The sequence below is a fragment of the Balearica regulorum genome, chromosome 2, assembly GCF_011004875.1.
Source record: "Balearica regulorum gibbericeps isolate bBalReg1 chromosome 2, bBalReg1.pri, whole genome shotgun sequence".
NCBI classification, from domain to species: Eukaryota; Metazoa; Chordata; class Aves; order Gruiformes; family Gruidae; genus Balearica; species Balearica regulorum.
Window position 1 is genome coordinate 131,698,984 of NC_046185.1, and position 72,089 is coordinate 131,771,072.

General features: G+C 43.9%; 1 protein-coding gene and 1 long non-coding RNA gene across 6 annotated transcripts; one reads left to right on the forward strand and one right to left on the reverse strand.

Moving 5' to 3' along the window:
- Positions 1 to 9,070: 9,070 nt before the first annotated feature.
- Positions 9,071 to 14,878, forward strand: LOC142600556 (uncharacterized). Of its 2 annotated transcripts, none has more exons than XR_012834096.1 (2): positions 9,071 to 9,115; positions 13,653 to 14,878. It is a non-coding gene; the product is annotated as an uncharacterized LOC142600556 (long non-coding RNA). The 2 variants fall into 2 exon arrangements; XR_012834097.1 differs by lacking the exon at positions 9,071 to 9,115 and adding an exon at positions 10,186 to 10,269.
- SNX10 (sorting nexin 10) lies at positions 10,965 to 47,883 on the reverse strand. Of its 4 annotated transcripts, none has more exons than XM_075745952.1 (7): positions 47,811 to 47,883; positions 30,261 to 30,316; positions 24,616 to 24,702; positions 22,495 to 22,595; positions 21,835 to 21,933; positions 13,595 to 13,810; positions 10,965 to 13,139 (listed from the first exon to the last, which is right to left on the reverse strand). In XM_075745952.1, the coding sequence occupies exons 2-7, from the start codon at positions 30,282 to 30,284 to the stop codon at positions 13,061 to 13,063; spliced, it is 606 nt and encodes a 201-aa protein (XP_075602067.1). In that variant the 5' UTR covers positions 30,285 to 30,316; positions 47,811 to 47,883; the 3' UTR covers positions 10,965 to 13,060. The 4 variants fall into 4 exon arrangements, with proteins under 4 accessions (XP_075602067.1, XP_075602069.1, XP_075602068.1 ...); XM_075745954.1 differs by lacking the exon at positions 47,811 to 47,883 and adding an exon at positions 47,525 to 47,712; XM_075745953.1 differs by lacking the exon at positions 47,811 to 47,883 and adding an exon at positions 46,742 to 46,964.
- Between the last annotated feature and the right edge of the window lie 24,206 nt (positions 47,884 to 72,089).

Here is a 72,089-nt window from a genome sequence, read left to right on the forward strand (position 1 = left end):
TTGTGTCCCTGAACCCAAAGAAGATAAAAAAAACAAAGGTCAAGATCTGCAAAGGCAGCTGCTGGATTGGCTTTAGGTTGCCTAACATCTAATGGGAGCTCCTCAACAATTAGTGTTATGGGGGTTTTTTGCTTTAAAAGCCTTCTTTCCGTACACTTTACCTCTTCATTTAGAAAGCAGACCTGTTGATGTCCACAGACTTACTGAGGATGCCCAGATAACATTTAAGGGGCATCCTCAGACCTGGAAAAGGCAGTCTGTCTGCCCATCATTGACGCCAGGCATGTCCTGACAAAGTGCCTCCAGCAAATCCGCACCCCGCCGGAGCTGCTCCGGGAGAGGAAGGGTCTCCCCTGGGAAGGTGTGGTAGGAGCAGAGTGCCCCGCCACAGCAGGACAGGGGTAGCCGCCCTCCGGGACCACCCAGCGTGGGCAATAGCAGCAAGAGAGACACAGCTAACCACAACAGGGATGCCCACTGCATTTCACAGTGCACTAACTTTGTAGTCACACCATCTCTCTGCCAGTTTGCCCAGGACAAACACATCTAGTAAACTGCGAGCCTCATCGCCTAGCATTGGGATTCTCTGCGTCTACCACCTTTTCTTGGCTGCTGGGCTAAATGTGTTTGCTGCTGACTGACAAGGTGCATTTCTGGTTCCCTTGTCAGATGCACTGCTGTGATCCTGAGCTCTTAACCTGGATGGAAATATAGCACATAAGGAGGGGTTTTTTTTAAATGTGACACGATACAAAAATAAATGGGGAAAGTAAAAGTCTAGCTGACCTTACCAGGAAGGAGACTGTTCCTTAAACTGCAAGCACCTAACAGTTAGGCACAAGGAAACTAGTTAATACCTCGTTACAAATCTGAAATGAAGATGTTCAACCAAGGAAATTACATTGAGCAGCAGAAGCTAGAGCAGCACAGAGCAGCATGTCAGAGTTACGGGGGTGTTACGGTGACACAGAGACAATGAAGCGGGATGACACAACCTCTTCTCGGTGGGAGGGTTTTTTCCGTCTGTCTCCTGGGAGTTTTGCTGTGCATCCTTTGTAGGAAACCTTTCCACCAAAAGTGGCAGCAAGCCCTTTGGAAGTCTTATTAATATTCTTCCTTGGTGCTGTAAAGTATGCTGTAGACAGGAGATGACAGTTACCTTACCGTGAGGAAGGGAAGAGCAAGGGGCGAACACCAGCGACTGACATACTCCAGTAAAACTGCATCGCTGGCATCTCGGAACAAGAAATGAATCAGGAGGGAGAATCGACGTGTAATCCCAAGCCCAGCCAGCAGCCAAAGCGGTTATTTATTATTTGCGGTATGGAGCACCGAACGCATGCTTCCCAGACAAATCGGAGGGCAAGGTCCTTGCCCTGAAGAACATACAATTTATGCAGCCGACCCTGCAAGATGCTGTGGGTCCTCCCGGGAAAAGCAGAGCAATTTCATCTCAGGATCATTTTGGTGCATCTCAGGAGGTCTCGCCTCTCTTGCTAACACAAATGGTTCTTCTGACCTCGGGGGGCGACTCCTCTAAGTGAGGATGGTTTGCTTGTTAATCTGTGACTGGCAAAAAGCAAAATCCTTTATCTGCCCAATGAGTTTCTGCATGTGCACAGTATTAATACCTGCCTAACCAAGAGGGCAGCTTGAACTCCTGAGATCTATCAGGGGAGCTGCAAAGCATCCTGCATTCAAGTGGCAGAAGTTGGCAGGCATCTCTCAGCAAACCCCAAAGCACCGTTTCCTGGGGGAAAAGCTGGGCAGGGCAAACCCACATCAAAGTGGTGGAAACGGGATGAGCAAGAGCAGGTGGCCCTCCCGCTGGTGACATCCCTGACACCACCCACAGCCAAAGCGGTCCCCCTCGGTTGTGGCAAGAGAGCTTGAGCCAGGGGGCCCTCCTTGTCCTCCCTGCTGTGGCAGACAGAGAAGTGGAGAACTGACAGAGGATCCTTCTCTAGGAACTGCATTTCACATTACAAAGCCAAATCTTTGAGGTCCCCTTACCCAGTTATTCCCACACGGGAATTAGGGCACTGCCTTCAAAGAAATTTCAGGGGGTGCTAAGGGTGATGGTCACCACCACGGCCATGAACTGACTGCCCAAATCATTTTTCACTAAATTGAACATCCAGGTCTATGCTTCCTTGTGTTTCACCCAGGAAAATCCGAAGTATTCAGTTCCCAGACCCACAAAATGCTTTGTAGACTCCCAGGCCCTGAAGTAGCCCAGAACACTCCTCTCCTTACAGGATGCAACACATCAGCGCACATCCAGCTCATCAATCCAATGCATCAATGAGTTTGCCATCTTCAGAAGGAAACGTAAGCCTTGTCTTTTTACAATGGCTCCAACATCAGCCAGGAACAAGGAGGGACAAACTAAACCAAGGAATTTCCTAATGGCTCTCTTCTGTGGGAAAGAGGAAAGATAACATTGTACTTCTGGCTTTTGGGAAGGACAAGAAGTCTCTTTATTTACAGGCAGTGGCCTGGGCTGATAAATGCATTGTAGGAAGCCATTGTGATTAGCAAGAAACAGGGGAGGAGGGAAGAGCCAGTAAAGATCCAAGCACGGCACAATGCTCTGTCCTTGGCACAGTCTTCAACTCCTGCTCAGAAGTCATCATTGCTTTGTACAAACAGTGCAGAATCAAGGATAAGCTCGCAGACCCTTCTCGTGAAGCATCTCAGTCACCGCTCTGAGAAAAAGACCTGGTCAGAAAGCAAAATATGAACCTTAAAAGATTCTGCTTGGGTTTAATTAAATGGGTTGTTGCAATCTAGAAAATTGTATTTTCTTATAATGCTTGTATTTGAAGTCAATTTTTGAGACTTGTTTTTACGGTCGTATGGAAGGCCAGGTCACACATGCCATCGGCAAAATAAATTCACGTGGTGTGAGGAGCTGGAATCAGCTGAACACGTAACGCAGCTTTGGTACGGGAAGTTTAAAGCCCAGGTTTGCAGTGCTCATTCGCATAAATGGTCTTTGCTCATGCTAGCAGTCCCAAATTATTTTAATAAGTGCTGTCATGGATGGATGAATAAAGACTAAAAGATCTGGACAAAATCAATCTTTCCTTTAGTTTTTAGTCAACCTCAGCCCTGCTCCCTTCAGTCCAGTTCCAATGATAACACCATCTGATATCAACAAGACCGCACCACTTCTGCAAGTGTCCCTCAGAGAAAATCCTGTCAGTGCTGCTTACTTAACCAATGCAAACAAGGTACCTTAATTGCTTCTCTCTTCTCACTTCTGTTTTTTTAACTAGTGAGAGGAGTGAGTAACCCCCTTTTTCCAAAATAGACATAAATCTCTGTTCTGAATGCTGCAACCCAAAGAATAATTAGCCCAAAATTTTCAGATGCAACAGATGCTGGAAGGAGTTTGGTTTCCAAGTGCACAGCGCTTGGAAGCAAAACCCAAATCCCTTTCAGGTATTTCAAGTTAAACACCAAAAACTGGGGCCCCTCTGCTACCTCTTAGGAACACTTTGTGCTGATAGCTGGGGTGAGATTTTCACAAGGAGCGTGGCACGTTGTCCCTCCCAGCAGGTAAAGTGGTGGAGCCCAGCAGCGGTAGGATCCTTGTTCCTCCCTTATCTGCAACAGACAACCTGTACATCCCTGTGCCTTGCCTCACTCTTCCTCAGTTTCCCCAGCTGTAAAATAGTAGATCCTGTTTATTGTAAGGCTGAATTAATCCCTCATCACAAAAGGTTTTGAGACTCCAGACAGGAAAGCTTTATCATAAACTCAGACAAATTATTAACTTCCTATATCCAGCCAGTAATGTGCTGACTCTGGTGCCAAGGGAGGAGCTTTGACTTCCCAGCAAAATTCAAACCATCCAGGAGCCAAACTTGCGTTAAGACTTCCTTTTTTTGTGTGACCAAATCGGCAGCGTTTTGATGGATAGACAGTCATATCCCACCTCCCCTCCCAGTGTCTTAGATCATTAGAGGTAGCAAGAGTTGTGGGTCTTTTATAGAGTGGAAAATAGAAATAAAAGAGAACATTCATATAAACAACACTCATAAGGCATTTCTTGCCATATAATAACAAATGATTCTATTGCTATATACAGGTTACTCTCCCAACAGAGTTATTTCTTGGGGCTAAGTACTAGTGTCCCAGGGTGGACATCCGTAGGGTTACTTTTCTGTCATAGGACCAGGTGTCCCAAGGCTCTCACATGTCAGGGGAGCAACTAAATTTTCTTAGGAACCAGGCTCCCTAAATAACATTAGCTTTTGAGAAAAACTCCCCCCACACCTTAGGTACCTCAGTCTCATAATTCAACACACAGAGCCTTCAAATGAACATCGGAAGTAAAAAATGGTGTGCAGACACAAATGGGAACACAGGTACCTTGGACTTCATGGGTGAACTCCTGTCCCACACTGAGGTCTCTAATTAAAGCCCAATTTCATGGTAAGAGTGCTGGGTGCAGACCAAGTTGCATGTTACTACCTGATGGCCATTGCCTTCAAGGAATGTAAGCACTGGGTCAGACCAGCGGTCCTTGTGACTCTGAACCTGCTCTCACACAGGGGCCACCAGCAAATGCCAAGAGAAGACCGCAGGGGCAAGACAGACGTAGGGTGATGCCTCCCTCCTGGGACACCTGCCCAGCTCTCAGCCTCACACTGGCTTCATGGGGACAAAAACACAAGCCCAAAATTTGGCAAAAAAACTAAGAAATAGTCATGTATGCAGAAGAACACCACTCAGGGAGTGAGCTGCTAAAATATCTCAGGGGGTCCAGGCCCAAGTGAGGGATGTTCTGAAGAACTCAGGGCTCCATTTTCTAGTGTTTAACACCCTCACCTGACCCAGGCTCTTAAGAGAGTTTGGCCACCTATGGCTGCTGGCTGCCTTGTCCTTCCAGAAACCCTTTTAAGAATGTATTGCTTACATAGGAAATAAAATAGAATCAAGATTCCTGACGCTCAGCTCAGAGGTGTGACTTCTGAAACATAACAAGTTCTCCTTTTCTGAAGCACAAGGAGATACTGTTCTTTTAAAACTGTTTTAATTACCTGTGTAAATAACAGGAAATAAGAACCTATGAGAGGTCTTAGAAACTGGAAATACATGGCATTTTGAGAGCATGAACACACAAAAAAGAAAGAACAGATCTGATGGTCCACTTTATCATCACTATTATTGATCATTACCATGCACTGAAGACTCAGGACTTAATGTAAACATAAGGGCACCAAAAACTTCTAGAATACTAGGAAACAAATCCAGAACTTCATCTACTGCCTATTGTCTTTCAGAAACAAAAATACATGTTCACCGTATTTGAAAATTACTGTTTGAAAATGTTCTCTACTTCAAAGCAGAAACGTTTCTGTTTTCAGGAAAAAGATAACTATAGCACACTCAAAAAGGCCACCTATTGGTTCAAACAAGAATGTCATTTTTAATCTGAGTGCCATTGGGAAGACAGAATTTTTTGACCTTCAGCATAAGCAGCACAAAGTTTTTTTTCCATTGACTTCAACTGAATCAATGGAAATATCAATCAATTGATATTTCTTAACCAGATCTACTGTGAAATTTGCATTTAGTATTTGCACATAAACTAAACCCAGCCTTTGGTATTGGTGTAAGTTACAAAATATCTGAGGCACATATATTTTTGTTCAGAAGATTTAACTGTGGGTTTTTTCTGTATTCAGTTTTCTGTATCACGGTTTTGCTTTGCTTTCTGATTAACCATCAAAGAATAAAAATAGTGTAAGAATCTGACAAAATACCCATCTTGGCTGATGACTGTTTTCTTACCTACAAGCAGGGGAAAAAAAAAAAAAAAGGAGGGTAAGACACTACTAGTAATAAATACTAGCTTTAATTTTGCAAGCAGCCAAAATCATGGGTGTCAACAGGAAAGTTCTACCACTCAGGCATATTTTAAATATATCCATGGGAAGGAATCAGAGAAAATGTAAATACTTAGAATCCCAATATCCATTTAAACTTTAAAATGCTTTGGTTTGTTGTTTGAAATAACTCTAAGCTCAGGCATATGCTGGCACATTTAACATGGAAATTAGCTCTGCCTGATCAACATTTTAACAAGATGAACATTTGAGCAAGACCTATAGCTGCAGTAGTACCTGAGTGGTTTGCCGCTCCTGATTGTTAAAAAAAAGCAAAGAGAGACTCAGTGAGACAATGGTTGAGTCGGGTCTGTGTAGCACCATAAAAGATAAATTATTCCCTACCTTTGGGGGAAATCTGAGCTAGCTGACATGTGTGAAGATTTTTTAATTTATCAGGAGACAGTAAGACAAAAGATATTCTTTGAAGGACCACAGTCAAATTGTAATCCATTGGTCTGGGCTGGTTTTATTTTGTAGGTGGTTTTGTTTTTTTTTTTCAATCAGGGAGATTAAAGCTGCGCTCCGGATTATTAGCTGACAACTATGAGAGCAATGTAAAGGATACCATGGAGATCTAGCCCCCCAAGGAAGACATGGTAGCCCTTCTCCAAAGCGTTTGCACTTTGGTAAGGATGGGTCTCCAGCACCGAGCACTCAACCGCAAGGAGATTCCCAAACTTAGGACTGAATGCTCGAGTTTTGGTACCAGGATTTGTGTAATCACCGCAGCACAATGATGGCAGACAAGGCCAATATGCACATGGACAAAGTTGTCCAGAGGATTTGAGCCACATAGGCCTCATTTGCTGTGTTTTATTTTTAATCTGCCTTTGCCATTACAGTCTTTGCAAACAATCGTGGGTTTACTGTCAATACCCCTGTTTTACGTGTTTTCTCTTCTCCCGGTTATTATACAGAAATGACCCATAAGAGCAAACAGTGGATCTAAGTGATCGCGGAGGAGAAATGTTCAACTACCAAAAAGCAAAGAAACAATGAGAAAAGGAAAAATACCCCTCCGTCTTTGCGTGGCCTTTGTCACAAGAGTAAGTAAACACTTTGCAGGGAGAAATATGATGATGCCTCATGGAAACCTTTTAAAGTAATTTCTAACAACTGTATTCACTACCAACGCAGTCATTAACAGGTTGCCAGGAGAGAAAATAAAAGCTCCTAGACTGTTTCCATACAGTCTGCACTCAATGTTATTACTATTACATCAATGCCTAGAAATGATAATGGGATGCCCCCCCCTCAGCCAGGCACCGTGAAAAACCGTATGGAGAGGTTGTCGCGAACCAGCAGACAAAGGGAGTTTTCTTCCTCTTTGTCGTCTTTGTACGTGGGAAGTTGAGGCATATCATGTGCGGAGTCACCCTTGTCATGGCTGCATGGAGGGCTGTCCTCGTCCCCGGACCCGGTCCTTACCCACCCTGAGCATCCTTTTCCCTGCCGGGGAGGGTGTCACGGTCCAGGCTGGAAGACAGGTACTTCTCGGTCCCCACTTCCCCAGGATCACGACCCAAACCCTTCTATCCCTAAATCCCTCCGGTCCTTGGCAGCCCAGAGCCCGCTCCCAGCACCTCTGACACCGTGGTCCCAAGTGCTCGGTGGCTCCGGGAAGCTCCATCTGAAGGTCTGTCTGAGAGGCAACAAGCCCCACACTGATGCTGCGGACCTGTTTTTTGGGCACCTTCCCTTCCCACCACACCAGGGCTGCCTTCGCAGCGTTTTCATTGCCACGGGGCGGGAAAGCCCCACTCTGGTGCCTCTGCTCTCCAGGATACGTCCCTCCTCTCCCTCCCCCTGCTCTGCTCCGTACATGAATACATTTATCTCTTTTTTTTTTCCCCCCCTTTTTGGTATTTATTTTTTTTCTCTTTCCCATTACCCCTTTAATGCAGAGCAGGGCTGCTGATTACAAAAGAGGCAGTTTGACTCGAGCAATAGGTCTTCTTCACTAATCCTCACTGTCATGGAAATTCCAGCTGCTACAAGAATAAGAGGCTCAATCCATATTTGCCAGCTCTAATATGAAATCTGTCAGGGCCCAAATTAATGAGTTCCAAATTCCTTACATCACGATAACAGGTTAAGACTGGTCAATTAATTACATAAATCCTTCCCGATTCATTGTGCATTTTCAGGCGAGATTGTCTTACATAACTGGGTGACACAAGGCCTTTTGGCTCTTGTTGTTCCGCAGAAAGGCCTCCATTTAAGTGCAGCCCGCCTGCCACGGAGGCTGGTAAATGTCACGCCTTGGCTTTGCACTGGCCCCTAATTGCTTCTGTATAGAAAAATACTAAAAAAATATAATGTGTGTGTGTGTGTATATATATAAAATATTTTTTGAAACATTGTGGAGCCCCGCCATGCCCTGCCCTGCCGTGGGGGCCGGTGCGTGGGAGGCGGCGGGGGCTTCCCCGTGGGGAGGCAGGTGCAGCTCCCCCCCCCCCGCAGCCCCGGCTGAGCCGCATCCCAGCGCGGAGGGCGCCTCCCCGTTTTGCCCGGTTGCGGAGCTGCGCGGTTAGGGGAGGGGCTCTGGGATGGGGTGGTGTGAGGAGCAATAAAACCGAGGCATAAACCAAAACTATTTTCTACCCTCCGCGCCCCCGCGGAAGAGCCGCGGACACTCCGCGCGCTCCCAGCGCGGGGATCGCCGCCTCGCGCCCCGCCCGCCTGCGCGCTTCTCGCTGACCCACAGCGCCCCCTGGCGGCGCGACGCGGCGCGGCGGGCGCTGCAGGCGCGGGGGGGTGGGTGCGCGCGGCGGGGGCGCCGTCTGGGGCGGGAGGAGGGGTAGGGGGGAGCCCCGCGCGGCGGGGGGGGCAACAACGAGCTGCCCGGGGGGCCCGGAGCCGGTTTCCGCGCTGCCCCGTGGGGAGAGCCGGGTCGGCGCCTTCCGCGGCCGCGGGGATGGGGAGGGGGCGCTGCGGGCGGCCGGTCCCCCGTGTTCCCCCCGCCTCCTCCCGCTCCCCCCCCCCCAGCCGTTGCCACGGGCTGCGGTTGCCACGAGTTACCGGATCAAGGCCGGACGGCTTCGCTCCCCGACAGCCGCCCCCCGCCCCCTCGCGAGCGCGGGCACGCGCGGGCACACGCGTGCGCGCACGCAGCCGCCGGCCGGCGCGCTCACCGCCGCCGCGATCCCGGGGGGGGGGGGCGGGGGGGGCAGGGGCGGAGCGGAGCGGGGCGGAGAGGACGGCGGCCCCAGGTAAGGCTTCTCGCCCCGCTCCGCGGCCGGCGGCCCCGGGGCAGGGCCGGGAGGGGACGGGGAGCAAGGAAGGGCCGGAGCGGGGCGCAGCGGCGGGGAGCGGCGCTCCGGCCTCCCGGGGAGCGCGACCTGGGACGGTGCCGGCCTTTGCCTTTTACTCCCGTGCGTTGTTTTTAAGCGCGGTGCCCCGCGGGAGTAGCCGCTGGCGGGCAGAGCCCCCCCGGGCACCCGGCGCTGCTGAGGAGAAGCGCTCCTCTGCCCCGAGTGACAGCGTGGGCAAGCGCGCGCACACCCACACACACGCGTGTGTGCGACGGGCGGCTTGCACATTAAAAACTCGGCGGGGGGGGGGGGGAGGGTGTCAGCCCCCAGGAGAAAGTTTGATTTCTGTTTTATAAGGTCACTTGAATTATTTCCTAAGGCGGTTTTATTCCAGAAGGCAAAGCAGCACCTTACCGAGCGTTTTTAACATCGGAGAGTAATTGTCTCTTTCCTGAAGCATTCGGGCCTTTCCTGGAAAGAATCACCCTGATACTGGAAACAGCGATTTACACATTTGCAACCTCGTGAAAGACCCGGGGGGGGTGTGTGGTGTGTGCGCGCGGACACGGCCCCCCGGGGTGCCTGAGCTTGTGCCCGCTGAGCAGAGGCAGCGCGCGGCGCGCCGCGCGGGCAGGCAGAGCCACGCGCCGGGTCCAGCGCCACACCCTGCGCTGCACGAGAGAGCAAGTCACCCACCGCGTGCACCTCTGTCATTTCCACAGTGCTCTGAATAAAAACTTCCACTTATCACATGGTTAAAAAAAAAAGAAGTGGGACACAGAAGAGTGCAGTTTTACGTAGTTACATAAAGTACATTTTTCCCCTCAATTCTTATAGAACTACATTGCTATTTAAATGAAAATATTCATGCCAAAAGACAATTTTTCTCATCTTTCTTGAAGTTATATTTCAATGACACTGTAAGTAACAGGCTGCTTTAGAGCAGCTTACAATATTCTTTAGTTACCAAATTCTATAACGTGTAACATACGTGACTGGAGTTAATTTTCACTTCTTTACATTTCCTGGAAAACCAATAATGACAACAAACCCAAACCCAACGTTATATATACACGCATATTACAAAAATAGTTGAAGAGTAATTACACATGGTAAGTCATAAAGTGATTAGGATATCAATATTAAAATAAAGAAAACCTTACTGGCAGGTTTAAACAGAAAATAAAAAGTGGTAATTGTTTTAATTACTTTAAAGCTTTTAATAAATCATCATAAAAATGAGAATATAAAGTTCTAAGCAAAAGACAGAGTGAAGCTTTTGAGCCCAGATTTATTGCAATTAAGCAGAAATTTAAAATGGTAATTAGATGATATTATAAGCTAGATATTAGCCTGTTTAAAAAAAAAAAAAGGAAATATCAGTATTATTCAAAACTAAAAAAAGAGAATCAGAATACCAGTGATCAACTGAAGCAAAATATATTACAGCATTGAAAAAAAAACCAAACTCCACCACCACACCAAATCTTTGAAGTCACAAAAGACATTAAAAATAAATTTTCATACATTTATATTTGTAACAGTTACATTTAAATGTTCCAAATTAAACAAAGTGTCTTAAAGCATTTATATGGAGTTACATACAGCTGATACAAAAAGAAGTCATCCTAAAGCATAGAATACTTTTCTTTCCCTTTAAGAAAAAATTCCAGTAATACTAGCTATACAAACAACATTCAAAAGATAAATATTTAAACAAATTTTTGTCAAAGCTGGGAAGAAAGTTCTGTTACAGTAGTATTAGCATTTTTGAACAAGGTGACGAAGAAAATAACAACAACGTAACTATCAGAAAACAAATATTTATTTCAGAAACATCTTCATTTGGAAAACACTCACTGGCATATAGAATTAAAAATAGCCACAAAGGCTCTCCAAACCTTGTATTACTGTATTTTTTGTCAGATATTGAGGATGTGTTAGTAGGCCAGAATTGTAAAGTGCTTCAACAGTTTAGCTCAATCTTTTAAAACAAAATAAAAACCCCACTACCCTAATATTATGTTAAATAAAAACATTAATATATTTCTCATAAAAACAAAAACTGGAACAATGTCTGTTTTCCCCATGTTTTAAATAAATTTGCTAAACAAATTTTTCTTCTAATGTCCCATCTTAAAAAAAAAAAAAAGTCAAGTAATCAAACATCTCTGCCTGGCAATAACAGCTATTTTTTAAAGCTACTTTTAGTGATAACTTGTTGCTTTAATTAAATGTTATCACTTTTACATTAAAATAGCTTTGCTGCTAACTCACACACAAGCTGAGAAGGTGAATAGATACATTCATGCAATTCAATAAGACCGAGCAAAAAGAAATATGGATATTTATCTTATAAAAGTGCTACCATCAACAAAACACAGTGGCTTAAAGTAGTTACCTAAGAGATGTTATCCTCGGGCTATTAAAACATGTTTCTAAAATTACACAGATTCCCAGCTGGACACTTTTAAAAAAAAAAAAAAAGCATGCCCACACACGCCTATGCTAACTTTTATTATCTGGCCATTTAATAATCTATTGTTTCTGTAATTCACAGGTTTAAAATGCTCCTTCTTTGAAAGTATCCACAGAATTCTTAAAAAAAAAAAAAAGTATTCCATTTCTAGGCTGGTAACTACATCACTGAAGTTAATGGGAACTTTGCTAGGGTGATCAGACCCCCTAGCTCTTTTTAATAGCAGTTAAATGTCAAATATAAATACAACACCGCAGTGAAACGTATTCCTTTGACAGAATCTGGGACAAGACACTATGCAGCTGCTGTTAACAATAAAAAGCAAAACTGACTTTTAATCAGAATAAGTGTTGGTGCTTACAAAATTGTGTTCAAGCCTGCCTTTTGTTTGTGAAAGAGTCAATATTCCAGCGTGTTAACTACAGCCACAATGAATCAGCACCTCCTGTTACTCCCAAAGAGTGGAGAGGTCCACGTCCGTACAGTGTGCTATAGCTACGTGATTATCATCATCTCAGAGAGGGAGATACTCTCCATTTAAATTGCTGAACTAAAATATCCCCCCTCCCGGTGTCTTCAAATTTAAGTGCCTAAAGTTAAACATACTAGGTGAAATCCTGGCCCTAGCGAGGCCGATGCAAAATTCAGCCATTGGTTTCCATGGACCTCATCCAGGATTTTCACTGGGAACGAGTATCTGTAATTCCCTGGGAACTGAGAATCTCCAGCAAGCCCAGAAATGATGTCATTTTTATTAATATTGCTAAGTTCTAAGCAACCATGCTCAAGAATTTTGGCCTTCAGTTCTTATGCATGATAAAACCAGGCTTTCCATAAACATTACAGCAAGACCAGAGGAAGATATAAATATATCTCGAATTGTCAGCAGCATATAGTTTGTACAAATGTTGTTTTGCTGATGTTGCTGAGCTACTTTAAAAAGTGAATACCTTGTGGGGTATGTAATTTCATCACCAATGTCAAATGACTTCTAAAGATGAAACTTCTCTGATGCAAATTACAAAAAGATGCTTTGAATATATTTGATATGATATACCAACTTCTAAGCTGAGGAATTAAGTTATCTTTATTTTTCAGATTGGAGACATGCAGTCACTAACAGAAACATTTTAACTGTTTGTACGTCAGCAGAGCATGACTTACCCAATACTGAGATTTTAATAGTCACAAAAACCTAAGTGTAATAGGTAGCGTGTAGACCTGAATCAACATACCTAATAAATCACCAAAGAAATAGTATCAAGGTCTGCTTTGAAAATTTTGTAAGGACATCTGGCTGTATTGACGACGCGTCTTTTAGGTACGCGTTACCAGCCAGCCGTGTTTACGTGGTACACGTAACCAGTAAACAGAGCAGAAACTGCTTTGTACTGTCCTTAAGATAGCAATGCAGGAATGATTTTTCATGATTCTTCAGAAGCTGGGCTTGCTTTACTTCCACATGAAACGCTGTCATCACTAGGTCCGAGCCCGGAGGATGAACTGCAGAAAAGGGGAGAGGGAAAAAAAAAAAAAAAAAAAAAAAGAAAAAATAAAAGGAGGAAATTGGTTTTCACAACACACTCAAAGCCTGAGTAACAGAGGAGAACTTTAATTATCTCCAGTCACAAAGAGAGACAGGAAATTTGGACTTTTAATTAGCCATTTCGAGTGCAGTTGGATATTTTTTTAGCAAGATAATTTAAACGCGAATAATTCAAGTCTGACTAAATGAAATTCACATAATCAGAATGCAGATAATTGAATTTCTACTGCATTCATTAATTCAGTGTGGAGGTGTGTGTGAAGACTTCTATGATGAGCTGTCACAGCTCAATAAAATCTCAGTCAATTAATTTTTTCATTATCTTAGTATTACATCAACAAAAAAAAGTGAAGCATGCGCGTGTGTGTGTATGTATATATAATCTCAGAAAGCAAGGAAATACAGAAATCACCTCTCTGAATCGGAGTCCGCATCGGTTTTTCCTTTTTTTGTCTCTTCGTCTTCTATAGGAAAACGTCTGTTCAAAGAGGCGAACTTATGAATCGCGTCAGCAACAGAGTACTTGGTCTGTCCAGATACACAAGCCTCCATATCTTCTGGGCTTAGCTGAGTCTGTAAGAAGAGGTGAAGCCTACTGTCTGAAAGCAATAAAGCATCTTGTAGGATCCTGGGAAAAAAGAAAAAAAAAAAAAAAAAAAAAAGAAGTCAAATGTTTTTATATAGATGCACATAGACACATATAGTCTAAAGTGTTTTACCGGAACAAATTCTAAATGATGTCCTGCTTTTAAGTTTTCAGATGAATCCTAAATCAGGAACAGAAGGTAATGACCATATTAAAATGATTAGGTGCGTGTTACTTTCTTATTACATTATTTGGAATTTTAGGTGAGTAAAAACATGAAGCTAATAGTTAGGCACAGCTGCTATTAGAATAACTTCAAGGACATTTCTTCCATTTAACCATCTGTTATTACCACATGGATCAATTAATGATTTTTAGGCAGTTGGAGGCATATACTCTTACGAAAATTTAGTCCCCGTTTGAGAACACGGGGTTGCCTGGTTTTTGGTTTTTTAATAGCTAAGCTTTTCTAAAAATTGTAAGTCATTAATTTCTTTGCTGGAGGAAAGAAGTGTGTACAGAGACGGGACTTCATACGCACGCAGTGTCAGGACTTTGAAATACTTGTAAACAACAGAGCCGACACGAGCCAAAATCATTTACACTTTTACAGATATGTGTACATTTAAGCTAGAAAGAAAATGCTGATACTGAACGCTGATTTAAATTTACTTGCAAACAGTTTGCAGGGAATCTTAAATACTATTTCATTCCAGCTGTTCTTTTCAAAAGTCTGTTTTAATCTTTCGTTTATATGTATTTTAAATTAAGTCTTCAAATAAATTTAGCAGAGAGTATTTACTTATATCAAGTCCGAGTAAACAAAATACAATACATTCCAGTAACACAAAGTTGTACAGATACTTTTACAAGGACTGAGAATTGAGGATCATCATCACTATTTTGGTTAAAAAAAAAAAAAAAAGCGCAACTTTGCTACAACATTTATGTAAAGAAGGAATTCTTTAATGCACAAATCCTAGAATGACGAACAAGAGACTCTTTTTTCTTATATGTACATGTAATTTTACTCGTGTAATAAAGTAATCAGAGCCTATGACTATGCCAAACAGCGCTCCACAGAAAATTATTAAAATATCTTTAAACAAATCAAAACTATTAAGAGTCAATATTTACCTATTTCTACCCATTTAGTTTACAGTCGTTACCAAAAAAGTCATTGCTATGCAACAGGAAACAAGAGATGACATTAATGTAAGAATTAGTAAGAGCACAATGTAGTATTGCATTCTATAGGTACTCTGACTAAAATGAAAAGTATAACTGCTTAGTTCCTCCTCTCAAACAAGATTAATGGTGTGTTTGGACTGTAACGTTTTAAAACAACACAAACGCATTCTGAAAACTGTTCTCTAAAGTAGCCAACATTACAATAACATTTAATAAATACACTAACGGATTTCTGGCTTCATCTAAGCCTATAAAAGTCTATCAAATCAAAATAATTAATATAAATAAGAGATATCTAACTGAAAACGCGGAATATTTGTGTACATGCACATTTCATTTGCCTAAGCACACGCAGCCTCAACCAAATAACTCAAACTTTGACACCTTCCAATGAGGAAACGTCTGCAATGACCCTAATAATCTACCAGGTGCATTTGAAATTCAGTCTTGGAAGGACCAGATCTCGCTGAAGTTCAAAATAAGCACCTTTTCATACCTAGAGAAAGCCTTTTTAATCCCATCTAAACTGTCACCATTTTACTTAAAAATAAACAGGGCAAATAGGCATCTGTAAGAATCAATGCATGCAGCGTATTAATATACAGAAAAACTTCTTCATAGTCTAAAAAAAGCTAGCAAATGCTGTGTAAAAGTGATCCAAAACACAGAATTTACAGGTCTACACACCTTGACAGCAACAGCTTCATGAATACAGTTTGAAAAGCCATCATTCAGCGGCCACTAAAAGGATTTCAGCCTTGGCTCTTGATAAACATACATTCCAAACAAAGATAAACATTGCAACAAAAAGTAAAAATACCATTCCACACAATAAATCCATGTTTATAGTTTATGCAACTGGGGGAGTAAATATTCTCCTTCCTCTTTTCTTCCTCTTAAAAAAAAAAAAAAAAGAAAAATAACGTGCTGGAGTTTACTGCAGAGTAACTGGAGTTACTGTTTTTCCCAGGCTTACGATCACAATGGGGGGATGCACATTTCTGCAATTCTAACATTTGCGTGTCTAATACCAAGTAACCCAGCAAAAAGCCAAGACGTTAAATTCTGTGGATGGCATTTAGTTTCACAGATTTTCCTCTTGCCGTACCTTCAAAAGTTTCCTGCCAACCAGCGAAAACACAAGTAACTAACTGTTCATGAGATTACACTACACTTACAGCTCTGTTGCTGTTTGAAATGTATTTTATTTTCTTTATAAAATAATGGGTAATCTTTAAAATTGATTTTAGATGGTTTGAGGCATTACACCAGAGAAGTAATGAGCACTAATGTCAATGATATTGGACACAAATTCATTTTAGCTTTATTTCACGTCCAGTACAATTCTGCTAAGCCTTGAACTGCTAAAGCACTGTTATTAACTCGGCAGTAACCTAACACATGGAACAGCAAACAAAAGTGATAAGAGTACAGACTGATCAGGACCTCAAGGCTACTGTCCTTTTTCTGCAGCTATAATTCAATTTCCAATTTTACTTTACATTGGACTCATTATTTCACAGTAATTTTCTTTTCTGCTTCATAGTGCCATCTGGAGGTGAAAGGAGTGAAGAGAAACCAAGGCAAAGAAATGGAAAGACGTTCATAAAGCTAATCACACAGGCACATATATGTATATTTTCACAAGGGAAAAAGGGACCAAACACTCAATGCATTTTTCAAACCATACTGAAAACAGATATATGAACACCTTTCGCCCAGTCATACCCTTGAAGCATTTCTTCTATGAAAAAATAACTTCTTCCCCGCCCCCCCATCTAAACCAACAGGTTAGATTGCTTTTTAATTGCATCCTTCAAGCAATCCAAATGAAAAATAAATTCTGTGCTATCCATAAACATTATGCTTTCCTGTTCAAAATACTCCTTCTTCAAGGAAATAACCATACATTTGTCACCAGACGTTACTAGTAGTATTAAGCGCTGGTATAGTGGTTGCTCTCCAGGGCTTTCACTGTCCTGGGGACTTGTTGCGTGAAGGGTTGTACATCTAAAAAATAGATTTGGCTCCACAGACTTTAAAAATCAAAATTACAAAACACCGCCTAACAAATTAAAAAGGCAAGAGGAAAGGCGGAGTGTCATAATATCAATACTTGGGTGTCTCAGCAGAGGCTGAACGCGTGCGCAGTTTCAAGACGACGGGTAAGCGCTCCCAGTGCTTCTCCAACAGTTTTATTACAGCCAGTGTCAATGCAAAGCTGCGGTTACAGCGATGTAAATCAGTTCTCGCTGCCATCGCGCTAATGGAAGAGTCACAGCTCATGGTGATAATTCCTATAAACTGACTGGGCATATTTAAGAGAACAACAGACTTTCTATGCACGCCTGGAATAAGAACGAAAGGCTAAATCCTGCAAGTCTTGATCCCATCAGTAGTCATTACTTGTCAGAGATGTCACTCCTCTTGGCCAGATTGCTCACATGCATAATGACCACTTATGTGATTAAGGGGGCTGCAGGATAAGGCTCTACAGTTGAATTAGAGATAATAAAATCATTTTTTTATTCGCGGCCATGTGAATCTTTGTTTGTAAGCTTTCTGTAAATGCTCGTGATCTCTAGACCTTTAAAGCAGCAGGGCTGAAAAACGTCACTTTACAACCAAAAGAAATAATGTCATTTTTGAGGAAATGCTGGATACTATACGAGGAGTATTTCTCCTTCCCCGTCTTACGGCAAGAACATTTACAATAGACAAAACATGTGTTTTGTCTTATTTGGACAACGTCCAAAATCTGGTTTTCTTCAACATGATTTTATTAGGTATATTATCCACTGTTCTGCTGGAGGAGAACAACATATGGCCGAACAGCACAACTTAATCCTAACTAAAGATTTCCTGTATCTACTGTAACCTAATACAATGACAGATGCACACTTGCATGTGTGTGGAAGGTTAACACTCCGATTTTGTTTTCGACAAATTTACTCTGCCCATTTACATCATATCATGAGAGCAAAACGGGGGGGGGACGGACAGGGGGGAGGAACCAAAAAAACCAAAACCCCAGAAGCTGAGAGGCAGGGGATGACAGCCTATGCTGTGGTGCCCTCTATTGAGCATCCAGCCCCTCAGCCCCAGCCCACAGCAGACAAAGCCCCAGTTTCCTCTTAAAAAATAATAAAAAAAAAGCCGACTGTGTTTCCTCCTTCATTTTTCATAAGGGAGGAAACGTTACTGTGAGCGAGCAACTGTGAAGCAACTGTTGTTGCATGATAATGCATACATTTAAGAAAGGGTTAAGCGACATGCGCCTGCTAGGCATTATTCACTCACCAGATAGGAAATATTAGCAAGGCTCCATCGGAAAGAGGCAACCACCACTCGCCCAAGGAGATCCCACCTGCCCCACGGCCGCCAACGCTCCTGCCCGAGCCCGGCAAGGTGGCTTTGGAGCCAGCGTCCCGCTTGCCGCATCCCAGGGGAGACACCTCCGGGACAGGGTCCTCCGACCCTGCGCCAGCTCCTGGAAGGTGAGGAGGCGTGAGGAGGAGGGCAAAACCCCAGGCGCCTCCAGAGTACGGCTCTCCCTTAGGCAGCCGAGTTTTGGGTGGCTTGTTTGGCACCAAGTGAGCCCGACGCACAGCCATCGGGGTGGTGACAATGTGGATGCTTTTCGTCTCCTGTGGATCTGAGGGCTGCTTTTCTCAAAACTCCTATTATGTCTTCCACCCCATCATAAACTCCATGTTTGAAAACTAGTTGAAGACTAATCCTTTTTCCTAAACCACATAATTTTTTTTTGATCCAATTGTATCCAATAAAGTGCCAGTGATTGAACCCAACTTCATTTAAAATGGTTTTGTTAACTAGTTCTCTAATAAGTGAGCATGGATGATCTTCTATGAAGGTAATCTAAATCCCAAAGTTAAACCTGTGCAGCTATACAGGGATGAAAGCAAAGAGGATCTCACAGAACCTAATATTATAAAGATAGTGTTTTAATTTTGACCTCCAATTTAAGAATAAGTTTTTCCTGTGAAGTTACAGACATCCTCAAAAGTATGAGGCTACTTACCAGGAAAAACACATAATTTTCCTTATTCTTACAATTTAATTCGTAATTGAAAAGGGGCTAGCCGACTTCCGTTAATGCAAATGGCCTCTTGAAATATTAAATTATGCCCAGACAAGAAGTGAGCTTTACAGCTCTTCATCACTCAGGGATAATAACCTACAAGACAAGCAGGTCTTACCCTGCATTTGTGCAGTAAAGCCAAACCAAAAATGGGACACCCGTTTCCAGATCTCGCCAAACTCTAGCGCTTTGCTTTAGCTTGCAGCCGTTGGCCTAATTCTCACGCTACCATGCTCAGCACGGAGAGGCTTCACAAAGGCTCTAAGTAAGCACCTTGCCCTGAGGTAACTCGTTCTGGAGTGATGTGTGAAGGAGAACAAGAGAACTGCATATATGTCCATGTATAGGCAACATGGAGGAGCAACCAGGGCCAGGGGCTGAACATCAGAGAGCCTACAGCCGCTCGATGCTTAGTCCTCGGGCACGTGGCTCTTGTCTGGGCAGAGATGGCAACAACCTGCTCGCACAGCAATGAGCACAAACTGAGACTGTGAAAGATCTCAACTCCATTTCAGAGATGGCTTGGATCCCGATACCCGCACTGAGCGCAGAGAGATCAGGTCCTGCATCGCATGCGGGCATTTGAAAAATGTTACCTGTGAACCTCTCAAATCCCATTTCCTCCCACTGTCGCAAAGAAACACCAGTGGGGCTGTGAGCTTGCGCACGGTGGCTACCACCATTGCCGGGGTGAATGGAGCACTCAGCTTTGCATTTCTGGGGTACACCACCCCATGCAACTACTGTCTGACTCCTTTCCCACCCCCTTCCTAATATACCAGGGAGGTCCTGCTTCCCCTGGCATTGCCACGCTACAGAACACGCAGCATCCAGACCCAGCGCTTTACCGAAGTCAAGTCGGTGAGGCCCACAAATGCAATTTCAGAGAAAGAAATCATAACCTTTGGTTCAGACTCATTAAAAAAAAGCATGGGGGGGAGCATCACGGCAGGCTGGCTGAGCCAGTGAAAGGCAGCAGCAGCAGCACAGAGGTGCCAGCCAGCAGAGGGCAATGGCACAGCGTGTAAGGTGCCAAGCCAACTCATCGCAACGCAACTCTTACCTTCCGAAAAATTCCTTCCAACTATTCCCCAGGGCCGAGAGAAAGCTGACATCTTCCTTAACAGCATCCAAGTTCAAACATGTAAATCATTACCTTACAACAGAGATGCCTCTTCTTCCATGCTCCTGGACTAACACCAGCAAGGTAAAACACTCCACATGCTGTCAATACCTATTTAAGCTACAGACATCCACAAAATTGGAGAGCGAGGAGGTGTTTTAAGAGAACCTACCTCTCTGGTTTGCCTTCTGAAGCACAGACAGTATTGTAAATATTTTTGATGCTGAAATACTTTACCTTGTTACCAGATTGGCCTCTCTGCCATTTTAAAATGAGAGCAATTTTGGAAGCGCATTACTCCACGGGGCAGCACAGCTAAGCTAGAACTGCTCAGACCCAGGGACCTGAACTACCATACCCTTTGCCTGACCCTTAATATCGCCTCTAGAAGCACAGCCACACCGTTTCCCTGTCTGTCTTTCCTGAGGTGCACAAAAAAACCCCCACTCTGACCCTTTTCTGCTTTCCCTCTCTCACATGCCTTCAAACCAGTATTTATTACCTATTCTTTTGGCCACGGATCCTACAAAACCGTACACAGAAATTTTACTCCTGCAGCAGCTACCTCTCCCCGCCTTCAGCTGTTAAGCCTAACAAATATACCTCAGGACCAATGACCTTCTGTCAATTTGAGGAGGTTTATAATTATATCACACTGACTGGAAAAACAGGGGGTCTCATATTCCCCTACCCACTGACCACGAGGCTTAAAGCCTACTTACATGATTTGCTTTTTCCCTTTGCTTGTGCATTTCTGATTCATGGAAAAATTGATACCGAAAGAAGACGAACAGTCTCTACTGGCAGTGCTTCACCATGCTCTTATCCCCAGCAGTGGCTCAAGACAGCCTGCAAATGCATGCACAACCCCTGCCCCAGCAGCTGCGAGCAGCCTGCTCCCACGCCAGCCGTGCCAGGGTACTACGAGAACGGCAGAGAAAGCAGAAAATTACATCAACAGGGTCTCTGCCACTGCCGAGTGTGACGTGGGTACAGCGGGACCGAGGGATGCAGTACTGAAACTCGTACTCCCTGGTAATGCAGGTTGGGCTCCAGCTAAGGCTACACCATTCCTTTACACTAACCCGTTATACGGCCGCACAGATGAATGATTTTAGACAGATTGCAGCTGTACTGAAAGTGGTCCCAGCTGCTAGAGCCTGGTTGTGTTAGTGGGGCTGGTAAACAAAAGAATTGGCATTGTAGGAAATATCTGTGTTAGGAGAGCTCACTACAGAATTTTCCCAGGCTCCCAGCGGTTTAGCCCACAAAGACACTGATTTTCCATGAACATAAAGAGGGAGAGAAGTCTGTTTCTTTCTGTGAGAAGACCTAGCTCACTCTTGAAAGCTAGAAATAGACATCATGGTGAAAGATCTCCTAAGCTTAGTACACTATGGCAAAGTGACATAACATTTATAACCAAGGCAATGAAACAGAAGGGAAAAGCCTCAGCTGGTTTCCTTACAACCAACAGAGCTGAAGTCACATGTATGAAATATGACTTTGCAAATAAAAAATCAAACCAAATGTGTAACATGTACAGATGACCACACGGTGGCTCTCAAGTACCAGAGATGAGCTATTTTAAACCAGAAAATTGATGACATCATAAAAAACGCCAACATCTCTAGGATAGGCTATACTTACTTTTCCAGGAATTCTTGCAGACCCTGGCGGCGATGGTCCACGTGATGGGGGTTATTCATATTGAAAAAGGGAGTTTTAGATGGGAGTTCAGGTAACTGTCTTTATAAACAAAAAGCAAATACGCAGTTAAAACCAAATCTGAAGCAGCAGAGATAAATGCAATAAGCAAATGCCAACCCCCAGCATGTGAAAATTATGGGTCATGTTCCAGAAGCTCATGAAATCGAATTTGGGAACACAAGGTTGAGACACTGGAGGGTTTCCCACACACCTCAAAGGGAAAAATAAATTAATCTGATTTTTCTGGTCCAGTTGTTAAGCATGCATGTCTAGCTGGGTCTCTCACGGTCCCTGAAGGACCTAAGCACATCCTAAAAGTGTGCACCTACGCTAGACTGCTACTTCTGCTACCTGTGCGTAGCAAGAGGAAAAACAGATCACATCTGCTACAAATCAGTAGCTCACCAAAGTCTGTCAGTACAAACCACATTCTACTGGGTTTAAAGCAGAGAAAGTGCCTTGTAGAGAATAAATTTGTGCTAGTAAGAAACGCAGGACACTTTCCAGCTCTGATTTCTGCAGTTCTCAGAATTAAGCTGAAACAATCCTCCCCTTCGCTGATGGACAGATTATTAAATAGCCATATATAAAGTTGCTCACATAAGCACTGCATTGCTCTGAAGCCTCTGCCGAAGCCAAACAAATTCTCGAAAGCGTCGTCTAACACAGGATGTTTTCCTTGTAAAGCACATACTGTTCGTCTGTTGGGAAATAAAAAAACATTTTACTTTGTAAATCAGCTTAAGCTACAGTGCAGGCATGATATTAAAAAAACATCCAAGATGCTAATCCCTGAGACACCAATGGAAAGCTTCACGTGAATTCAGTTTAGATTAAGGACTGTGCTTATCTCAGACAGGACTGGTGACAGTTTGTACGGCTTCTCAGGGAAATGTTTTTCATCGCTTTTTTTCTTTTTAAAAGCAAGAGATCCGGATTAAGGTACAACTTGCAGTAACAGGAAAAAAGATCTCAGAAAAAAGTTTCAGCAGATAATGCCAATCTCTGCAGGGGAAAAAAGTCACGTTTAGCTATTGTAGTTATAATTCTGGAAACATAGAGTTCTTCCAGCGTGCAATCCTACTTAAAAGAAACCAATGTGACTGCTCTCAGCATTTGGAAATTTTCCCAATGAACACTATTACTCCATTAGAAAAATGACAATTCATCAAAAGGGAAACATTCACGGAAATTAAATGCTTTCGCCAAATTTTTCTGTGGAGCGTGCATTTAGGCAAACCCTCACCTACCAGAAAGGACTCCATTACAGATCTGCCATTATAAATCCAACCCAACCTCAATCGCCTGCCAGGAGCCACAGCTCCTAGACAGCCACATGATGCAGGCTGTAGAAGGCCCAAAGATGCCAGCTTTCTGGAACAGATGAGAATCCGGGATACCTCACAGTTTAAGAAGCCAAATGCTCTAGGAGCTGAGCAGAAGGGGAACCCAGCTGGTCCAAGAGCCTGGCAGACCCAGGATTGTGAATCCGCTGAGTAGCCTGGATGGTAGGACTGACCTTGAGACTTGATCTCTGGAAGCCCTGGCAGCGTGCTGGTAGGAACCTAAAATGACGCGCATCAGCTTCACAGGTGCCCAGTGCTGAATCACGTAACACTGGGTCTAAATGACATCACCCCAACTTAGCAGTCACTGAGAAGGCCAGTAATACGCTTCTATCCAGAAACACCTATGTCTATGAAACAGGAATATAGCACCTGCCCCGCCAAATCTATGGACTGTCTGTTTACCAGAAGTCAGAAATATAATTGCTTTGAACCAGTACTTAAACCACATCGCAAAGTGTAAAAGTTTCACAGCTCTGATTGCCACACAAGAGAGAAGTACTTGTCACGCTGGACATTTAATAAGCCATCATTTGACTGCTTGCTCTCATTCCACTGAACGCTTCGCTCTCCCACACAGGAAGGAAATGCTTCTGGTCTTATGCCAAGCATTAACCATGCGAGCTGGTGCTCTCAAATTCTTCACCTGATACTTCACAAGTGATAACACTTCACAAAAGAATTTTTACATTGCCATTGAAATCCCTGAATTGCGCTTTAGGAAATTAGGATAACTCCTTCCATATATCACCCACCAAAGAAGAAGAAGCAACAAAACAAAATGATGTATAGGACAGATTTAACACACAAGAGAACCGTAATTCTAAGTGCACTCCCATTAACATATGGTAGACTACAATTATAAACCCAAATGTAGTTACTTGACATATCGAAGCACCACTAAACTGGCATAATATGAATGTCATGGTACACTGAAAACAACCACATTGCAGCAACCAAATAACTTGGCAAAAAGAACTGAGTAGAATTTAAAGTACAAAAAAACCACACACTTACTTGAAAAGAAAGTTGTTTTCCCACGCGTAAAATTATTCTGTAACACTAAGACATCACTATGACAGGCTTCTAGTTGATAAGTAAAGCTAAGAATAGCCTCTGTTGCAAGATACTGTGGAATGCACATGTGACCACAATACCAGGTTCGCTTCCCAGCTCTGCTACAGACCTACTACATGGCCTTTGGCCAACCCACCTTACCTGTTCCACTGCATCTCAGTCATCAGAAGGAGAGTAATATCCTCCAGCTCCCAGAAGCGGTGTAAAGAAATTCCACTAATACCCCAAAGAGAACCCTGGCTTGGACAGAAACAGCAATAAGAGCCCAAGGAACTTGTGCGGGTATTTTTATACTTACATGAATAAATATCTCATAGTCTACGTAAGAATGCCACGAGTCTTCTTTCTGTGTCCTGGGGTCTCGCACCAAGACAGTTACAAATTCCTGCAAGCGCATAATAAAAATCAAGCAATTAATTTCAGAAGACAAAGGCAGCCTGAAAGACACTCTTGATTGCTCTGCTGCTCCACAAACTACTGTGCTCAGATTAAAAGCTGAACTGCTGTTTTATTGAGTTTTGCAACCCTATAAAAGGGGAAGCAAACAGCAATGAATCATCAGAGCTATACCACAAGTCCGGGAAATTCCTTGCTAAACTGCTAGCTGAAAAGGAATATTTCAGATTAAGTAATACTGTGAAAAGTCATACATGCTTCATGCATGGGACATTTGGTGATTTCAGTAGCTACAAACTGAAAACCTAACATGTAAGGGAGAACTAGGCAGGTATTTTAGGCTTTTCTCGCCCTTGTAGTCAACACACACAAAGAACGTATTACAAACCTGCTCCACGTACCCAATACTTAAATACAGCATTTTATTTGCTCCTAATCTTCTTTTTGTCTTTTTTTTTTTTTTTTTTTTTTAAATCAAGTATTTATATCCACTGATTTCAGGGATCTGAGGTCAGTGCTCGGTAGCTCCATGAGGGGCTGAAGAACTGCCTTTTTTCCATACTTCAAATGACTCACTCCAGCCCAGATGTACTACTCTTAATTGCCCCAGACACAGATTTAATGCATGGAATCAAGGTCTCAAACCAAGCGTCCCAGATGCCGTGCAGAAGGAGATGAATCCTCACCCTCTGCCATGCCGCATGTCCTTCCTCATATACCAAGAACTTAAGCCACAGAGCACGGCTGAGGATGCAGGACCAGGGCACTGCTATCCCAGTCTGCCCATCAACTTGCCCAAGGAAGCAACACAGCCATGCTGCAGAGCATAATTCCCCATTTTTGGGGGACAATGAATAGAGTATTTGTCCTAGAGGAGATATGACAACTTGTATTACCTTGCAATTCCTACCCTCATATGATAATTTAGAAGGATCCCAAAGGAATGTGAGAGGCCTGTGGGCGTTACTGGGCATCACTAATAGGAACTGGGAGAGACTGAAGAATTAAATGCTGCTAAATATCCTTAGCTAATGATCATGTGAAAGCCTGTATTGTGTTTTAAAAAAAAAACAACACCAAAACCTACAAAACAACCAACAAAAAAAACCCCCGAAAAAACCCCAAACAAACCAAAACCCCAAAAACAAAACCCCTGGTAAATCTGTATGTTCATTGTAAGATGGAAAAGGTTTCTTTAAAATACAAAGGTTGAAAGTGTGCCTAACTACCTGCTATTTCCCAAGCAAATGAATAGGCTGCCCTACTTCAGTTGCTTAAACCAACCACTTAAACAATGACTCAGTTAAAGAAAAGCATATCATTTTAAGCTGTAGATAAATTTCCTCTGAGAGGAAGGCACTGCACAAGATCACCAGGTACAAGAAGCGACTGTGGGAGGAAGGACAGTGTTTCTGGTACATAACATGTTTTTTTTAGTATGTCTTTGCAGAAATCAAGAAATCTTGAACTAGAAAGCTCTCAAAATGTGTCTCTCCATGCCCAAATCACATATGTCAGAAATAAAACCTTTACTCTTCAGCCAAGTCTTCTCCCCCACCACGCAGACCTCAGCGCGCCACCAGCAGCAACCTTCAACGGACCGACAGGAGAACAACCTTGGATGGAAAAGGCTTTTTTTTTTTTTCCTTAACAGTCATTGCACTCTGTACCTGGCAGGGAGGTGTCCACGGTCTGGATTAAATCATTTACCACGCTAATTTCCAGGCACTGCTGCTTCAGGGATGGGGAGCGTGTGGCCCAATGTCTGGATACAGCCCACGGATTTACCTCATTTAGCCCAGCTCCTAGTCACAGGGGTGGTTTCTACATTATTGCTGGATACCCTTCTGGTGCGTGTCACGAGCACCTTGCCAAAGAAAGCCCGTTTGAAAGGCTCCCGCCATCTCTGCCGCTTCTTTCCTTGCTGAAGAGCACCGGAGGCCCAATTCTCCTCTGCTTTGTATTCTCTGCAGCTTTTTAACCCCATGCCAACGTGGCACAAAAGGAACAAATGAACAGAGTTGTAATCACTTCTACCAGCTGAGGGTCATGCCTTTACAAACAGAGTGGAGACAGGAGGAAGTTACTCCCCCTCCTGAGCAGATCCTCGGCAACGTGCTGAACAAAGGAGAGAAAACTTTTTCAGCTGTTTTTTTCCTCCTGCCTCACTGTCTATCATACCTAGCACGCATATACAGACATCACATACTTTTGGACCCACTGTAACATCGTATCCATAGTCTTACCTTCAAGGTTTTGTCTTCCCAGCCTGTACCTCACTCTTCCCCGGAGCTGCAACCACTTCTCCTAAACATACTTTCTTTTCTTTCTTGATGACTAAATGCATCGCTCCTGGAAGCCGGAAGAAGAGCAAGTACAGCAGGAACCTTCAAACAGGTCACTGCTCTCCTCTCCCCGTCGATGGCCCAGGAGTCACAACTGCAGGTACCCTGCTGTGATCCAACCACAGTCCCCTTCCCCTCATCCATCACCACACCGGCTTCTCGTTGCCCTTCCGTTTGTTCACGTTCCTCAAATTACTTCATCTCTAAGTAACCGTCTATAACCCTCTCCTTTGTAGAGATTCAAAATAATCTTCTAAGTAAAATGCTTCTTTCAACCTCTATTATACCGAAGTTTTACGATAAAAAGTTATGTAAGCTACAAGTTACCTTGCAAATCATTCCAGACCACATGATTTACACAAAAAAAAAAAACAACCCTCTGTATACTTTTAATTTCCAATTAAATAGTTACAGAGTTTCAATACTGAGGAAGTCAAGCACCCTTCAGACTCTACCTCCAGAAGAAAGGAGGCCCGCTGCACACGCTGCGGTAGGCAGGTGTCTGGGCAGCATATCACTGACCCAAGAGTAAAAATGGTCTGTGGTACAGCACCTCAAACTGCAGCCCTCACACGCTGTCAGTTTGAAATACCACAATTTCAGCAGCAGGCTGGGTGTCTCTTTTTTTTTTTTCTTGCTTTACCAAAGGATACCAAGGCTGAGTTCAGAATGAAGCATGATAAACATTAAGCAACTAGAAAATAAAACCAAAAATGTACAGATTTTCTCAAGATCTATGGTTACTTCCCCTATAAATGTCTTGAATCCAGGAAGTGTTAATCCCAATTCCCTTTCTGCTGCCCTGAAACAGTGGCATTGCACACATAGGCTATTCTCTTTTGACCTTTAAGCCTTTTCCAGAACACTGGGACAACCGTATCGACTGAATCAAAGCAGCCCTAACTGCCCAATATAGATGCAGATACACTGCCGGAAAAGGTGGTTATTCCTCCCTGTCCCTCTAAAAGTACGCTTGTCAAGGCCAATATTTACACATAGGCTATGTTAGGGTCCAAACGGAGTTAGGTGGCAGAACATTCCCCTGGGAGATGCTGTTGTATGCTCAGTCCATCCTGCATTCACTGGCCACAAATGGTCCAGCGATGACAGCAGTTTTGGGCAATAATTGCCTTTCTCCTCTGTATATACTCCCTTCTCATCTTGCTATAAAAATTAGGATACCCTCAACAGACATGTCTATCTTCAAGTAATGCACTGTCTAACTATGGAGGTGAGGCTGACCTCTTCCTCCCACAGCCCACGTGAAGACCAACTTCATCTTTTGTCACAAGACTGCATCACAGCCCAGCCATACAATCCGGGAAGCAGGGCCCAAAGAGAGCCAAGGGGTCAGAGGCTTTTTACTTCTGTCAGCTGCAATCCTTTTCAAGGTGTCTTCTTCCCCCACCCAGTTCTGCTTGGTTTTTCCAGCATTGCAGATCTAGCTATTATGCCATAGCACATATACTTGCCATTTTTTTGTTGTTTGGTGTCTTTTTTTTTTTTTTTAATTGAGGGGCACAATACATGCATATCTATTACACATTAAAGAATGATATGTTTCCTTTAATGCTTCAGTACAATAATTCTCTCAAAACCAGAACTTACTCCTGAGAGTTCAAAGTGTCCAAGCTTGGTTGTGGAGACCTACTGCACTAGGAAAGATATGGAGTCAACAGAAAGCTACCAGAAAAAATGGTATTTCCATTTACTCCTTCTCCCTGGAAACTGCTAAATTCATAAGTAAAACATTTCCCATCCAAACTGCTAGTTCTATAGTTTTGATATGGATCCCAGCAGCCACGCTGGCCCAGACATCCTCATGAAGAATTTCAAATCTGCCCCAAAAGTGGTCGTAACTACTACAAAAAGTAGGTGTAACTACTTAACAAGCAGGTATCCGCAGAGCAGCTTCTCTGCTGGATGTGCCTTTTAATTCCTGGCTAAAACAGCCAGTTCAGGCATGGCACTGGGTGGCACTTTGGTACCCTGTCCTCAAGGCCTGGAGCAGTCCAACTAGTTAGGGTCACACATAAATGACAAAATGGCCAAAGTGACCCCCAAGCCTGGTTTACACCGGCTTTAGTCCTGTGCAAAGAGCACGAGTGCTGACAGCAGAGGAAGAGGGCAGCACTGAGGTCATGTAGGCACAAGCACTGGTCACTGAAATGCTCCCATCAGGATTTGCCTTAAAAGGAAGAATATACCATAAAGCAGACGAAGCAAAGACAAAAAAATCTCTCTCTATTCCTCCCCCCTCCCTCCCCTCACCTTTTCTCCTGTTGGAAATATTTCTGCACCATGCAATGGACTGCTCACAGACAAGGACAAGCCAGCAGCTCTACTATATAGAGTTTGATCAAAACAACTGTGTTTCTGAGAAGGCTATTTTTAACATTTTCCTATCAGGAAAATAGGAAATCTGACATGGAAATACCTATTTTTAATATGGGAAAAAAAATCTACCACAAGGAGGAGGAATAAAAATAATCTCACATTGGATGATTATTTGCTTCATTCATTCATTCCAGCTGCATTTTAATTCAAATCTCCATGCTCAGGACAGTATCAGGTGATAACCTCATGCTCCATGGTGCCACTGTTACATATCTGATTAGTCAATAACCCCTGAAGAGTCATTTCCCACAAAGCTTCCAAGAAAAAGAAAAAAAAAGTTTCGCCATTAGGTTGCCTATTAGTAAAAGGATCAACCACAAAGGACATGGGGATTTTCACGTTGGGAGTGTTGGCATCATCTGGTAAGAGACTAACAGCTGAGACAAAATAATTTGTTGAAAGTTTTAATGTGCGTTGGGACTCAGCAAAAGAGAATGTGCAAGTGTGATTCTTGTGGTCCATGCATCTTGTAATCAGAGTTCAGATCCGGCTCCAACCATTACATCCTACAAAACACCTGAAGACTGATGGAGAGCAGACTGAAATCCAAGTCCTTCCCTCCTGTATCAGTGTCTGAGCCCCTTATGCAGAGAGTCACTTCCTCTTCCTCTCTCTGATCCAATGAATATTTGATTCTTCCATCAAACTTTTAACAGAAGAACCTAGCACTGCATCAGTCCAGAATATTCTGTAGCCTGGCATGAAGAATACAACCAATATTTCCTGGTCCATGTGAACCTTACTGAAATGCAATCCACAGCACCAAACTAGAATCCTTTTTTATTACAGCTTTAACATCACTTACTTGTTTTTCATGTTTTGGTGTCATCTTCACTGGTTTGTATTAAAATAAAAATCAACCTGAAAAAAACAAAACAGACATCAGCATGGCATTTGGCAGTTATTTAAAGGTCATCATCACTTTTGCTAGACATTAGTAGACAGTGGAAAGAGCCATGCTCAGTCCCATATATAGCCAAAAACCACGTTTGTGTGAACTGTAACCAAGAATTCATTCATTTTTAAAAATCCCATTTTAGAAGCCCTAGGTTAGTCCTCTTCTGGGGATATTTGTAGCAGGTGACAGTCTGGAGGTGCCCGTCATCTCTGGAACTCTGTGCTTTTCTTCACCGCTCCGAGAGCCGCCCCGGGGCTCATCCTGACACCCACCTCCCAGCAGCATCCCCAGCACACAGACACAGCCTCGTTCCCAAGCACAGGTCTGCGTGACTGCAGCTGAGGTCCAGGGACGCTAAAACATCGGAGTCTGCAGAACCAAAAGCCCTTCTCAACTCTTTCTCTGAAATGGAGATAAGCGGAGAGACAAACTGTTCGGATCCGGCAAGCTAGCTAAAGCTCAGGCTAAATTTCACAGCGTCCGTGGTTTTAAAACCTTCATGTAAGGAAGTGTATAATTAGACAAAATCAAAAAAATCCCATCATTAACTTATGTTTTAAATCTACTCTTTCACTGGAAATCCCGATAAATTTTTAACTACCTCTGCAGTCTCGTAAACTAGCTGGTTTGCTCAGGACTGGCACCCACACGACAAGAAGCAGGGCAGCTTTATTCAGTTGCTAGCTTGCACACACACCTCCTGCCTAAAAACAACCGCCACGGGGAGAAGGATTTGCAGTTTCCCTTTCCCCCTCACCTCTCTCACGTGCCATCCAGTCACCGCTAGCTAACTCCTGCACCGATGCCCAGCCGCAAAAGCATCCTATTGCCTCCTCAGCTTTTAAACACCCGCCTCCCCTTTCCAAAACAGACCCAAGCCGGTTCCCTCCTCCACCCCACGGTCAGGAGAGGTGCCACTCGAGCAGGAAAAGTCGGGCAAAATCCTCCCGTGCATCTCTCTGGGCAGGCACCTTGCGTTGGAAAAGGTGAATTTGCAGCTTTCTCAGGCAATCCTTGGCAGCTGTTGTCAGCTGGCTGCAAAACGTTCACATGTGACTCGGGAAGACACCTGGCTCTGATTTTGGAGGTGGTTTGCTACGGTTTAGCAATACTGAGCTTGGAATCACTCTTGTTATTATACAACTATATTTTAGGCCAAGCCCAGCTAAGGACTCCTGGACACCCCACCCCTGCCCAATGCCTCTTACAAACACACCTGACTTTCAAAATTCAACTCCACCTATTTTAATAAAATACACAAAGATAAGCACGCACATATTTCTTTGTAAGACCAGGAAGTTATTCTGGAACAAAACACATCTTTGTCAAATTTCTATAGGATCAGTTATACCAAAATAGGATACTCTGTCTCCAGACAGAGATGTCCATACATGGGACTTCAGACATCCTAAACGGTGCCATTGGTACAGCTCCCTTCTCAACAAAGATAAGGCCACCATTTCACTTCTGTAGCTAGGATGGCGCTGATAAAAGCATAGAGGAATATCAAAACACTCCCAGTAACTTTTTTTTTTTTTTTAATTCCCCCTCAACGTATTTACGCTTAAATGGCACACGTGCTCCAGGCTGACGGCATAGAGGAGTACTCCAGCACTTCTTCCTGCGCCAAGCAGCTCTGCAAGCAGGGCAAGAATTTGGCTCATCAGTTAGAGCTGCTGTTAACACTGAAGTGTGTTCGGAGCTTTCCTTTCGGTGGAGATAAATAGCTTTTACCTCTCAGGAGAGTGCCAGCCTACACCACAAAAAACCACTGTGCTGGGCTCGGGCTGCTTCTGTCTGTTGCTTCTCCCTGTCGGCTGCAGTTGCAAACCTCTATGATTTGGGTTTGGGGGAGTTTTTTCCCCCTTTCTATTCTGGTTTAATGCATTTGGGTTTTTTAAATGGCTATTCCATTTTTTTCTTCCAGTTACATATCTTTATTCTATCAGATTCTGCAGCCTCTTTCTCTCCCATTTCTTAACTGCTGTAGGAAAGAAATTATGCAAGCCCAAAATATATCAATCCTAACACTGTTAGTGAATGACAGGACGGAAATAACACATTTCATTTTGTCATCTGTTTTCTAATGACCAATTTATGTGCTGGCACAGGTTAGAAAGAACAGTTTAAACCCCAAATAGCCATTGCAACTTTGAATATTTAATGACTAAAATTAATATTTCAGCACCAAAAACCTTTTGTATTTAAATACATAAATTTTCAAGTAATTTGAAAAAAAAAAAAAAAAAAAAAAAAGGAAACGCAAGCCCACCAAAGCTACCTTTTCCATCGACTTCAGCAAGTCCGAAATCACCCTAGTCATGCTGCAGCCACTTGCAAACATACCAAGCGCAGTATTCTATCTGGTAGCAAGAAGTATATTTTAGGATGTCTAACACACGTAGAAGTCAGTGAAGCAGAACAGTTCAACTGTCTGCTTAAGATGATGTCTTTTTATTTTTAGAAAACCCCTACCCAAAATACTGGTGACGGAGAGGAGCAGCCTTCAAAAGGCTAACAGAAGGTTGCTGGGATTTTTTACTCCTTAAAAAAAATTTTTCTACTGACAGAAATGAACCAGTGCTGGGAAAAAGAATCAAAAAAGGCAGTGGTAGATTTGTAATCTTGATAAAATACTTTCTACTGTGACTGGGGAAAAAACCCCATTGCTTTGAGTAAATTTTGTTCTGCTTCTGATCTATTATCAGACTGAAGACTTTTAAAATTATTATTAATTTCATATACTTAATATAACACCTGGTCCTTGCAGTACATATTTTTGACAGTTCCTAAGTTCCTAATTGCATAACCAATGAAACCGCCAGGGAAAGGCTCCACAACTGCCAACAACCACCACCCAAAAGCAAAAAGATTATTGTGTTGGTTTTGCGTGGCAAGGTTTTGGTAGCGGGGGGGGCTACAGGGGTGGCTTCTGTGAGAAGCTGCTAGAAGCTTCCCCTGTGTCTGACAGAGCCAATGCCAGCCGGCTCCAAGACGGACCCGCCACTGGCCAAGGCCAAGCCAATCAGCACCTCTGTGATAACACATTTAAGAAAGAGAAAAACAGTTAGAGAGCACTTTTGCAGCCAGAGAGAGGAGTGAGAAGATGTAAGAACATTGGCAGACACCAAGGTCAGTGCAGAAGGAGGGGGAGGAGGTGCTCCAGGCGCCGGAGCAAGATTCCCCTGCAGCCCATGGTGAAGACCATGGTGAAGCAGGCTGTCCCCCTGCAGCCCATGGAGGGAGGATGAGGGGGTGTAGAGATTCCACCTGCAGCCCATGGAGGACCCCACACCGGAGCAGGTGGAGACACCTGAAGGAGGCTGTGACCCTGTGGGAAGCCCACACTGAAGCAAGCTCCTGGCAGGACCTGTGGATCCGTGGAGAGAGGAGCCCACGCTGGAGCAGGTTTGCTGACAGGACTTGTGACCCCGTGGGGGACCCATGCTGGAGCAGTTTGCTCCTGAAGGTCTGCACCCCATGGAAAAGACCCACGCTGGAGCAGTTCGTGAAGGACTGTAGCCCGTGGGACCCACGCTGGAGCAGCTCGTGAAGGACTGTCTCCTGTGAGAGGGACTCCATGTTGGAGCAGGGGAACAATGAGAGGAGTCCTCCCCCTGAGGATGAAGAAGCGGCAGAAACACCGTGTGATGAACTGACCGTAACCCCCACTCCCCGTCCCCCTGTGCCACTGAGGGGGGCGGAGGTTGAAGCCGGGAGTGAAGTTGAGCCCGGGAAGATGGGAGGGGTGGGGGGAGGTGTTTTAAGATTTGGTTTTATTTCTCATTCCTCTACTCTGTTTTGCTTAGTAATAAATTAGATGAATTCCCTCTCTAAGTTCAGTCTGTTTTGCTTGTGACGATAATTAGTGAGTGATCTCTCCCTGTCCTTATCTCGAGCCACAAGCTTTTTGTTGTGCCTTTTCTCCCCTGTGTAGAGAAGGAGGGGAGTGATGGAGCGGCTCTGGTGGGCACATGGCCCTCAGCCAGGGTCAACCCACCACAGTTATGTAGGATGACTTGCCATACTTCCTGTAGCCTAAAAAAAAAATTAAAAAAATCAAGGGGTAAAAAAAAAACCAAAACAAGCCAACAAAAACCCAACCAAATCCAAGTACTGCAGTGCTTTTCTTAGGGATAATAGACAAACTGCAGTGCTGCTCTTAAGGATAATAGTTAAATACTATTAAGTATTATATTTTATTTCATATTTTAGAGTCGATTTTATATTTTAAAATCTAAATTACAGCAAATTATTTAACATTAGCTGGGGAATACCCTTTTACAATGTAAATGGACTCCTCTTAAAGGAGGAAGTAACTCCTCCCCTAGATTCCCAAAGTGAAAGATGAAAACTCAAGCAGTACCACAGACAAAAACCATGACAGCTTGCTATAAGAACAGCACAAACACACACGAGCCCTCCTGGCCGCCTCACTAGACTAGTAGGTGTGTTTAGTTGCACTGAAATTTAATGATTTCAGTCACTGCTGGGCAGTGGCCTCTGCAAGGTTCTTGTCTGCTCTGGGACTGCTCACAGATGCCACGCGGCCAGTGTTTCCCCTCAAGCAATAAATGTTGATCCACCTTTGGTTATTTCTAAGCATATAACTAAATGACGACCTTCAAGCATAATGGGAAAGAGTGATTTTTTATTTTTTTTTTTTTTAGACCTTGATGATGATTGAAAAAGTCCCATCCAGTCACAAGCAAAGACCTCTGCTGCAATTCCAAGGTTGTTCCCATCATCAGTATCAAATGAAACTTTTGTTCAAGGTTTCAACATGACCAAGAAAGAGAGAGATCACAAATCTCTAAATACTTAAAGATCTTTCCTGCATTGCTTACTTTAACACTCATTAAAAAAATGTCATAAGAGTTTTAACCTACAGCCTGTAGAAAGTTCAGCTGCATGATGAGTTCAGCTGCACATGGAGTACACCATCACAGAACATGCCTGCCCGCACCCAACCACACTATGTTCCCAAAAGGCATGTCATCCGTATGGATTTGTAAGGAAAATGCAGGTGCAGGAGGTGATGAGGGGAGGATATGAAGAATGGAACTGTAATAAAAAAAGATGCTAGCTCTGGAGAGTTCAAAAAAGACTATAAACAAACTCAAATAATCCCATGCTAAAATGTAAGTAATAGATTCAGGATAGGACAATGCAAATTTCTTTTGGGGAGCACTGATTGTGTTTGCAGTAGCCTCAGGTTCTGGACTAATTCTGAAAAGTCAGGGAAAGTCGGTGCTGGGGAAAGAGCATCTTCTGCAACTCCTGCACGGAGCAGAGGACCCGAGAGCCGCCTGTGCCACCGATGTTGCAAGGGAATAGGAAATGAAGGAGCTAAATCCCCACTTAATACTAGCTCAGAGCCAGTCAGAAGCATGGATGAGCTATTATTGTAGGTTTCAAATGAAAGGATAACAAGTGGCAGAAAGCAATGTTAACTTGTTTATGGAACAAAACTGCCTGAAATCATAAGAACGGCCATACTGTATATACCAATGCAAACATCCATCCAGTCCAGCAGTGACTCGGACAGTGGCTCCCATTGGCACCTCAGAGTATAAGAAACAGTTCAAGTTTTGAGTATTTATTTCCCAGCTTTGAAGGAAGTAATGTGAAAACTATATATAGGTAGCACACATACAAAATGTACCATTCAGTGATGCCAAACAGACTACATCATAACACATTCTGGCATTTACAGGATTTGGGTACATGGTCATCACAGAGCTATTGCTCTTGTTGACTGGGAAAAAAAAATCTTATCCAAATTCTGTTCCCCAAGCAGGTACTTCCAGTCAACCCAGAGTAACTCAGCCTCAGCGGATGCCCTTCTGCTTCACCTGGTCTAGTTTAATACCTGGGGTCAACCCAACTGCGTTTATCAGAGGAGTCATGAGCTCCCCTCTGTCCCTCACTGTCCATGAACAGGATGGTGCGGACAAACTAGACTGTGCAGGTCACAGAGCATCCTTCCTTCTTTCATCTACCATGCTGGTTATCTGCCTCACCTTTCCTCAGCAAATCACCATAAGGGTCTGCTCACTAGAAGTGAGAAAAATGAGATACATAAGCATTTTCATCCAAACTCTGCACAACACTCAGATGTCTGCAGACCGCTTAGTGAAGTCAACAAAATAAAGCACCTCTTCAGTGAACCCATCTCACTTTCCAGCTCCAGGTACCCGTTTCATCAGTGTTGTATCACAGTAGCAGCAGAATCACTTTGCTGCTAAGCAGGAAATGAAGACACTGCCTAAATTGCTTTTAAAAGGACAAGAGCTTTGCAAACCACTGATAGAACTCACACACCTTCCCTCCAACCACAACGCTGCGCAGAAACTCACTGCCAAAAATCATGCCTTTCGGCTGCAAAATTGAAATTTTGACTTCCGGCCACTGCTGCCAAGATGCTTATTTAACTACTCTTTTCCTACAGGATTTCACTCCATTTGGTTGTTAAATGCTTGTTTATGCCCACCAGGTATAAGACAGCTCCTCTTTAAACACTATGTTGTCATTTTTCTCCAACCAGCCATTCCCTTGTGCTACAATCTTCCTACTATTGAGACCTATTTTATCAGGACAATGAACTCAGACCATTTAAAAAAAATACCAAAGATACTTTCATTCACTCTTTGCTTCTCACATTCCTCTGGAAATTAATAAAACGTACTAATTTCCCTCTCCCCTCCAAAATATATATGATATGGATTGCGGTGTCAGGTGTGGGCCACATTTCCAATTACAGTGGTATTATACCACGTTTCAAATTGCATCAACTTAATACCTGGACAGCAGCATGACTCACAGGTCAAGCCTCTCTGAAACCTCTAAAAGCCTGAAGATAAACAAGGAAGAAGTACTAAGAAATCTGTTCACAGTAGGACAGAGCATCAGATGTTTCATTTTTTTTTTTTTTTTTAGTCTCAAATTGCACATGTATGCTCAACCAAAAGACTTCACGTATATCCTACAGTTTCAGTGGGTTGCTGATCCCAGAGCAACTATTATTTTCTTTTTCTCCCATTAGACAGTACCAGTAAGGCTAATGCTGGCAGACTGGGCTTTTAGGCAACGGTTAGAGAAGGGTAATTATGGGTAAAGACACTGAAAGCACAGTACGTGCCAGTCTGTCACGGTAATTAGTTATTACTCAGGGCTGATGCTCACCACAGCTTCTGCAGACAACCTCAGGACCACTCGAAATTGTACTGCAGCCCCAGCTCCTGTGTTCTCCGGGCAACCTGTCAAGCTGGTCTGCCACGTGAGCCTGCCTTTGCTACTCTTTCCAAACATTATGGTGCATAATAAGCAGCTTAAACTACACTACACAATTTTGTAGCATAAATAATTGCAGGTTTTGTTGCTAGGGCATTTTCAGAAGGCCAACAAAGAGATGAGGCAGTCTTTGAAGGGAAGCACTGGTGACCTCAAAGGTAAAGTCCCAGTAAGCGTGCTTGCTCCAGAGAACTTTTGAGATCTTTTGAGCCAGGAGAAACTGATTTCAGAAGCAGCAGCAACACTGGCAATCTGGCAAGTTCATCCATCTTTCAACTCTAGCTGTACTCAACATGGAAAATACTGGACAGGCACTCGACTTCTCAGCGATACTTACACAAACAGGGCATACCTCTGGCAGTACCACTCCCTTTGAAAACAAAGCGAAAGAAGCAATTTCCAGGGTAAACCCACTTGCTGACATAGTACCCCAGCACTTTTCCCAGTCAAAACTCTGTTTGGTTACAAAAGCGACGAGTGAAGATGTACACGTGTATGGTTTGTGCATGCACAGCACATCTTGTTGGATACCCCAACGAGAGCCAGCAATATAAAACCATGGACAGATAACCACCCCTAGATATTTTTATATGATGCCAGTTACAAACAACACATTGGACAGGTGTTGCTTTTACAAGCTGGATTACAAAGAAAGGATTTGTAACTAGACACTGAAGTATCAGCATTTCAGAACACAGATTAAAATCACCAGAAAAATCTTAAATGTTGCTTCTGAAGGAGGGTTTATGTTCAGAGAACGTATGTTTTCCTTTCTTCCAAAACTTCGTGTTTCTTACAGGAATTAAATATTTCATTGCATTAAATCAAATTAAGTTGCCCTAAAAATATCATCTTCCCCAAGGTATCTCTCTGTAATAACTAATTTTTACTTATCATGGGAAGAGAAAGGCTGATAGCAGCTGTATCTTTCCTGCTGAGTACACAGAGCAAAAGTCAGCAACCACCACGCAGGCTTATTGCGACATTTCTTTCTCAGTCTTGCAAATGCAAATGCTGACATCACCTGACACTTTCCTTCCTGATTCACTCCCTCAAACATTTTGAATATCATGTGTCAGAAATTTCTTTTTTTTTTTCTCATTTTAAATGCTTTTCATTTATGATATGATTTTTCTCTGCTGCTTGAATTGCTGTTACATCACACTACATGTTTTAGCTTGACTTTCTTCTTGCTGTGGATTTCCTTATTCTACCAAAACAGCTGTTTTTGTGACATGCCACCTGGTCCCATCTAGGAAGTGGTAGGGCTTGGTCTTGTCCCTAGAGAGAGAGGGAGAGAGAGCAAAGCGAAAGCAATAGTCTTGGCTGTACCCACAGAATTAGAAGTCCCAGTCTCATGACGTGCATCTGGGGAGATGGCTGGGAAAAGACCGAGCAGAGATACAGTCAAAAATAAAATGAATAGTTAAGAAATAACATCCTGAGACAGCTCGATACTAAGCAGTCTCTATAACTGCAGCTTAAAACAGCGGGGAAGATAGGAAATAGGAAATATTGCAGTCAATACGCCGTGCTCACCAAGCATTTTGATCAATACTGGTCAAACCGTTGTGTTTCTTGGGTCTTAAGCCGACCAAGCCCATGAGGGATCGCTACAATGGTCTGGCTGGATCAGCCACCCAGTCTCTCACAGAGTGGCAATTCACTCTTCGGGCTCTCTTCCCCTGAGGAACGCATCCGATGGCCCACTGTTACGGCAGAAGCCTACTGGTGTTGCATCTGTGTAGCTGCACCCATGTATTGCACTAGTTTATAAGCTGGACCTATCAACACTTAAATTAACCATTTAAGAATGTATTAACAGTGAATTCAACTGGGCAGCTTGCTTGTTCAACAGGCTTTGTTCTCTTTCTGAGCTAGCAAGTGGCATGAAAACAGTATTTTGGAAGTTCCTAGCCTCTAAATAGTGTTACTCATTACTAAAGCAGACAATTCTGAGGAGCAAACAGCATTTGGCAGCAGGAACTCTTCGTGAGACTGACCAATAAGAAAAATCAGGCTGAACATCAGCGATTTATCCATATCCCTGGATTTTCTGCTTCTCATTTCCCTTTTGTCCACTAAATGTTAAGATATGATTTTGGTTACTTTCACTCCAACTACAGACCCCACTATTGCGCCATGACTTCATCAGATTGGCATCAGCCCTCAGCTGACTCTAAGCACGAGAGAGCACAAACCTACGGGAAAACAACAGACCAAGATGAAACTGGTTTAAGTTTGCATTAAGTAAGGCTTATGCCAGGTTCACTTAAATATATATACTTCAGGGCAAAAAACCCACAATCCAGTCTTAGAACAAGTGTCAATTTATATAATCACACACCTTTAGCTTTTCTGCAGAACTGATGCAATTGGGTCACTATGGCCAACAAAGATGGAAATAACCGTTACTGACGATGCGTTCTGCTTTATAGGTGAGTTTCAAATACTGTAGGGCATTACACCCAGGCAAGTTCTTTACATACTTGGAAAGCTCTCTATAAGGACAACTCTGTCCTTGGCAAAGGTCTGTTTTACTGATCTAGCAGGAGAACAGGAAGGAGAATGGTTGTCATCTAGCCTAAAAACAACACAATTTTTGTAACTGTAAGAGCTAGCTATTATCCAACTGCTGAAAAACAGAATTTTATCTGCATTAAAGAAAGAATAAGGCCGTTTGAGTTTTGAAAGTTAGCTAGTTTAGCTGAGCTTATGGGGAAAAGACAGGGCTCCTTAGAATTAAGCTTTGCTAGAAAGCTAGTCCAAGGGTAATCATATACACCAAAACCAATTACGGTTTTCCACACTGCCAATGAACTTGTATTTCAGATGCCTAGTACAAGTCAATCGTCTCCCAAGGTCAGAATGACAGAAGCTCTAGTGATCCTCAGGCGGACAAAATAATTCTGCAGTTTTCAGAAACACACTAGTGGTCGTCACTGTTGTGGTCTGAGAGCAAGGCAAGACAGCGCTATAAGCGGAGATGGTGCCTTTTGTGACAGACAGAAGTATACTTGAGAAAAGAAATGAGCTCTCAGGTTTGCAAGCCCTTCTTCAACAAATTTCAGGGGCTGTACATCCCAAATCCTCATGTTCCAAGCAGACTCATTACTTTTAACAAAAGATATTTAGCACGTAAAACTTGCCCTGGACAAAGAGATCTCTGGCTCTGAAGAGCCTGGAAAATACGGAAGAATAATTTTTCAAAGAAAATCATTGCTTATACCCATAGGCTATAGTACAGCATATTATTTTTCAAATCTTGTATTTAAATTCAAATATGTAATGGCAAAAAGGATGGTAAAATCTGTATGTTGACTGAAGCCTGAAGACTGCCTTTATGTTTTCTTAAAGATAGCCCACAGTACTCCAAATTCTCTTTACGGTTATCTTGCATTAGTAACAAGGTTAGATGCATGTACTCAAGGGTAGTTTTCCTGAGAAAGTCAAGATGCTTTCTTTGCAAATTGACCTGAACTATTAACACCTACTTAGCAGGGTTTACATTAAATCCCTGTGATTCAGCTGTGCAAACCTCACTGAAATGACCTCAGCTGGGAGAGAATCTTGCATCCCTAATTTAAGATGTAGCCTCGGACTACACATCTGGTGTAGACAACATTTTCCTGGCCAGCAGGTCAAACAGATCTTCCTTCCAAATCTACCTGCGAGTGCAATAGCAGTCAGAAAGCTTCCTTGCGGACAAGCAGATTAGGAAGGCTTTGTTTCTGCACAAGTATTTTATGTGTTGTGAGCAGTTCTTCATAAAATCCCTAAAGGGACATTTTGGGTATAAATCCTCTCTGATTCTTGGATCTTACTACCCAAATGCAGGTTCGTGGTCTGAGAGGTGGAGGGACTGTTTCAGTCACCTGGCTGCCTTCCCCACCATCTTCACGGCAACCCACACCTTCATCTGCCCGGATTGGGGGACACAAGGGGTTTCACCTCACCCGGAATGAGTGATTTGCCTTCCTGTTTCCCCATCAACCCTGCTGATTCAACTCCACATAGTCATACCACAACCAGTCTTCACTGAGAGCAGACAGACACAACGAATGCAACGCAGTCATAAATTCTTGGGGAGCAGACCAGCTGGTGTCACAGCCATTAAAAGCTCATCTCGTTGCTTCACATGTCTGAAGACATGCAAGGGTATTTTGGGGCTGTGTTCCTCCACATCATGAGAGACAAGGCTATTGCATTTAGCTGTTCGCAAAGCAAGTATGATTGCAATGACACTATGCACCGATGCGACTACATATGCGAACGCCCAGCACGTCACAGGCTCTGGCATTATCAAAATGCTCTGCAGCACCCAAGACTCACAGCTATTTCCCTTCTCCCTGTAAACGCTCTCCTTACCACCTCGCCTGTTCGTGCCTCATTAGCAGAAATTCATTTCTTCTGGGAAGAGGCACTCTGCTTTTGGGAAAACAAAGCCTTCCCCTCTGGGAAGACAGCTGAAGATCTCATTAAAACGGGTACCAAAGTTATGACTAGTTTAAAACCACACATCACCATTATGCAATTAAAACGATGAGACTATTAGAAGGCACAAAGTTATAACCCGGTGACTGTTGTTGTACACGTGGAGCAAGGTAGGCGAGCAGTTAAGGCTTCCCTGAGGGAAAGGAGGAGCAGGAACTTGAACTTGAAGGATGCGTTGGCCGCACACACACACACACACACACACACAGAGGTCAGGGTATATTACTCATTGTCAACTCTGTAGTAAAATAGATGCTTTGTTGCTGGAGCAAAACATCCGTTTTGCTTTGAGGCATAGGATACCTGTAAGCGAGTTAATCCTCCTAGCCAACTCTGGTAGAGAAGAAAGGGAGAGGAAGAAGTAATTTTCTTAAGCCACAAATCCTTTAAATACCAAGAAATACGAATTTCTTCATACCACAAAAAGCAGGGATGGAAAGCAAACTGCGTTCTCTTTTTACGCACAAGAGTTACCAGAGAGAAGATCTGTAAGAACAAATAAACCAACAATGACTTTGTTAAACACATGAAACTCATCAGTATGCATCCTGCTAAACAACTCCATGGCAATCCGTAACATCAATCATGTAAAAATGCTGCAGCAAAGGGAAACTGCTTTCAAACTGATCAAGTCCTCCCTTTTGGGCCAGGCCCACTGGTTGATGCTGAGTTGTAGAGGTTTTTGCAGGGTTCATGTCTATGGATGAATTCCTCTGTGGCACTGGGAGACATTTTGAAATAGCTCGTGCTGCAGTACCAGCAAGACAGCACATATATGTTATATGGACATGTTTGTCCAGCAAAGCCGAAAGGAAACTGGTTTCTGGGACCAGAAGCCCCGAGGGCATTTAAGGATTCTGAGAAGACATATCGCTAATTAGACCTCGAGAAGAGAAATACTATTTTGAAGTTCTCCAAGTCAAAAGAGGATCACTGGAGGAACACAGTGGGAAATGCAACTACGTTATTGAATTACGTTTCAGTAAATCTCCCATTAATTGCCCTGTCCTTCAGAAATTTGGATGAGTAGGATTCTGATAGCTAAACACAAACATTCAGTGTCTTTGTGGATGCTCACAAGGTGTCCTACTTACTCTTCAGCTGCTGCCCAAGAAGGTGGATCAACTGCAGGTCATGTGTCATGACCCCAGCCTCACACAGATAATAGAATCACAGAATGGTTTGGGTTGAAAGGGACCTTAAAGATCATCTAGTTCCACCTCCCCCCCCCCACCCCGGCGCCATGGGCAGGGACACCCTCCACTAGACCGGGTTGCCCAACCTGGCCTTGAACACTTCCAGGGAGGGGGCATCCACAGTTTCTCTGGGCAACCTGTTCCAGTACCTCACCACTCTAACAGTAAAGAATTTCTTTCTAACATCTAATCTAAATTGACCCTCCTTCAGCTTGAACCCATTACCCCTTGTCCTGTCACTACACTCCCTCATAAACAGTCCCCTTACCAGCTTTCCTCTGTAGGCCCCCTTCAGAAACCGGTAAGCCGCCCCCTTCAGAAACTGATCTCCCCGGAGCCTGCTTTTCTCCAGGCTGAACAACCCCAACTCTCTCAGCCTGTCCTCACAGGAGAGGTGCTCCAGCCTGATGATCCAGAGGTCCTGGATCCCCTTGGAAGGCCCTTTCGAAAGGCACTGGTCACCTACATTCAGGCAACCAGCCCATGCCCAAGCTGTGCTGTGTAGAGCTTTAGCAAGGAACGCTACAAATAAACAGATCCAGAGCCAAAATACTATGCACCAAATGCATGCATATAGTTCCTTGTGGTCAACAAGCAACTACGTAGCACGATTTGCTTCGCTATCCCATGAGTTATCCTGCCAAGAAGTCCAGAAATTCCTGCAGGACACATAGCTGTTTTTTTACTCTTAGTATTTTTATTATCAGAAGAACAAAAAAGCTGCTGAGGATTTTTTTTCTGAGATAATAAAAAGATGCAAAATGTTTAAAAAGAAGAAGGAAAAATCATAATATCCTAAAGTAACCAGATCTCTCTTACTTCTCTGCTTACAAAAGCCAAAAGCTTATTCATACTATGTACCCCATGCATGGAAATAAGATCCATGTGACACATGGCAGAGATATGATAGAGCGAATTTGTCACCTGTCCTAGCCTACCTACCTACTCCCAGGAAGCAAGGAACACCTCCAGCAGCCCATGCTGCTGAGCAAATGTTCACAACCTTTTTACTTTGGAATTTATTATATGTGGGTTTTGTTGTGGTGTTTGGGTTTTTTTGTTTGTTTGTTTTTTTAAATCAGCCTGCCAGAGAAGCGTTTCCTTCTTTCATATGAAGAAATTACAAAATTGTATGATAAAAACAGAGAAGGTTGCAATTACCCGAAATGATGGCCATTAGAAAAAGCACCGAGCAAAAACTGACGAAAACAGGGCTGCGAGACTGATTTACAGACTTTACAGTCAGAAGGGCCCCAACTTCTGTATCAATATTCTTGACAGCGTCTTTCACTCCACAGGACCAAAGGACCAGCAGAAGGGCTGGCGGAGGGGAACACCACACCGAAACAAGCGCGTTTGGTACCAGCAGGTACAGCACCTCGGGCCAAAGGCAACGCTGCTCTACAGTGGAAGCAGTAAGTATCAAGGAGAGGTGCTTGGGGGTTGCTTAACTAGGAACAGGATGAAAGAAGCTTCAAAATTATGACTCCCATGACCTTCTCTGGGTGGGAAAAGCTATTTTCTAAGCGATTCATGTGCAGCAGCAGCGTGAGCTCTGCAAAAAATTCTAGGAACGCAGCCTTCGCCCTTACTACGTTCTGGTCCTCATCTTTTCAGCGCTACTACCTTACATCAGTCACATCACCAGTGCTGGCTAGATGGTCACAGTTCACCCGGAGAAGCCACATCACAACACATTTACCAACTGCTGGCTTGATTTAATGCACTACCTCCTCTTAGAATTACTCAGTTTGCCCGAAATCCCCAGTGGTTTTTGCTCTGTGCGACACACTGCTTGGGAAAGGAGATCCCAGGACGCTGGGAGCCTGCAGCACAGCACGGCACCGCTCACGTCTAACCCGTACGCTGCATCTACGTGAAAAGCACCGCGGCGTCATGGGCACGCAGGTACACCAGAACTGGTTAAAGGTGCTGCCTTGGAAATAGCTGTTCTTCAGGAGTTAATGTGCAAAAGCATAGCTGAAAGCAACTTCTAACTGTATTAAAAGATCAAAGGGAGAGGTCTTGAAGAGTAAAGGCAATGTTTACCCAGTTCTGCCTGCAAGGCAGAGAAAAAAGGGGAAAAAACAGAAAACTGAAAGTCTGTTGAGATAGGATCTAGGCAATATTTCATGAAACACAGCAATGCAGTGTTGTGATGCTACTCCAGCTTTCTACGTGGCTATCCCTGACTGACTGTACCATAAACATACATTGAAAGAAAAAAAGAAAAAGAAAAAAGCAAAAAACCCCAAACCAAACAAAAACATCCACCAAATCTACATAATTCAAATAAATTACTATCTTACTCAAACATAAAAACTTGCAGCAGATTCTATCGCAAAACAGCTAATTTTAGAAAAGAGCACCTGCAAGCTGTCAACTCCATTTTGCAACGGTAAAGAAGCGCGAATCCTTAATTCCAGTAGTTCAGCTGATAACAGCTAACTGCAGTTAAACTATAGAGACATAAACAAAATAGGAACCGTGACACCAATATAATTTAGGATGGATTTTTCACTTGTACGAACATGTGGAGGTACTTTATTAAACAACTATTTCTGTCTATGATCACAAATAGCATCTTGTTTTCTATTTCATAAGTTCTCTGGGACCAAGGGCCACCTTTTTGCCTGTATTCACACCTCCTACCATGGGGCACAAGAAACCGGATGAGGTTTCTAGTTGCTACTGTTTTCTAATTACACTACAGCACTGGACAAATTATGTTGTTAGTACCTTAGAAGTACTATTTTCAGAACATTTTTCTCCTTTTTAAAAAAAAATACTTAAGTTATTTTGCAAATAAAATTTTAAATCATAATAATTTATAATAAAGCTCACATGTATTATAAGCCCACAAAAGTATATAAATACAGGCAGAGCGCACCAATTCTTTAAACTGCATAGTGCACCAGTTTTTTAAATTGACATTCATTAAAACTTCTTAGATTCAATATAAAATATATGATAAACAAAAGACTTCTGGATTTCAAGCCAAGCATCATAAAATTAGCTTAATACCCTAGGCTGAAGTAGGCATAAATATGATTTTCATCTTCTACAGAAGGAAAACATCAGTATTTCCATTTTTCTAAAGGAAGTCCAATTTTGTGTCGTTCAGGAAAGCTCTGCCTCGCATTACTTTTAGTTTCAGTTTTCCCTAGCACAAATAGGAAGACCATCCTCTTCGCTCGAGCTATTTCCTGTCAAATGTGAGAAGCAGAGCAGGCAACGAAAACTCAAGCCGCTCTTTTCCTTGGGCGATGGGTGATGCGGGCACGTGCCACCTGGGAGCTCCGAACGCCCCCGAGGGGGTCAGACCCTGCTCCTCAGCCGCTTGGCTCCACACCTCCGTCAGCCTTTACCTTCTCACCGCTGCTAGCGGAATTAGCCAATATTTACCTAAAATTGCCACATCCTCGAAGGAGCTGTGAGAGCACCCAGCCCGTCGCGCTGATCCGATGGCGACTGTGCGTCTCTACGGGGCCATCCCAGCGGGCGGGGGTGCGAGACGACAAGCAAACACGGGCGTTTCGAGGAAGAGCGCAGGCAGCTGCCCATGTGCCTCTGTCCCTAATTCCAGTACGGGGCCCAAAGCAAACCCAGCAACTCAAGTCACTGGAACTTCCTTGGGTTTATAAATCAGTGGGGTTTAATTGCATGCCGCGCTTTCTTCATATGTACCCAAAAATGCCCAGGCTGCTTAACTTAAATAACACGTAGAATTTGAGAATAGCAATGTGGCAGCCTCCTGACTAACTAAAAAGGTATAACAAATGTGATACATTTAATATTAAAGTATGTCATTGTATACATTATATGATACACATTATATACTTATATTATAAACAGTAACATGCATGATTATGTAACGCATATACATAAGAACATAACACGTATACCCACGGAGCTTTTGCACATCCATACAAAGATCATAGTTGCCAAAGGCGACAGACTTGCTTCAGCAAAACAAAAAGCAGTGACTCAAAACGCGATTAATAATTACTTAAACCAAAGCTTCTCACTGCCTGGCGTTAATCATTACCAAGAGCAGCCGCTCGCAAAGCTGTCAATCACAGCCGAGCCCCATACCCAAGACCAGGGGAGCAAACACACTTTAAGGACGGGGGGGGGGAACCGAGCCCTGCTACAGCCTGGCTCTGCCACACGGCTCGCTGTTCCTACCTGGGCTTTCCAAGCCGCTGCCTAAACCCCGCGTTATTGTAAGGAGCCCCGGCAGCGCCCCGCCGTCCCCCGGGGAGCAGAGGAGGGCGGGTGCAGAGCCGCCCAGCCGCGCCGGTGTTTGCGGCTGCATGCAGACATACCCACACAGACCGGGCACCCGATGGGCTCCGCCGATGGGCCGGCAACCCCCCACCCCCCCCACACCGCGAGAAGCCGGAGGGGCCGGCACCCACCCGCGACCCCCCTCCCCTCCCCTCCCCTCCCCTCACCGCACCGCCCCGCTCACCGCTCGCCGCCGCCGCGCACGACCCCAGCGCCACCGCTCTCGCCACCGCCCATAGGCCGGCAGGAGGCGGTGCGTCACAGGCGATGGGCGGGGCCGCGCTGCCCCGCCCCGCCCCCCGCCATGGCCGAGCGCGGCGGCCCCGGGGAGGGAGCGGCGGGGAGCGGGGGCGGGGAGGCCGTTCTGAGGGGAGCCGGGGGAAGGGGGGGTCCCGCGGCCGATCAGTGTTTCCCCCCCCGCGAGTTCCACCTGTGTTGTGGAAACCCGGAGGTGCCAGGGATGGCTTTCCTCAAAAAATGCTGGGTTTAGGAGCCCTTCAGTCAAGGGATTAAAAAAAAGGCCAAAAAGAGACATTTAAGACTGATAAATCAATGTTTTAATTTTTTTTTTGTGAATACAATATCTTCTGAAGGTTTATTTTCAGCTTTATTTAATTTCTGAGGAAATCAAAATGCTAGTAGTTTTGTTTCCTTTTTTTTTTTTTAAATTTTGCCTAAGTCGCATCTTTGATTGCTCAATGTTGCCAAGAGGGATTTGAAATATATGATTAATACTGTGTGCCAGCGCTTGGAGACGGTCTTGGAAATAGCATGGTAACTTCATGCCGCATCTCTGGAATACCTGATTCCTGAGTTTTGGAATCTGGCTTCTGAAAATAAGCTTAACGAGCCCAGGGAAAACACTTCTCTATGAGAATTCTTGTCTCTTGCTGCTGAGGCTGTTCTTGCGCACTGAAATTGTTTTAAGACGAATAAATAAAAGCACCTTAGGAAATACCTACTAATGAGAGGAAGGAAAAGAGTTAATTTTCTGTTACAACAAGACATAGTAAAGGTTTCTGCTTCTGAAGGGCTTGAATACTCTTTACGTATCTTGTGTACCGATAAAGAATCACCAAAGAATCTGAGCAACTTCTCCTTTTTTAAAAAGGGGAAATCGTTTGCATACTGTTATACATATTTGCTTATTTTCTAAATATTGAAAAGCCTAAAATCTTTCCTTACTCTTTTTATGTAAACAGTGGGGTCATTTTTCCCCACAAGATATTAAAATACGCAGCAAGTTCTGGGATGAAAATTCTGCTAAAAGAAAATGATAATTGTTATTAATTCGTCTTGAGCACCCCAAAACTCTCATCTGACAAGAGCGCTTAAGCAAAACACAACAGAGACATGTCGAGATCAACATGAACAACAATTTATTCGTGATAACAGAGTACGGAGAATTACAGGGGTGTTACATGAGGTGTCTACATCAGCTTTTTTCCCCAAATATTTGCCACTTTTGGTAGTGGTGGTTCAACGTCGCTGGCAGCGTGGACCCCGTGTGAGCGTGGACAGGGCTCCAAGCAGCTGCTGGTGTTTGTCCTGGAGAGACGATTCTTGGGGGAGGATGGTGAAAGCACCAAGGCGGGACATCATCTTTTTTGCTGTTACCGTCAGACGCTGAGCAGCGGCTCTGAGCAACCGTCCCGCCCGAGAAATGATTCACAAAGGAAGGCCAGCATAGGAAATGACTGTAGTGAAAAGGAAAAATTAAGCTAACGGGCAATTAAATAGCTCCCTGCGGGATTGCTAGTATGAACTCATTTTCAGAAAGCAGATATTTTTTAAAAATAATCTAGCATACCAAAAATTATCAATTATATTCATAAATCTTAGTCATCTCTGCTTAAATGTGAAATAGTGCTACCTCTATGCCACACAATTTTGCCAGCAAAAAAAATCATAATTAGATAAATTTAGCAAACAGGTGAGTGTTCTTAATGAAAAAGGAACTAACAGTTATGACAGGGAACAAATTTTTCTTTTGGAGAAGGTCTGTTCAAACTTCCACACTGCCTATTTGTAGGATTTCAGTCCTTAATTCCTTTTCCAGACTTTTTTTGTTCTGTCCTACTTCAGTGTTATACTGAATTACCACCTTTCACAAGGATATGGTGTGCAGATATATTCCAGGAAAGAATGGAGATTGGAAAGCATCAGGCCTTACTGAGGTGACTGTTTATGGTGAGCAGCAGAATGAACTTGTGAACAATGCTTCTATAGAACTTTTCTTCCTTCCTATTTTTATAGGAAGTCCTGCTTCAAAAGGACCGGATGCCAATTATCACAATATCCACATTTTGTTGTTTGGAAGTGGAAGATCCAGCCAAGACCACCGTGATGAATTTCCTCATAAGAGTGGTTTTCTTTTTCCATAGCCTAGTTTGGTCAATGCACCCAGTTTTTGCTAGCATAGATAAAATTTTCCTAATCTCAGTCGTCTTATTTCCTATTTTATGTTCTGCTGTCCATTTATTCATGGATGATGGGGCCGTATGCTCCAACTCCTTTCCCTTCTTCCCTCTGCCAGCAAAACAGGCTCTTGGTTTGCCTTGAGCTATATAACGCTGTCTGGTGAGAGATCCAGAGGGACCTGTAGGTTGTTGGTCAGAGCATCTACCACTGGACCTACTGCAGGGGAAACAGCTATCAGCTCAACAGCAAAATTCAGGATTATTGCAGCTGCTAAATAAAAAAAAAAAAAAAGAAGAAGAAAATATAGTATCTTAGGAATACAACAGGAAAGACTGAGGAAGCAGAAGAAAAATAGGGAGGGGGGGAAAAGACCAAAGGACTGGAAAAAGAAGATTAATATACTGAGGGCAGGGATAGAAATCAGAGGCAAGGGGGCCTTTTTTAAAACTGGTGTTGCCAATTCAGTTCTGTTGCCAATTTAGAATTTGCACAGAGGAAGTTCCTGTGCATTTCCTGTCAAGTTCTCATGCTATTTTTGTCCAGCTTTTTTCACGCCAGCAGCATTGTGTCCTGACATGATGTCCGAGCATGCATTTCCATCAAGGTTTTTTGTGAGCCTTTCTCGGGGTGCAGCTGTAGTGCTGGCATGAACGGTGGGGCCTGCTGCTGTTGTTGGCTGACCTGCTGGTCTGAGGGGACTTCTTTCTCTACGTCAAGAACTTGCCTCTCAGCACTATGATAAACTAATTGCTCTTCAGGGAGTTATTGAAGAATAAGATATTTTCTCCATGTTTCAGCCAAAAAAAGGGGGGGACACTTTATCCCACAACAGCTCTCTTAGAATGTCTACTGAAATAAATTACTATTCTGCTAAACATTAGTTTGACTTATTTCAGATTAAATCTGCCACAGCTATGGCCGTCCATTTACTTGGAAGGGCAAACTTAAGTGTGCATGCATCTACGTTAGCATCTTGTTTCAGATGAGGTATGTATTTTTTTGAAGCAAATGTCTGGTTGCCTTCCCTTCCTGCTCTTTTGTTCATTTTCTGGAGCTGCCCCAGAAGACACAGAAGAAAGTTTCACCTGAAACGTAACCAAAAGCTGCACCCCAACCACTGATGGAGCCAGCCGGGAGCAAACCCTCCAGAGCACACAGAGGATCCTCCGCACAAGCTGGTTTGCACTGCAGAGCTTCTCCTGTTGCTTGCTAACGCAGACATAGCCTAAGTCACAGAGTGGTTAAAATGCTGGTTCTGTTACTGCATGTTTATAATGCCTCAACTATTTCATTAGACTGGAATAAAGCTCTGCATCCAGAAGGTGCTACAGGACTATCTGGATCCCAACTGCTTGATCACATTATGAAAAATTTCAGATGCAAAGGAAGATTCTTAAATTTGCAAGGTACACTGCTTTGAACTAGAGAACGAGAGTTAAAGAACAATCACACATGGCATATTATGGACACAAAATAAGAAGAAATATGTTTTTAAGACTCTCCTGTCATTTCCTATAATTTTTGTAACTAAAACGGGGAGGAAATCATGCAGCATTAGGCTGCAGTGGGATTCGTAGGCATTACTTTTAGGAAGCACCAATAAATAATGACAAGAGTTGTGTCACTGATTGCAGTTCTAAAGGATGCTTGGTGCTTTTGTGTTGTGGAAGGTAAAGAATTAAGAAAAGAGTGAGGAGAAGAAGAAAGGAAGGAGCTCTGAAAACATTCCCCCTTACTGGTTTATGTTCTGTGGTGGAAAACAACAATTGTCCCTCAGCCATGCTGTCATGTTGTATTTGGTAAGTAGCGAGTTCTTCGTAGCTTGTGTCGTGGTTTGACCCCAGCTGGCAACTGAGCACCACACAGCCGCTCGCTCACCCCTCCGCAAGGGGATGGGGAAGAGAATAGAAAAATGGGTTGAGGTAAAGACAGTTGACTAGGATAACAAAGGAAGATAATAATAATAGTCATAACAATAACAATAATAATAATAAAAATAATAAAAGTGATGCACAAATGCCATTGCTCACGACACGCAGAAAAACCCAACCCAATGCCCAGTCTGTTTCCGAGCAACGAACCTGTTTCCTCGCTAGTTTCCCCAGTTCCGTACAGAGCATGACGCTACGTGGTAGGGAATATCCCTTTGGCCAGTCTGGGCTGACTGTCCTGGCTGTGCTTTCCCAGCTTCTTCTGCATACTGGCAGGGCGTAAGCAGCTGAAAAGTCCTTGACTTAGTGTAGGCACTACAACTACCCAGCAACAACTAAAAACATCAGTGTGTTATCAACATTATTCTCATACTAAATCCAAAACAGGGCACTATACCAGCTACTAGGAAGAAAATTAACTCTAACTAGCCGAAACCAGGACAGTATCCACCCCTTATTCCATACCATCTGTGTCATGCCCAGGTCCTATACTTCCCCATACATTCCAATCAATCGCCATCACTTTTCCTGTCTTTTGATATGTACACAAATATATCATTCTCTTAGTCTATGGGACATCCTTCTAAAATGTCCGTTGAGTTCATTTTGTCCAAGGCTTTTGGGCTCCATCTGTCATAACAGTCTCTCAGGGCAGGGGAGGTGGTGTGTTGGATTGCTGCATGCTGCATCCAGAGCTCGTAGCTGCTGTATCTGGTGCGGTCCATGCTCACAGTCTGTGGGTTGAAGATGTCAATCTTGAGGAAGTTGCTGGGCGGTTGTTACTGAAGCCAGTTCTGGTTTCATCACCTCTGCACCTTGCTCAGTTTCATCAAAGTTCATGCTTCATTAGTCTGGGTGATTCTTACTGTAACACCATTGTTATGTTATATAGCAATCATAGTAGTGATGACATGCATTATTATGTAGCAATCAACATCGTACAATTTTAAATCTTTGGCTATTCTCACGTAAAATCAAATCCCCTTGAGGTACACACCGGACTTCCCCATCTTTTCTCATCACCCACCAAGTGCACCCAGGTCCTTGAGCAAAACCAATCCCGCAGATGGGTTTGCATTTGCCCGAGGCAGGAGTAACCTAGACTGTCTTCCCTAACATATTTTTCATGTGCACTACAGGGACTTCATCTCCTTCTACAATACATAAAAGTTTTGATTGGGCAGGGCCAGCTTGATTGGCAGATCCCCTAGTGTTGACTAACGAGGTGGCCTTTGCTAAATGTGTATCCCAATGTTTGAAGGTCCCACCACCCATTGCTCTCAGTGTAGGCTTTAGCAGTCCATTGTATCGTTCGATTTTCCCAGAGGCTGGTGCATCACAGGGGATGTGATACACCCCCTCAATGCCATGCTCTTTGGCCAAGGTGTCTATGAGGTTGTTCCAAAAATGAGTCCCGCTGTCTGACCCCATGCTTTCTGGAGTGCCATGTCACCACAGGACTTGTTTCTCAAGGCCCAGGATAGTGTTCTGGGCGGTGGCATGGGGCACAGGACATGTTTCCAGCCATCCAGTGGCTGCTTCCACCATTGTAAATATATGGCACTTACCCACGGCTCTCCAGTTGGTGAATCAGCTTACAGATGGGAATCAGGGAGTCTCGGCTGGTGCAGTATTGCCGCCGGTGCATTGTTGCATTAGCATTGGCACCTGTTGTTCTTTGACCCTCAGCAACCCCACAATAGAAGGGTCCTCCAAGAGACGAGGCAAAGTAGACAGCTATACCAGAAGCCCATCGGTACCCCTTTGGGTCCTGGAAATACCCTCTCCTCAGGCAGTCTGTGCCAAGGATGCACGGAGCCTCTGGGCCAGTCACAATGGGGAGCTTTTCCCAGTGTTTCCCAGTTAGACTTCAGCTTCCACTGCAGTTAGTTGTTGGGATCCCCCGTCACACCAGAAGTACCGGTGGGTTCTGCCCCTTCATAGTTTGATGGTGTTAGCGTACACTGCGCGCTGCTGTCTACTAGAGCCTTATACTCCCGGTGGTCTGACGTGCCAGGCCATCGAATACACACAATCCGGTAAACCTGGTTGTCCCTTTCCTCCACCTAGCTGCACACAGGACCACTCTAGCCCTGCTCATCATATTTGCTACTGATGTATGGATTCGTGTGGTGCACGTGGGTTCGAATCTCATCCTTGTTACTCCTTGTAAGGATCAGAAGTTCCTTCCATAAGATCAGAAGTAAGATCCGTCCTCCTACTCTGTCTGGGGAACTGGCCACTGGAAACTGGAGCAGCAATTTTGCTGGAAGAATCCCCATTTGAGATTGTTTTTCCTTGCAATTCACGTACTCGTGCCTCTAGGGTTGAAGTAGGTTTTCCATCCCACTTCCTCCTGTCCTCTCCATGGTCATGTAGGTAAAACCACGGGGTGCCTTGTAGTGTGTACCCTCTATGTCCTCTCTCTTGAGCAGAGGAGCACTTACTCCTAATATCAGAGATACTGGTCCATACAAGCGGGGAATTGGTCATTTTGCTTATTGCCTATTGTTTGCAATAAAGCATGAAATCAACACATTTGCCAATGTCCTGCTAATATTTTTTATCCCTTTTATGTAGAAAAATAAACAGTTGAACATATTTAAATGTATTTAAATACTCCTACCTGCGAGTAGGACGTTCCCTCAAGAAGCTTAGACAGATGTTCTGATATCTAAAATTGCTGGAGGAATGAAACTTTTGGCTTTAGTTTGTCCATTTATGTGAGCATAGCCAGGGGAGGTGTTTTGGTTAAAACCAGCAAGTTGTGAGTGCACTAGACATTTTAGTGCCATGAATGTAGTAGCTTTAAACTTGATTTTGCATGTGTTGTGCTCTCACATTTAGTAGTGTCTGCTATGTTTGCAGTCTCAAAGGTGCATGGCTTAGAAAAACAAGGTCTGCCCAAGCAAAATTGGGTCAGGCTGTGGGAGGAAGAGGATTATTTGGATTTGCATGTAATATGAAAAAGGACTGTTTATTTTGTTTCATGTTTTTCTTTTTCCCCTGTAAGTAATTCCAGTTTTGTGTATTTTATCTGACCTGAAGACAAGCTAAAATGGAAGGCCTCGGTGTTTCCAGCATGAAGAAGAACAAAATTATCAATTGAGATGAAAAGAACTATTAATGAAATCCCTATGCCATCTTTTCAACTCGAGCAGAAGCAAAATGCCTTATTAAAAACTGAAAACCATCAGAAAGAGCTATGATCCATCGCCACACACTCGATGTTGCAGAGAGTCGTCTGGCCAACCTGCAAGACTTGCATGATATTTTGCAGTAAAAATAAGCAAGGATGAAACAAACAGGAATATATTTAAAGGGACCCCTCCTTTACACATTTGATAGAAGCAAAGGAATACAGACTTTCTTTTCTCTTCTCCCCTCTAACTTTGCTTCTCACAAGTTCTTCGTTATTTCCTCCCTTTACTTCTAGGCAACTAAACAAACTGCGTAGTTTTGTTTCTGTAGGTCAGGTTTAATAAAATAATATAAAGTTACTATGTTTATGTGCACAGATCCACCAGACCGACAAATTAAATTCAGCATCTGGGGCAAACACTAGAGTAACAAAATACACAGCCCTCAAATTTTGCTTACATTTATGACTGTTACAGAACAGATAATAATAAAGTAGTGGTTGACTGGAAAAGCCTCAGATACTGCTCTTCCATCAGCAGTTTCTTACTGGTTACATGCTGGTTTCTTGCGAAATATTAGACCAGAACAATATTGTTCTTGAAGGGGATTCCAGCTGAGTCTTCATCTCCGTATCTCCCAGTTTCCCCTTCTACTTCTGGCCTTTCTAGTGGGATGCGAGGTGCACAGGCCAAGGAGCTGGCTGCCCTATTTTCCCTGTGTTACTTGTCCCTCAGCTCTCTGTAGTCGAGGCAGATACAAACATCTCCTTCAGACAATTCAGATTGCCGAGGATTTAGTTTGTCCTCTGAAAACACCTGTGACCCTAGTGTCTGCAAAGGCAGCCAAGGGCAATTCTATACCTTCAAGTGGGGGACAGCTGGGTCAGACTGGCTATAAAGTGTATTTTTTTCTTTTGGCTTGCAGAGGCTTGGCCGTTAGCTGGCATTTGGTTAGCACAGAAAATGTGCATGTCGTATGAAAGGCAATATCTGTCTGGACTACTGTCTACTCCCCGCCATGGTCCTGATGCATTCATAAAAAGAAGTGAAATAAGAAGATTTGCAATATTCTCAGTCCAAATATTTTCAGTTAATAAGTACCTTTCCTGTATTTGTCTTCTGTTTTTTCTTTTGATGCTAAGAAATCCATGATAAATTCTCACATGCCATTTATTCCACATTTGGGAAAAAACTAAAAAAACCCCAAACATGAAAACATTAGCTGTTCTCTAAAAACTTCAGAGGGAGCCCTGCTTTAAGCAGATTGTACATGCGTATTTCAAATTAAGCATCTGTTTCCTTTGGCGGATTACCCCACAGTTCTCACCACACTCCTGAAACCTCTGGAGCTTGCCTCTTCTGCTGACGAGACCCCGAGCCGGAGGGGCAGGTGGGTCTGACCCAGTGAGGTAACTTCTGCCACTGACTTCTAGACAGTGTCTGTGCAGTGACTTGCTGGGACAACTTTTTGTTGCCTCCAGGCAGAAGGAAGTTCAGAAGAGTACCGGCAATGGGAACCAGGGGGGAACAATAAAGAAACTGGGAGGAATTAGTCTTTTTCAGAGGTATTTGCATTGATACTTTTTATCTGATATAAGCACAGATAGGAAGAGTTGAGTAGGTGGTGAATATTTTATAAGAAGCTGCAGCAAGGTGGCTAGCAGTGAGGTTAGAAGAAGATCAAGAATAGCAGAGACGTAATTAGGAGAAGCAGGTTTGCAAAGACCAAGATTTAGTGGGTCTGGCATTACTGATACTCGTCGTGTTACTGGGGAAGGGATCCCTTTTCCTAGCAGTGCTTGTTCTAATTACACACTGAATGAACATTTCCCATTGGTACTCGGACAGCAAAGGATCAGGGCTTGCGCCTGTGCCGAAGATGTATGTGGTGGCTGAACGAGTTACCATGTGTCAGCTGAGTTACACTGACTCTGCTGTAGGTTCGTGTAAATGCCATATCATACAATCTCATTTAGCAGGAAACAAGAAAGATTTAAGCTAAACGCTATCACCTTGCTTTCCCCATGCTCTGAGATCGTGTCTGTAGGTGGCTCCCACCAGGCCAAGGAACGATGGGAGCTTGCTCCCTTGCAGGGCTTCTCCTGCCATTATCCCCTTGGTCCTGTGGCCTGGCTACATGCAGGGTTTGTGCTGCTGTAAGTGCCGTTTAGGGGGGTAATGTTTTACCAGAACAAATATACTGCTACAATTCCTACTACTAACGTATTATGCTGATTTAAATCTATCACACATTAGTATTACTTACCCTCTTCTTAGCACGGGCGTAAGCTTATCAATATCGTCCTCATGCCAATTTAATGAACTCTTTGACAAGGCTTTATTATTTTGGACAAACCTGCATAGTTAGAATGGTACTACCCTCATGTGGTGGTATGACTCCCATATGTAGACAACCCCTAGTACAGTATTTGACATGTCAATGGCTGTCACTTTTAATTATATCAATACTCCTTGCTGCAAATAAATTTTACAAGTTAACGTGGGTGAAATCTACTGAACCAGCTGGCTTGTTGAACAGAGGAGATGGGCAAGGAAAACCACCTGTTGTTCAGAATCTCCTCTTGATGCTGTATTATAGGGGGTCTTGTTTAGTTCTTTCAGTAGTAAGTCAGGCGGATCAGATACCTCCTATTGCCTGGCACAGCTACATCAGACAGGCTTTGCCCTCCCTGTTGCCCACGTATTCAGTCCCTTTTAGAAGAGCGTATCTGCTGCCTTAAAGGCATTACAGTGAAAAAACTGGTGCTATTATTTTCAGACTCATTCTAAAGTCTACATGGAATAAACAGTCACATCCATGTAATATTTGAACTTACAATATAAATTACATCGTATGCACTAGTATGTTTGAAACAGCTTCTTGATTGTCTCATAAACATCTGCAAGGCCATTTACGGCCACAAAAGTATGTCGTAGGGCGTGAGCAGTGCTGGACTATTGTTGCTCCTTCGCAGTTGGCAGTGCAGACTTTGTGAGCCTACATGTGTGAAGCAAGCAGCTTCTGGCTGACTATGACCTCATCATGAAGCCATGTGGTCTATTTTTCCATTTCTTTCATTTTGTACATTTACAATGAAGGAGTAGTGCACTTTGGATTGATCAATATAAGGTTACTACTGTGAAACAATCTGAAGGGGGGGATTCAAAACCCAGCAGCTATCCTGCACCAGTTACTCAAGTACATGCTCTTATTTTCCATGACGGATGCCTTTGTTTGCTTTTAACATACTTCACTTTTCATGTGTATTAAGCTAAACCACACAAATGCAGACTTATTGCAAAAAAGTGTCCCCTCAGGGAGCTGTTGCAGAACAGATACTCTGCAGTAGCTGTTCTGAGCTCCTTCCTGTGTAGACAAGTCCTATGGTGTAGATCGTCTTTGTCTGCCCTTAATGACTTCATGTGAGGTTTATTCATTATATTACGTGGCAAAAAAATCTAAGGCCAAGGACTATCTGAAGTGTGTGTTACTTAATTAGACATGCTTTCAGGCATTTGAGTGACTCTTTAGTTTCTGCCTGTGCCTTGATTCCCTCTTTCTGACTCCAAATTTTAATACATTTGGGTTTACTTTTTGATTGTCTTGTAATCACCAGTGTTGGATACTAGTGTAACTTCCGTGGTGGGAAGAGTGGTAAGAATTTCTTAGTTAAATTTTTACAAAACTCATTGGTCTGACCTTAGGGTTTGTTGGTACAGCAATATTCCTGGGGAGGTTTGCAATGCCTCCTGCCTTAGCTCAGTTTGCGACGTGGGATTCTGTCGTGCACTTGCTGTGATTTCAGATAAGTATTTCCATGCTGTACTCCCTCACTTCATTAGCACAGTTAAGCAAGAAACAAAGTCTTTTTTGCAATAATTTATTTATTTTCTCAGAAAGTTTTTGTATAAATAAAATAATTTTAAAAAGCATTTTGCCCCTGTCCATTGAGACCATGGTAGCTGGGCTTGCTGGTGCAGTTATATTGGTTATACTCTGATTACAGATATGTTGATATGTAATAGCTGGGGAACCATTAGAACTGGGATTTCAAGGGAGTACACAAGCAGCTGTCCCTTACCTGTAGCTCTCACCTGCCTTTTCAGAGCATGTTGTCTTTCATATCTGCAAGAGTCAGGGCCTTGATGTACTCACCTCCATTCAGACCAGTCTCAGCAACTATGGAATTAATTTCTCACTAAGTACATGCAGATTTTAAGTGAGACCCTGCTGAGTTGTCTTCATAGTGAGATATGACTGGGTCAGAGACAAAAAGACAAAGTATTTTCCATTTTTGTGCTTATTCAAAGGAGACAGGGGCAGTGAGCAGTCTGCAGCAGTTGTAACTGAGCAGCTTCAGATGGGAAGCAATACGGAGGATGGTAAGGAAGAGCAGGAGGCCTTCAATTGTTTGAATTCCAGTTCTCCACTAACACAGAGTATCTCTTAAGTTTGTAACTCTGTCTTTGAAATCTACTCCCGTGCCGATGGCTTTATGTACATACATTGTTCTCTACTAATTCACACCTTAGTATTGCCTTAACCTTGTTTTGCCTTTGTAAAGCACTGCCTATAAAATCAAATTGCCTCTTTTTCAAAATCCAGCATCTCTTATTTTGAGAGCACTTAATATTCGTCGTGGGAAAGATCAAGGGACTAGGAATCAAGCCTGTGCTGGTGCTGGTGTTTTAGGTTTCTTGCAGTTGTGTAAAGAAAAGCAAAATGCTCCATGGTCTTTCCACAGGACATCCCCAGTATACACTATAATCATTCTATCCATACGAGTAAAGTGCTTTTATTTATTTGCATTGTTTTTCTTCAGCTGCTCTGCTGCATCTAGAAACTTGCATCAGCAGGTCAGCTCTGTGAGTCTACTCCGGCATTTAGAGATGTTATTGCAAAAGGAACAGGAATGCTCCAGTAGGTGCTGCTTCAAGGGCTGTTTTAGCACAACTTTCTTGGAAATATAGTGATTTATTAATGAAATATCTGCATTTTGCAGAGGCAACATTTGCAACTGGTGAGCAAGTTTCCCAAGTTCATGTTTGCCAGCATTTGCTGTGGTTCTTCTGTGGCTCTTCCACATATGCACAGCAAGCAAACCGTGTACATTGCTACGTACAGCTAGTCTGCAGTCATCCACATCTGCTCCCTACTGCTACTCCACAGCTGTCCTGGATGAAGTTAACCAGCTTCTGCCTCCTGTCCAAATGTTCAGTAAAACTATTTGGAAGCCAAGGAAGCAAAAAGTAAGTTAGGACATCGCGTCACCACCAATGTGACTGGCAGCCATGAAATCACAAGCAGGAGGGTAACCATGATTGTCCCAAAATCAGCTTGAGAAGCTGTTCTTTTTTGTTAGAACTGTTGGCAGTTGAAGAAAGTCCTTTACAATATCTTTGATGTTAATATTCTAACTAATGTTATCTTACATATCTATTCAATATAAGTTTAAACATTTTAAACTTTATCATTTAGTTGCTGTTCATTCTAAAAATACATTTGCAAATTTCAGCATGGATCTTATGTGTCTGCCATGGGATAAAGAAGACCAAAGTCTCTTTATTCAAACCTTGAATCAAATTTAAGCTGTTAATATCAAAGACTTGCATTACTACCTTTATTTCCCAGGCCCACTTCCTTCCCAATGAACAAACACATCATCTTAATGGAGGCATTAATCTTCATGACAGCAGCTCTGACTGCTGATCTGCCGGCAGCAAATAGATTAGTCACTAGAAAGCAATGAGCACAATTAAATTCCTAAAGATGTCAATGCCTGGAACCATCTTGAGGGAAGCAGCTGTTCACCTCTGAAATTCTTTGGCCACTGCTCACCATTCCATTCTTAGGACTAGCTCATCCCAAGTGGAGCATCACAAGGAGATGGCCATACAGAAACAGCTGCTTTCATGACCCCTCTTCTCCAATGCTGCCCACATCATGTCACTGTGGCCAGGCTGATGGCATCTTTCAACTCTTCAAAGTCATCCACCAAGATGGGTGCCAATACACCTGAAGAACTGTTCAGTATTAGTGGTTTTCAGAAAGATCATAGAATCATAGAATCATAGAATGGTTTGGGTTGGAAGGGACCTTAAAGATCATCTAGTTCCAACCCCCCTGCTGCAGGCAGGGACACCCTCCACTAGACCACGTTGCCCAAAGCCTCAGATGGTGCACTGTACTTTGAAAATGGCATCCAGAGTGTTAGCGGCAAATTCACAGTGGAGCACCGAACACAGAAAAGCGGCACATTGTTAATGTGACCCCAATCCTTAGTATTTTGGTAGGATGTAAACTGCATCCTATGGGGCAGTCTAAAGGTATATCATTGCAGCATAGCACGCTGGCTATGAATTCTTTGCAGTTATGTGGGAAAAACCAAACGTCACCCCACAGGCATCAGTGCCTTTCTGAAAGAAGAGGAACAGCCTGCAGCCATCTGCTGTTCAAACACAACAGCCTGGGGCCCCTTTAGCCATGAAACTCTTGGAAGAGCCCACAGGAAGATGGCACGAGGGTAAATAACTCCCTGCAAGACCAAGACGCCGTTCACACCATGCACAACGAGGTGCGCTCAGAGATCTCCTGCGGTTCCCCATCATTTTCTCCTCCTAGGTGCCTGCTCGGGCAGTGCGGGTACAGCCACTCCACCTGCTGGGCGATGACAGGGCTGGGTGCAGGCAACTACATGACTCTCGGGCTGGAGTGCCACCTACTGCATCACCACCACCGTTCCCTATGGCAATTTGGTTAGGGTTTGTCGATTTAGCCACAGCATTTGAAATAAAGGCAGCTACACATGAGATACCTCAATTATGGGTTATGGCTAACAACACGTATAAATGCTTAAACCTAGCAACCGCACCTTGAACTACCCCTGAAGGAGTAACATCAGCTGTAAGTCAACAACTCACTCAAAAAAGATAGGTTTCACTATTTTTTTTTTCTAAAATGAGGGCATAGCATACATTTCCTAAGCAGTGATGTGCAGAATACTGACAAAGGTGGCACCTGTGGGTGTGTCAATTAAAAGAAACAACAGAATTTCAAAGGGAAGCCCACCAATTCTGCTTTTTATCTAAGGACATATATTATCCTATTAAAGCAGAAACTTTAAGCGCCTCCACCTGGATCATTATGCTGTGATTATTAACAGTGGAATGACGCAAGTATGTCTCAAGTGGCTGGAAGCGTGCTGGCTGCACACTGTTTCAGCTGGCTTTTGTTCAACAGAAACGTTGCGTCTTGTCTGGGCTACTTGTGGTGCTCAGCGATGGAAGGAGCAAATGCGTTTTCACTTCTTAACCTTCCCAACACGTTGAGTACAAACAGCATTTTGTAGAATCACTAGTTCTGGGAAAACTAAAGCTGCAATTCGTTGCCTGCCTTTTGGCAGGTATTTTAAAAGGTGAGGGGAAGAAATTCCAGCAGCCTTTGAATTTCAGGCACTGGAAGAAAAAAATAAATTTAGTAGTCTCTTGTTGTCCAAGTTGTCCAAACAGATTGGTTCCTTTATAGTAGCCTTTGTAAGTGTATTTATCTTGATTGGTGTCGTTCTCTTGGCTTCTTTTGAAATGGATTGCCCACAAAAATGAAATGTATTTTTAGTTTGCTGACCATTGCATGTGCACACTAAGGAGAAATTCTTATTGCCCGTGGGACACAAAAAAGACAATACAAATCAGTATTGTAGTAGTAAGTGTTAGTGTTGCCTGTAGTTCAGAAATGCATTTCAGTATTTCTCAGTATTTTCCTCTGTTTTATTTGGGTTTAAATTAGTTATCTAGTTTCAACTAGTTTTCTGATGTCATGAAGTAAAGAGAAAAACACTGACTCTCTAGCATCAGTTACAGAATACTTGGAAATTTGCAACTTAATCTGTTAGGACAGACATTACGAGAATTATATCAAAAATCAAAATCTGTAATTCCTAATTTCTTAAGGAAGCAAGTCCTCTTTATTCACCTCTACATATGTCTCAGGTGTATCTTTGTAGTATCTTTTTCCTTAAATTTCCTCATCTGTAAAGTTTCACTGACCTATTTTTTTGTCTTTGGATTTTATACTGCAGTTAGAGCAATGGGGTGGTTGCCAAATACAAAATCCTGAATTCAGAGAGATGCACTTACTAGAAATCAACCATGCTGTGACTTACCAAAATCCAGAAATGTTCACCAATAGCATCCAAAACTTCAGCTTAATCAGATACAACAGATTTCACTCTCATATGGAATCATACAGAATAATCAGAAGTGCTGCTCAGTAAAAGCCAGTGATGATCCTGCAACAATTGCAGAATGTCTGCGACAACAAGGTGAGATGCTGTTTCTCCCAAAAACATCTTTACTGCTTTAACAGGATTTATGGCTTAGTACAAAAATTAGAATATAGACTTTAAAGGTTCAGCATATAAGGTGATTTTCCCTGCCCTGGTAAAAATTTTCTCCTTTCTAGTTTTACAGGTCTATGTCTGTTTATTTCGATTAATCAAATAAATGGAAATTAACTGAAAACCCAGAGTGCAATGCTACTCCTATAATCTTAAACAAATTACTTAATGAAAGTACTATTTCTTAGTTATGCAAAAAGGCTTCCTTTCTGTAGCTATGATTTCACCAATATACACTTTTCTGAACTAGTAAGACATAATGCTTATCTGCAGAGTTTTTTTTGTTTCAGGTCAATTGTTTTGAATGTTGGAGAGGGACTGTTTACAAGGGCATGTAGTGATAGGACAAGGGGCAATGGCTCTAAACTGAAAGAGGGTAGATTTAGATTAGATATTAGGATGAAATTTTTTACAATGAGGGTAGTAAGACACTGGAACAGGTTGCCCAGAGAAGCTGTGGATGACCCCTCCCTGGAAGAGTTCAAGGCCAGGTTGGATGGGGCTTTGGGCAACCTGGTCTAGTGGAGGGTGTCCCTGCCCATGGTGGGGGGGGTTGGAACTAGATGATCTTTAAGGTCCCTTCCAATCCAAACCATTCTGTGATTCTATGATTCTATGGTAAACAATCCACTGGACACCAAGCCCTGAATTACAGTGCAGTCATCTGCGGGGTCTGGTAGAATTGTTAGACTTCACCTAATTCATTATAACAGCTCATTTACTGTAAAACTGGTGTGCAACTCTATGTGCAAAACTGAGTCAGTACTTGGAAACATTACGGAGAAGATCATGCTGGATGCTGCTGAAAGACATTTAAAGAACAAGGCAATCATCAGGCACAGTCAATGTGGGTTCACAAAGGGCAAGTCCTGTTAACCTAATTTGATATCCTTCTACAATAAGGTCACACACCTAGTGAGTGAAGGAACGCTGGTAGATGCAGTTTTTCTGGGTTTTAGCGAGGCTTTTGGCACTGTTCCTCACAGCATCCTTCTGGACAAGCTGTCCAGCTGTGAGGTGAGCAGGTGCACAGCGTGCTGGGTGAAGAACTGGCTGAAGGGCAGAGCTCAAAGGGTTGTAGTGAATGGAGCTACATCTGGCTAGCGAGCGGTCACCAGCGGTGCTCCTCAGGGCTCAATTCTAGGGCCAGTTCTGTTCAATATATTTATCAACAACCTGGATGCAGGAGATGAAGGCACCACTAGCAAGTTTGCTGATGATACTAAACTGGGAGGTGCTGTTGACTCTCTGGAGGGACAAGAGGCCATGCAGAGCGACCAAGATAGATTGGAGCATTGGGCAATCACCAATGGCATGAAACTTCACAGGAACAAATGTGGGATTCTGGGACGGAGTAACGCCAGGCACAAGTACAAAATGGGAGAGGGGTGGCTGGAGAGCAGCTCTGCAGAAGGGACCCGGGGTGCTGGTCGGCAGCAGCTCAACGTGAGTCAGCAGCGTGCCCTGGCAGCCAAGAGGGCAAATGGCACCCTGGGGAGCATCAAACAGCATGACCAGCCCGTCAAAAGGGGGGGTTATCCCGCTGTGTTGGGCGGTGGTGTGGCCTCACCTGGAGCGCCGTGTGCAGTGCTGGGCCCCACCATTGAAGAAGAATGGGAAGGTCCTTGTACATGTCCAGAGGAGGGCACCAAAGCTGGTGAAGGGGCTGGAAGGCATGTCCTGTGAGGAGCATCTGAGGACTTTGGACTGGTCTAGTTTGGAGAGAAGGAGGCTGAGGGGTGACCTCATGGCTCTCTGCAGCTTCCTGAGGAGGGGAAGTGGGGAGGGAGGTGCTGATCCCTTCTCCCTGGGATCCAGTGACAGGACACATGGGAATGACTCAAAGCTGTGTCAGGGGAGGTTCAGACTGGACATGAGGAAGCATTTCTTTATCAAGAGGGTGGTCCAACACTGGAACAGGCTTCCTAGGGAGATGGTCAATGCCCCAAGCAGGTCAGTGTTCAAAAGGCATTTGGACAAAGCCCTTAATAACCTGCTTTAACTTTTGGCTAGCCCTGAAGGGGTCAGCCAGTTGGACTAGATGATCGTTGTAGGTCCCTTCCAACTCAACTATCCTATCCTATCCTATCCTATCCTATCCTATCCTATCCTATCCTATCCTATCCTATCCTAATTTCCTGCACTCACGAGGAGTCAAATAATGACAAGACTGCTACTTGCCCGAAATGCCAGGGGTTTTTCAGCTCCAAAAACACCTTCAAGGACACAAATCAGAAACATACAAGTGGAAACAGAATTTTATTTTATTTCATTCATTTAATTTCATTTCACTTCATTTCATTTCATTTCATTTCATTTCATTTCATTTCATTTCATTTCATTTCATTTCGTTTTGTTTTCTGTATGCTCACAGAATGAACCAAACTGATTGCATTTTACACACTATTTAAGTTTTAATTATTTGCCATCTTGGTGGGCTACTCGAACTGCTTTTAGAAAAACAGCAACTACTGGTTGGCTAGAGACATTTCCTGTAAACCATGCCACTGCCCAAAACACCATCCTAGGCCTTGAAAGGCAAATTTTATGGCGACATGGTACCCCAGAAAGGATTGAATCAGACAATGGGACTCATTTTCGAAATAACATCATGAGCTCTTGGGCAAAGAAACACGGCATTGAGTGGGTGTATCACATCCCCTATCACCCACAAGCCTCTGGAAAGATCGAGAGATATAATGGACTGTTAAAGACTATGTTGAGGGCATTAGGTAATGGGGCGTGGAAGCACTGGGATACAAATTTAGCAGAAGCCACTTGGCTGAATAATACCAGAGGATCTGCTAACCGTCCTGGTCCTGCCCAAACAAAACCCCTACATACTGCGGGAGGAGACAAGGTCCCTGTAGTACACTTGGGAAAGTGGCTGGGGAAGGCGGTGTGGATTGCTCCTCCCATGGGAAAAGGCAAACCCATTCCTGGGATTATCTTCGCTCAAGGACCTGGGTGTACTTGGTGGGTAATGCGGAAGGATGGGGAGACCCGGTGTGTGCCTCAAGGGGATTTAACATTGGGGTAAAATAATCTGTAATGTGAGTTGTACGTTCTAGGAAGTAATGTAGAAGGAATGACCCAAACCAACGAAGAGCAAGTTTCGCAAGGAGCCAGATGAATGCAACAGCCCAAAGCAAGCCGGTGTTGGTGCCCAACAACTGAACCTGAACACCCATCCTGACAGATTGGGCCCAAGTCATAGCCGGTTCATGAACATCTGGAGGAGCCAAAGAAGCTAATGGAATGGGAGAGTAACATCTATCTGTTAAAGGACTGGAGATAGTAGTTAATAAGTAAATACAATGAAACGGTTATAAAATATACATATATGTATTAAAGTGTGTGGAGCGTGAGCACGACACAAATGGTATGGAATAAGAGGTGGAGATTTTATTGGGTCTGGCTGAGATGGAGTTAATTCTCCCCACAGCAGCCCTCATGGTGCTGTGCTGTGTATTGGTAGCGAGCAAACTGTTGATAACACACCAGTGTTTTGGCTACTACTGAGCAGTGCCAGCACACATCAAGGCTGTCTTTCCAACATTTCTTTTTCCCCAGCAGCAGGCTGGGGGGCGGGGCAAGATCTTGGGAGGGGACACAGCTAGGACAGCTGACCCAAACTGACCAAAGGGATATTCCATACCATATGACGTCTGCTCAGCAATAAGAAATTGGGAACAGGGGGAGGAACAGGGCGGGGGCATTTGTTGGTTTTTTTTACAATGTTTGTCTTCCGGAGTAAGGGACACACTTACTGAAGCCCTACTTCCCAGGAAGTGGCCGGACATCGCCTGATGATGGGAAGTAGAGAATAATCTTTGCTTTTTGCTTTGCTTCCGCGTGCGGCTTTTTTTGCTTTAGCTACATTAAACTGCCTTTATCTCGACCCATGAGTTTGGGGTTGTTTTTTTTCCATCTTCCTTTCTCCCCTCCCTGCCTTGCTGAGGAGGCAAGTGATAGAGCGGCTCTGGTGGGCACCTGGCCCCCAGCCAGGGTCAACCCACCACAGTTCTTTTTGGTGCCCAACGTGGGGCACGAGAAAATCGAGATAAGGATAGTAATTGGAAGAGGTATATATATATATGAGAGTGATATAGTGGTGAAGGGACTAGAGGTAGATTTTGTGTGTAGATTGTCCACTCTTGTTTGGTGTTGTGATAGTGTTGTTTTGATTTTGGTGTGGGGAATTCTTTTTTTCTTTTTCTTTGTTGATGTGATTAGTGTTTGTGAAGTTTTGTGTTGAATGTATATTTTAATGATAATTCTTAAATATGTGATTCACAGAGGTGAGGGGTGGAATGTGTTGGTTTTGCGTGGCAAGGTTTTGGTAGCGGGGGGGGCTACAGGGGGTGGCTTCTGTGAGAAGCTGCTAGAAGCTTCCCCTGTGTCTGATAGAGCCAATGCCAGCCGGCTCCAAGACGGACCCGCCACTGGCCAAGGCCAAGCCAATCAGCGCCTCTGTGATAACATATTTAAGAAAGAGAAAAAACAGTTAGAGAGCGCTTCTGCAGCCAGAGAGAGGAGTGAGAAGATGTAAGAACATCGGCAGACACCAAGGTCAGTGCAGAAGGAGGGGGAGGAGGTGCTCCAGGCGCCGGAGCAAGATTCCCCTGCAGCCCGTGGTGAAGACCATGGTGAGGCAGGCTGTCCCCCTGCAGCCCATGGAGGGAGGGTGAGGGGGTGTAGTGATTCCACCTGCAGCCCATGGAGGACCCCACACCGGAGCAGGTGGAGACACCTGAAGGAGGCTGTGGCCCCGTGGGAAGCCCACGCTGGAGCAAGCTCCTGGCAGGACCTGTGGATCCGTGGAGAGAGGAGCCCACGCCAGAGCAGGTTTGCTGGCAGGACTTGTGACCCCGTGGGGGACCCACGCTGGAGCAGTCTGCTCCTGAAGGTCTGCACCCCGTGGGAGAGACTCACGTTGGAGCAGTTCATGAAGGACTGTAGCCCATGGGAAGGACTCATGTTGGAGAAGGTCATGAAGGACTGTCTCCCGTGAGAGGGACCCCGCGCTGGAGCAGGAGAACGATGAGAGGAGTCCTCCCTCTGAGGATGAAGAAGCGGCAGAAACACTGTGTGATGAACTGACCGTAACCCCCATTCCCCGTCCCCCTGTGCCGCTGAGGGGGGCGGAGGTTGAAGCCGGGAGTGAAGTTGAGCCCGGGAAGATGGGAGGGGTGGGGGGGAGGTGTTTTAAGATTTGGTTTTATTTCTCATTCCTCTACTCTGTTTTGCTTAGTAATAAATTAGATGAATTCCCTCTCTAAGTTCAGTCTGTTTTGCTCGTGACGATAATTAGTGAATGATCTCTCCCTGTCCTTATCTCGACCCATAAGGTTTTCTTTCGTTGTACTTTTTCTCCCCTGTCTAATGAAGGAGGGGAGTGATGGAGCGGCTCTGGTGGGCACCTGGCCCTCAGACAGGGTCAACCCACCACAATTATTTGCTATCTTGGTGGGCTACTTGAACTGCTTTTAGAAAAATACATATATAGAAACCATCATCTTCACACTTTAGTGATGGTTCTGTAATAGCTTTATTCATAAGGTCAATTATAGAATAAAAGTGATTTATTTTACTTAGAATAAGTAATTTATTTTACTTAATTTTAAAATTTTATTTTACTATATTTTATTTACTTTAGTTTAGTTAATTTCATTTAGTTTAGTTTTTTCTTTTAAGTTTAATTTATAAATATAAAATATAAATATATATATAATAAAATATTTATATTTAACATGCTCTAAGTGATCCTGCTGTAGCAGGGGGCTTGGACTAGATGTTCTCTAGAGGTCCCTTCCAACCCCTACCAACATGTGAATCTGTGAATTTAATTTCATTACATTATTTATATTTTATTTAGTTTAATTTTTATTTTTATTTTTTAATTTCATTTCATTTAACTTCATTTTAGTTTTTACTTTATCTTATTTCATTTTTAAATTTTATTTTACTATGCTTTATTTCATTGTTATTTGATTTGATCTTATGTGATTTTACTCTATTTTATTTTATTATTTTTATGTCATTATTTTTATTTTAATTTTATTTTATTTAATTTTTAGTTTATTTATTTTTATTTCATTGTTTTTATTTTTATTTTAGGTTATTTTATTTAATTTCATTTAGTTTAGTTTAGTTTAGTCCTTTCCTTTTCTTTCCTTTTTCCTTTCCTTTCCTTTCCTTTCCTTTCCTTTCCTTTCCTTTCCTTTCCTTTCCTTTCCTTTCCTTTCCTTTCCTTTCCTTTCCTTTCCTTTCCCTTCCTTTCTTAATTTAATTTGATTTCATTACATTATTTATATTTTATTTTATATTTTATGGATTTTATTATTTTATTTCATTTTAGTTTGGTTTATTTTATTTGTATTCTGTTTTACTTTATTTTATATTTTATTTTGTTTTGTTTAGTTCTGTTTTATTTTAACCACCTATTGATGACCATCATCCTTTTCCCCTTCAAAACCTCCCCCGCCGTGCCCTTGGCCAGCAGTGCGTGCACACGCCAGGTGCTCTCCTGCCTGCCCTGCGCTGGCCTTGCTGGCGGGGAGAGCCCTGTCACACAGGCCAGAACCCCGGGGAGATGGGAACGAGGAAGAGCAGAGCTCGATGAGGCAGAGCAGAGCTCGCTCTCGCTACCAGCTTGTGCTGGGAAAGAGCCTGAGAGTGCTGGGGCACGAGCGGTGCCTCCGCGGGGCCTGCGCAGCTGGCAAGACCCTCACCCAAAGGGCCCTGGGAGCCCTGACAAGGGCTGTGCTCAGTGCTATGGGGGACAAGCAGCAACCCCCGGGGGCCTCCCTGGGAGCCCAGGAAGCTTCCTCCCCACAGACGGGGGCACCGGGGCCACCTTCGTGGAGCAGGAGCAGCCAGCACCTGGCCCAAACGGCCCCAAGGAGCCCTGGCAAGGGGCCGTGCTCAGTGCTGCAGAGGAAGGCAAAAAAAACCCAGGCACACTTGCTAGCCTGCCATGGAGGAAAAAAAGCCTTCCTCCCCCCAGCTGTGGGGCACGAGAGGCCATCTTCATGGCAGCAGGCGGTAACCGAGCCAAAACGGAGCAGAGGAGCCCTGACAAGTGGTCCTGCTCAGTGCTGCAGGGGAAGGCAAAAATCCCCCCGGGGACCAGTGCCAATCTGCCCCGGGGGAAAATTCTTTCCTGACCCCAAAGCTGGCGATCGGCTGTTCCCTGAGCATCTGAGCAGGACCGGCCTCCTCCTCCCACGGGCTGGTCACGCGTCCCAGGGACACCAGCACTGCCCACCCCATTTCCTCCCTCAACCTGGAGCCATCTCAGGGGCTTCCAAAAGTAGCAAAATGCTCCCGGCCTGATCGACCTTGGGAGCAAGAGCACTCCCCATGCCTGGCAGGACACCAGTGGGTGCTCCAAAGCACTGGAGGAAGGTGCTGGGACATCTGTGCATCCCGTTTCTTACAGCTGCTGCCACTGGCTCCACAGGGGATGCAGAGAGCAAGCTCTGCAGTGCTCCTCAAGTGCCAAGAATGCATTCCTGTGGTCTTGCCACTGCTGTCCAGCTGAGAAATCCTGAGAGCCTCAGGCACCTCCAGGTGCTGGTGGTGGTTGTCATCTCCTGAGCTGCTTGCCTCTGTTCCCCAAAGGCTGAAGTAGGATTGCCATCCATCCATTCATCCATCCATCCATCCATCCATCAGATGAGCTTTGAATGTGGTCCCACCAGGAGCTGGAATTGCAGCCAAGAACCTCCAGCAGCCTCGTCCAGCCTCCAGTTTTCCTCCGTCAGCTCCCTCCACGTAATTCCACCAGCTCCTCAAGTCGTTCCTCTGAGACGTCCTCAGGCTGCCCCCAGGCCAGCTCTGTCCCGGTGGGGAAGCCAGTCAGACTGGCAGTGGGACACAGCAGGATGCCCCTTTATCCTGCGCCAGGGCATTGCGACTGCTGCGTGGCCGGGTGGCGGCACTGTGACATGGGGGTGACAGGGCCCCCGGCAGCCCTGTCTGCCACCCCTCTGCCCAGCATCCCTCACCATTCTATGTCAATGCACCTGTGGGGGATTGACCCTGACTGGACGCCAGGTGCCCACCAAAGCCGCTCTATCACTGCCCTCCTCAGCTGGGCAGGGGAGAGAAAATATAAGGAAAGACTCGTGGGTCGAGATAAGGACGGGGAGAGATCACTCACCAATTACCATTACGGGCAAAACAGACTTGACTTATAAAAAGAAATCATCTAATTTATTACCAAGCAAAACAGAGTAGAGCGATGAGAGATAAACCCAAATCTTAAAACGTCTTCACCCTGCCCCTCCCTTCTTCGTAGGCTTAACTTCACTCCCAAATTCTCTCCCTCCTCCCCCACAGCAGCACAGGGGGATGGGGAATGGGGGTTGCGGTCAGTTCATCACATGTTGTCTCTGCTGCTCCTTCCTCCTCAGGGGGAGGACTCCTCACACTCTTCCCCTGCTCCAGTGTGGGGTGCCTCCCATGAGAGACAGTCCTCCATGAACTTCTCCAACATGGGTCCCTCCCATGGGCTGCAGTTATCCATGAACTGTTCCAGTGTGGGTCCCTTCCACAGGGTGCAGACATT

Bases quoted from the DNA above. Each gene is read 5' to 3' on its own strand.
- SNX10 (XM_075745952.1), bottom strand. From the start codon at position 30,284: ATGACACCAAAACATGAAAAACAA. The intron at 13,811-21,834 runs GTAAGTATAGCC...CTTTTTTCCCAG, and splicing joins CTGCAAGAATTCCTGGAAAA to GATCCTACAAGATGCTTTAT. The intron at 13,140-13,594 runs GTGATTTCTGTA...CCTTTTCTGCAG, and splicing joins GCGGACTCCGATTCAGAGAG to TTCATCCTCCGGGCTCGGAC.